This window comes from Peromyscus leucopus, chromosome 7 (genome assembly GCF_004664715.2).
Source record: "Peromyscus leucopus breed LL Stock chromosome 7, UCI_PerLeu_2.1, whole genome shotgun sequence".
Lineage (NCBI taxonomy): Eukaryota > Metazoa > Chordata > Mammalia > Rodentia > Cricetidae > Peromyscus > Peromyscus leucopus.
Window position 1 is genome coordinate 35795196 of NC_051069.1, and position 68803 is coordinate 35863998.

At 48.9% G+C, this 68803-nt stretch overlaps 4 protein-coding genes across 10 annotated transcripts; 2 read left to right on the forward strand and 2 right to left on the reverse strand.

Moving 5' to 3' along the window:
• The first annotated feature begins 254 nt into the window (after positions 1-254).
• LOC114684008 (ATP synthase membrane subunit DAPIT, mitochondrial) lies at positions 255-646 on the forward strand. Its single transcript, XM_028858423.2, has one exon. It carries the CDS (start codon positions 358-360, stop codon positions 532-534), a length of 177 nt encoding a protein of 58 aa, XP_028714256.1. The 5' UTR covers positions 255-357; the 3' UTR covers positions 535-646.
• Positions 647-6221: 5575 nt separating this feature from the next.
• On the forward strand, positions 6222-23570 carry Robo3 (roundabout guidance receptor 3). 3 transcript variants are annotated; one of them, XM_037207607.1, is made up of 28 exons: positions 6230-6804; positions 9944-10270; positions 10527-10684; positions 11217-11337; positions 11436-11574; positions 11812-11939; positions 12151-12275; positions 13775-13946; positions 14228-14433; positions 14657-14738; positions 15030-15195; positions 15770-15936; positions 16506-16627; positions 16821-17046; positions 17235-17356; positions 17597-17768; positions 18103-18288; positions 19023-19046; positions 19127-19169; positions 19380-19519; positions 19877-20071; positions 20222-20360; positions 20570-20782; positions 21161-21312; positions 21440-21550; positions 21771-21884; positions 22314-22531; positions 22817-23570. In XM_037207607.1, the coding sequence occupies exons 1-28, from the start codon at positions 6645-6647 to the stop codon at positions 22826-22828; spliced, it is 4140 nt and encodes a 1379-aa protein (XP_037063502.1). In that variant the 5' UTR covers positions 6230-6644; the 3' UTR covers positions 22829-23570. The 3 variants fall into 3 exon arrangements, with proteins under 3 accessions (XP_037063503.1, XP_037063502.1, XP_028714278.1); XM_028858445.2 differs by having other exon boundaries at positions 6233-6804; positions 21741-21884; positions 22817-23569; XM_037207608.1 differs by lacking the exons at positions 21771-21884; positions 22314-22531; positions 22817-23570 and having other exon boundaries at positions 6222-6804; positions 21424-21505.
• Positions 23571-25497: 1927 nt separating this feature from the next.
• On the reverse strand, positions 25498-37533 carry Robo4 (roundabout guidance receptor 4). 5 transcript variants are annotated; one of them, XM_028858429.2, is made up of 18 exons: positions 37356-37533; positions 36688-37020; positions 36270-36427; positions 35952-36072; positions 35209-35336; positions 34881-35109; positions 34531-34643; positions 33676-33847; positions 33343-33528; positions 33204-33246; positions 31276-31412; positions 30918-31181; positions 28616-28723; positions 28365-28503; positions 27990-28226; positions 27524-27882; positions 26275-26484; positions 25498-26164 (listed from the first exon to the last, which is right to left on the reverse strand). In XM_028858429.2, the coding sequence occupies exons 1-18, from the start codon at positions 37423-37425 to the stop codon at positions 26154-26156; spliced, it is 3018 nt and encodes a 1005-aa protein (XP_028714262.1). In that variant the 5' UTR covers positions 37426-37533; the 3' UTR covers positions 25498-26153. The 5 variants fall into 5 exon arrangements, with proteins under 5 accessions (XP_028714262.1, XP_028714260.1, XP_037063505.1 ...); XM_028858427.2 differs by having other exon boundaries at positions 28365-28524; XM_037207610.1 differs by having other exon boundaries at positions 28365-28542; positions 37356-37524.
• Positions 37534-50277: 12744 nt separating this feature from the next.
• Positions 50278-68657, reverse strand: Hepacam (hepatic and glial cell adhesion molecule). Its single transcript, XM_028858420.2, has 7 exons — positions 68182-68657; positions 55978-56319; positions 55106-55387; positions 54524-54623; positions 53457-53530; positions 53205-53275; positions 50278-52581 (listed from the first exon to the last, which is right to left on the reverse strand). The coding sequence occupies exons 1-7, from the start codon at positions 68264-68266 to the stop codon at positions 52279-52281; spliced, it is 1257 nt and encodes a 418-aa protein (XP_028714253.1). The 5' UTR covers positions 68267-68657; the 3' UTR covers positions 50278-52278.
• Between the last annotated feature and the right edge of the window lie 146 nt (positions 68658-68803).

The window sequence follows — 68803 nt, forward strand, 5'->3', positions numbered from 1 at the left end:
ATAAACCCTCTCCCAGGCCAACAATAAATTCTGAAAATTGCAGCAGAGGAGACAAGCAAGATGGCTCAGTGAGTACAGACAACCGTCACCAAGCCTGACACTCTGAGTTTGATCCCCTGGGGCATACATGATGTTAGGAGATAACCAGCTCCCATAGGTTGCCACCTGACGTCCTCAAATTTACCGTGGTGTGGTTCCTGCCACCCTCCAACATAGGAATAAAAATAGTTTTTAAAAATGCTTTTAAGGTCCGTCGCATAGGGAGGAGGAGGTGTCTTCCGGTCGGGCCGAGCTGGTAGCTGGGTTTGGTGAAGGACATCAGCTGCGGAATTTGTGATTTGGGCGAAGATAGAAGTCATGGCTGGTCCAGAAAGTGATGGCCAGTTCCAGTTCACTGGTATTAAAAAGTATTTCAACTCTTACACTCTCACAGGTAGAATGAATTGTGTACTAGCTACATATGGAGGCATTGCTTTGTTGGTCTTATACTTCAAGTTAAGGCCTAAAAAAACCCCAGCTGTGAAGGCAACATAAATGGATTTTGAAATGTCTGACCTCATCTGTTAGTCCCATGCCTGAAGAAGCTGATGTCAACTCATCATGTAATACTCAATTTGTACAATAAATTATGAACCTGGAAAAAAAATGCTTTTAAAAGGGGCTAGAGAGGGGCTGGAGAGATGGTTCAGTGGTTAACAGCCTTTGTAGCTCTGGCAGAGGACTGGAATTCAGTTCCCCGGGCCCACGTCAGGTAGCACACAACCACCTGTAACTCCATGTACACACATGCAATGAATAATTAATGTTTTTGTTTAAATGCAGTTAGTCATGATGGTTGGGAAATGAAAGCAAAATCAAGAGTCAGAGCACCTTTCTTCTAGAAGATCAGGGTTCAATTCCAAGCACCCACATGACAGCTCACAACCATCTTTAACTCAGTCCTAGGGTATCCAATGCCCTCTTTTTTGGCACTGCATGCACATGGCACACAGGCACACATGTAGGCAAAACACCCAAACACATTAAAACAACAACAACAATAATAAAAGGATCAGCTGTTCAAGGCCATCTTTGGTTATATAGCCAAGTCTAAGGCCAGTCTGAGCTACATGTGCTCAAAGAAACCTAATAAGAGAAATTAAAATAAAAAAAGGAATTTATCTTAGCAGGGTGTGGTGGAACACCCTTCCAACTCTAGCAAAAGGAGTAGGAGTTTGAAATTAACCTGTGCGACACAGCAAGACCTGCCACAAAACAAACAGCTGGGCCTGGTGGTGCCCGCCGTAATCTCGGCACCTGGAGAATGAGCAGGAAGATTTCAGTCTAGCCTGATCGACACAGTAAGAGCATGCATCAAAAGTCCAGTCCAGACAGACATAGCAGCACACGCCTTTAATCCCAGCACTCGGGAGGCAGAGGCAGGTTGATCTCTGTGAATTCGAGGCCAGCCTGGGCTACAGAGTGAGTTCTAGGACAGCCAGGACTATTGCACAGAGAAACCCTGTCTCCAAAAACAAAACAAAACAAAAAAACCCAACCAACCAAATAAACAAACACCCCCTCCTCCAAGCAACAACAACAATCCAAAGCAAACAAAATTACAGAATAAGAAAGATTTACCCTGCAGATAAACATATATGTATGCAGAGACATATGTGTATGTGTATGAAGTTTATTTGCAGCACTGTCTGCAAAGCACAAATGCAAAAATAAACTAAATATGCCTAAGTTGGAGACTGATTGTAAGTGCATGGTACATCTGTGCACTAGACTGCATAATACGATGGTATTCAGGTTCCCAAAGGATAATGATATATGTGCTTAGATGCTTTTTTAAAACTCTGGAAGAAGGATTAACAATGTAGGGAATGCAGTTCCACTCTGCCCGGCCTTTGTTACATCTGCACTGAGATGTGCACACGTCTGCCCAGGTGCCTTCCGATGACTTCTGGACTTGGCCGGGTGTATATGGCAGAGTGTGTCCCTGCAGGGCCCTCCGTGGGAACCCTGTAGAGAAAGGGATACTCTTAGGCTAGGGGGTGGGGGTGGGGAGGCTGGCTTATTATCTCAGCAGCTACAGGGTCTCAGCCAAGAAACTCTGGCTCCTGCCAAGGGCGGCTCCTGCTGTCTTGCCTGCCAGCTGGGTGCTGCTCTTTGCTCTCTGATTCCCCCCCTCCTGTTAGCTCTCTGGCCCCTGCTGGCTGGGTCACTGGCCCCTAGAATCATCATTCTGAAGTAAGCAATCCTGCTGGGCCGTTCTGGGCATAGCCTAGTGGGGGTGGGGCAGCTGTTAGGTTCGCGTGTCCCTTCCCCCCACAAACACATACACCCACACATATGTTCAATGGTTATCAATGTCCTGGGAAGAGGTCCAGGAAGAGAGAGTGATGGGAGTCTGCGGGCTCTCGGGGGATGTAAGCAGACAAGGGGTGTGTGTATGTGTGTATGTGTAACAAGGAGAGGCAGAGGCAATAGTCAGTGTGAGATTGGGGGGGGGGGTTAGACAAGGCCGTGTGTGTGTGTGTCTGTGTGTCTGTGTGTCTGTGTGTCTGTGTGTGTGTCTGTGTGTGTGTCTGTGTGTCTCTCTCTGTGTGTGTGTGTGTGTGTGTGTGTGTGTGTGTGTGTGTGTGTCAGTCAAGGAGAGGCAGAGGCAGTAATCAGTGTGAGATTGGGGGGGTTGTCCTCACACTGCCCTCTTGGGCAATCACATGCCAGCAGCTTCAACCACTACCAGCTGCCATATGGGCTTTGGACCACCAAGAAAGCCTTCCCATATGGCCCCCAGCTTGGTCACTAAAAATTCCCAGCCACATTCTCTGGCCTTTGTGCTGGCACCAGGCCAACACAAGTTAGCCTGGGGTACTATTCTCTTGTCTGATTCTCTCTCTCTCTCTCTCTCTCTCTCTCTCTCTCTCTCTCTCTCTCTCGATTCCCCAAAGACCACTCTACGTAGGATTCCTGTAGGTATGACACAATCACTTCCTTAGCCCGGTCCCCAAAATGAAACCCTGAGGAAGAACTACTTGTCTTCCATATCTACCTCACCAACCCCTGATCCATGCTCTCTCCTGTGGCTCTCCCAGTGAACACACACTTCTTTCCCTGGTGGTCAGAACCCCGCCAGGACTCTACAGACTCCACCTTCCCACCTCCTTGCCCCTTGTCACTTCCTCTGCTTTGCTATCCCCCTTTTCTAAAGTTCAACTTACACCCTACTGGCAAAAGAAGTTCCTGACAGAATATAAAGGAGAGCCCCTCAGCTGGGTACGGTACATGCCTGCAATCCCAGCACTCGGGAAGTGAGGCAAGAGTTCAAGATCATCCTTGAAGGTCTTGGCTACATGAGAGCCTGTCTCAACAAACAAACAAAACAGAAAAGGAGCTGCTTGAAATTCACCTCTGGCTCTCCCTTCAGACCAAGGTGGAAGCTTATAAATCAAAGGCACACATGTACCCCTTCCCAAGGGCAGTACACAGGCAGTGTTTCGGGTGCCTGCAGGGCACCACAGCTTAGGACATGGAGGTGGGAATATTGCTGCCCACCTCAGCTAAGCAAGAGGCAAAAGCTAGAGTTGTGGTCATTTGGGTTGCAGGCTGGTGTGAGGAGGCAAACAGGAGGCACACCCTTTGCACACCCGCCTTTGGGAGCAGCCCACAGAGTAGCTGCACTTGAGAAGGTAAAGGGGCCGGGCGGTGGTGGCTCACGCCTTTAATCCCAGCACTCGGGAGGCAGAGGCAGGCGGATCTCTGTGAGTTCGAGGCCAGCCTGGGCTACAGAGTGAGTTCCAGGACAGGCTCCAAAGCTACACAGAGAAACCCTGTCTTGAAAAACTGGGGGGGGGGGGGGGAGGAAGGAAGGAAGGAAGAAAGAAAGGAAGAAAGGAAGAGAGAGAGAAAAGGTAAAGGGCTAATTTTCTGGCTGCTCTGGGACCAGAGTAACAAGAGAGGGAAATGGAGGAGGTCTGCGGAATTGCTGGACGTGTGACCTCTATTTGGGCCGTCTTTTCTCACTCTGAGTCCCATCTCTGCCAGAGGAGAATCTCTGGGGACCCTGGTGGATGGGGAGGTGGAGGAAGGAGATGGAAGAAACGTGTGATATGGACGAGGTAACTTCATCTTCTTCCTCTAACCCTCGTTTGTCTTGAGATCTGGGCTGGTTTTCTGAGAAGAAGTAATAATCTAGAGATACTAACAAACACAGAGAAGGCAAGAGTGGAGAAAGACAAGCAGGGAAATAGGGAGGTTTTTAAAAGTTAATTTAAAAAACGAGAGAGAGAGAGAGAGAGAGAGAGAGAGAGAGAGAGAGAGAGAGAGAGAGAGAGAGAGAGAGAGAGAGAGAGAGAGAGAGAGAGAGAGAGAGAGAGAGAGAATGGAGAGAGGCGAGGCGAGATTCACAGAAGACAGACCAGAGACAGGGGCCAAGAATCCTAGAAGGACGCCGGCTTTCCTCCGTTTGTTCAGTCTCCAGACCCAGATGACAGGGATTAGGAATCAGCGGTGCCACGGGCTGCGCTGCCGCCTCCGCTTAGGGAACCCAGAGCAAATACGCCCTGATCCCCACATAAAGGGCCAATTAACTGTGCGGTCTCCGGAAACAAATCCGCTAACAGGGTGACAAGCCCCTAGACGCCACCGGGCGGTGTGTTTGCCCAGAGGCCGGCCAGGAGCAAATCGGGGGATTAGGATGGGACAACATCTGCATGGTGAGGGGGTTTGCAGCCTTCCCAGCTCCCGAGTAAGGCCTTGTGCCCCGAAGTCAAATTTCTGTCCTGCTTGGCCTTCTGATGTGATGGAACCTGTGTGACCCGCCAGCAGGGTCAAAAGCAAAAGGTCCCTAGGACCCAGAACCTGAGAATCAGACCAGATTAAGTAGCCCGATTCATCCTCAGCCCACGAGGGAACTGGTCTAGAAGGGTGACGTCTTGTAATTGGCGAACATAGGACTCCAGCACACATCTGGTGCACCCCTTACCTCTCCTGCTGAATGTCTATCCCTTTAGCACCCCAATCTCAAGATCTACTCAGATTTGTCTTCGGTGCATGCACCAGGGACCCAGTTCAGCACCCACAGACGACACACCGACGTACCAGCTCCCAGGGCTCTGACTCGCGTGGGCCTACTGAGCGCCATCAACCCCCCACCACTTAGTTTGTCCCTCCTTGAGCTCTGGTTCTGGGCAGAGATGAGGACTCAGAGACACTCAGCATGCCAGAGTCTGGGCTCCATCGGGAGGAGAGTGGACTGTAGGAGCCTTGGGACAAACTTGCCCGTGGAACCACGCTTCTCTGCTCTTTGGCCTGCTTCCGGTTTGAAATCCGCCACAACTTCACCTTTGACCCTGGGACCTTCGACTGAGTAGCTCACACTCTTGTGCGCTCTCTCCCAGCGCAGATGCCCTCCCTCGATGTTGTCACACAGCTCAAGAGCAATCCAAAACTCATCACTACCCCAAGATGGGAAACCTAGGATCTCTTTCTCCGCATCCAACATCATTTCCAGTTTAGGAAAAGTGTGTGCAGGAAGGATCGTGAGCAAGGATGGTTGACTGGGACATCTCCGAGGTTTTAAAAAAAAAAAACAAAAAAAACTAGAAAAGTCAGAACCAGATCTTTGGTTTTCTTGTCGCAACGTCCCCCCCCCCCCAGCGCCCAAGAATGACCCTCTGTTGTCTGGTTCCAGCAATTTCGCATCCACCCGGTTTATTACACTTTGCTTCCTTTGCCCTAGACTTCTTGGTTCCACTTTTGGTCTCTTCAATTTTTTAAAAACTACTTCCTAAAACGTATCAGAGCAGAGCAACGCACCATGCTAATAAGTGCGACCTGCCTGGCTTTCGGAGTCTCCTCCGGTTTTACACAGTTCTGAGCACCAGGCAGGAATTCTTGACTGGGGCGTCTGGAGCAAGACTCCAGGTCAAATTGAGTCACCGTATTCCCTGGTCTCCTGGCGCCAAACCAGAGGGTTAGGGGAAAGCCTGGCGCGCGCGCTGAGGCAAGGGGGTGATCCAGCGGTGGAATTCTCTTCCTCCCACTCCCAAGTATCCCAGCATCCTGCGCTCAGGTCTCCAAGCCCCAGGGTTTGGAAGGGACTGGAAGCTGGGACATTGAGAGTTCAACAGCGTCTCCTCTTCCAATGCCTCAGTTTCCCCGACGTCCAAGAAAGGAGACACTTCCTGTTATAAATTTAGGGGGAAGAGCAGAGTCTGACAGAGCCTCAGTCCTCCTCTTGGGTGCTTGGAGAAAGAGGAAAACTCTCCCGCCAGGTTCAGAGCAACATCAGAGCGAGGAGCGTGGGGCGGGGACTCTAACTCGCGCGCTGCCCTGCTAGTGGCCGTTCTGGTGGAAGTGGGGGTATAGAGGGAGGCGGATTAAGCCCTTAATTACGGCATGATCCGAGTGGCACCTGCTTTACGCCCGCCCAGCTCCCGGGGGACTCGGGCACTGGGGGGTGGAGAGGAGAACCAGGGAAGGAGGACAGCGCGCGCGGAGGCACGGCCGGTACCCAGGCACGCCAGCAGGACAGCGGCACCGTGGCTGCCGCAGCGCGCAGAGGTTGTGGAGGGGCTTACGGCTCCCGGCCCGTGGGTCCTCGACCCAGGGGCTGGGGTCCGAGCCCCCCGCCCGGGACTCAGGCGGGCCGGGCCATGCTGCGCTACCTGCTTAAAACACTGCTGCAGATGAACTTGTTCGCCGACTCCCTGGCGGGGGACATCTCCAACTCCAGCGAGCTGCTCTTCGGCTTCAACTCCTCGCTGGCAGCGCTCAGCCCTAGCCTGCTGCCTCCTGGAGACCCTGCTCTCAATGGTGAGACTGTCCGATGGGGACCTGGCAATTTGGGGATGGGGAGAGAGGGCTGCGCGGAGGGGAGGATTGAAGCCCTCCTTTCCTTAAGTCCCGGGCCCAGGGGCGCCTATCAGGGCCCTCCTGGGAAGTGGGGTCCAGAAGGAGCACCTGAGTGGGGGTGTCTGCCTGTGGTGGGGGGCTTCTGAGTTCCTTTCCCCCCATCTCGCCTACTACCCACCCACCACACCCACCCCAGGTGAGAGAACCGTGGTTGGTGACCGGCAAATTTCAAACTAAGAAAGTAGGGCGGAAGCGGGAGACACAGTCGCTAGCCGGTCAGAGCTAAACCGGCCACTAGGAGATCTATCCAAATAGCAGATGTCATTTCTAGGACTTGAAGTTTTCAAAAAACTCAGTGCAAGGGGGAAGAAAGCCCCAATTTTGTAGGTGTTTTGCTGCTGAGGGGACGGAGTCAGCGATCTTTTCAAGGAAACTTAGAGCTAAGTTTGCATCCCCGGTGAGACTCACAGCTGACCCATCCTGGCAGAGCGGCGGCGAGGTCGTTACCGCTAATTACGGTGATTAATAAATAACTTGAGACAGAGCTGCCTCCCTGAGCGCCGCAGGCAGGCGAGAGAGGCCAGATCGCGCCCCCTGCTGGCCACGTCAGGAACTCTCCCTCTGGGAAGCCACTGTCGATCCCTCTAGTCACCTCCACCTCTGCTGGGAACTTAAAGATAGGAAAAGCGCTCTCTCTCTCTCTCTCTCTCTCTCTCTCTCTCTCTCTCTCTCTCTCTCTCTCTCTCTCTCTCTCTCTCTCTCTCTCTCTCTCTCTCTCTCTCTCCTCCCCCTCCCTTTATCCCCCCCCCCCGTACTCAGGTGCGGGGGAGGAGCCCCAGAGTCCTATTTGCATGGTCATTAGCTATTCATTAGGCTGCTGTCGAAGCCTCTCTGGAGACCAGGAATGACAAGGAAGAAATTCCAGGGAAAGGGAGTCCGCAGCTGTGTCTGCAGGAATTAGGGGGAAAGGGTAGACCAGAAGGGTGTGGTATGTATGTATGTATGGAAGGAGTTTGAAGAGCGTAGGGAATAGGCTGGCATTCCCCAGTCTTGCCTCCTTTGAGGAGTCCCAAGAGGTTAGGCAGAGTTATTTTCACTGATGTCCCAGAGTCAAGTTCCGCTCACCTTGGAGCTTTACATCAGACATCTCACTCAAGCGTGAAAAGCCAGTGAGAAATGTAGGTAAGATGTTGATAGCCACACGCAGCCACTAGGAAAACACTGCCATGGAGGGTGAAGAATGCCTGAGGAATTGCAAAACCAGTAGAGAGCAAAATCTTGGCAGCCGGGGACCTAAACGTACTTTCACTGCACATGAGAGGTTTGTGAAGCGGGGGGGTGACGTGGGGTGGAATACTAGGACCTGGAGTCTCATTCCGATAGAGACTGTAGGAGCCATATTAAATTACTGGGGAGGAACAGATATTCAATAACAGCAAACTTGTTTTTCTTACTGATGCGCGGTAAATTTGTCATACTTTCCGATGTGCTTTGCATCCTTCGTGGGTTTTGGACTCCCACATTACATACAGATGAAGAAGTGAAATTCAGACGCTTGAGCGTTTTCGGTTTTTGAGACCCGGACTAGACATGTAGCCCAGTCATCAGCCCTTGAACTCCTGATGCTTCCACACCCCACGCATGGGTCACCACTGGGTTGAGGTTAAATAATTTGTCCAACTTGTTACCTCTGGAAAGTGTCAAAATCTGAGATTCCAGCTCAGAGGATTTCAAAGCCAAAACCCAGGGGCCTCTCTCAATGGAGTGTTTCCAAATCCAGACTGGGATGGGATGGAGAAGAGAGAAGCGTGAGCAGCAGATTCCATCGGGAAGGCAGAGGACTGAGATTATTATTCTCTTCCATACGTGGGGAGAGAAACTGATCTTATCCTCAAGCGGTCAAATCAACTCTACCGCGACAGAGCCTGCACCCGCCACGGCCCAGCTTGCTCTACACCAAAACTCTTAAAAGGAAGGGCAGGAAACGAAAGCTAATCCCCCACTAGGCTAAGAACCAAGAGGTCCCTGAGGATCTTGGAACAGGGTAGGCGGGGTGGAGGCGAGAGAGAGGCGCAGAACAGATGCGCCCAATAGTCCCTGGTTATTTAAGGACATTAGATTTGAGCAAGGCTGCAGCGCCCCCTATTGACAGAAGCGGGTTAGAAATCATTTCCAAAGGTCAGACTGAGAGCTCAGTGTTGGTATTTAACAATCCTGTCTGGGCGGGAGTGAGGGTGGGGATACAAATGGGGGCGTGGCATGGAAGCATTTCGGGGTGGGGATGACACCTAGATCCCCACACTTGAGGCAGAAGATGAACTAGGTTCAGGACAGAGGTCTGGAGGCCAAGAGAGAGGCAGGGGCAGAATCTACAGATAAACTGACCCAAAAGGGCGAGGAGGGAGAGGCATTTCTTTTCTGTTTTTTAAACTGTGCTTTTCAGGAAAACCCACTCACATTTCTACTTCCACCACGTTTAATTTCTGTGACGTCACAGGATCCCCATAAATAAAAATGAGATTACCTAGGGCCTCATGGCGTTCAAATTAAGAACCTTTTGTAGTCTTAGGCCCTTCTCTTAAATGAAGGACCCAGGACAGTTCACCTTGTCCATTTCACCTATGGGTCCAGATGACTCAGAGGTTAATTCGGCGTCTGCTATATTACAACGTGCATGGCTGCTCACTGAGCAAGGATTGTATGTGAAACAGTGTGTGATTGAAAACCATACTGCCAAGGCACAGGTCCCTCACCAAGCCAAGGCTCAGCCATCCCCCACTTAACGCTTGTCAGGAAAGGAGGCCCGGATCTCAAGGAGGCCCAGAAAGCCTTCCTAGGAGGTTGTGCCCGGATCCCTCTATAGATTTGCCTATCTGAGGGCATTTCAGTTCCAGGCTAAGATGATAACAGAGCCTACGTGGGGGCCGGGGGGAGAGGTGGGGGCGGAGGAGATGGGCGGATACGGATGGCACTCCAGCAGAGGAGCATGGGAGATGGGCAAGGCAGAGAGAGGGCTCAATTACCCTCCAGAGCCTCGGTCTTCCCCCCTCCCTCCCCCCAGTTGCCTTGCCTGGGCATCTTGAGCCACCTCCTTCTCCAGGGTCAAGAGTTGGGCCGGAAGATGCCATGCCGCGCATCGTGGAGCAGCCGCCAGATCTGCTGGTTTCCAGGGGCGAGCCGGCCACGCTGCCCTGTCGCGCTGAAGGCCGGCCTCGACCCAACATCGAGTGGTACAAGAACGGGGCGCGCGTGGCCACGGCACGCGAGGATCCGCGCGCTCACCGCCTGCTGCTGCCCAGCGGCGCCCTCTTCTTCCCCCGCATCGTGCACGGGCGCCGCTCGCGGCCCGACGAGGGTGTCTACACCTGTGTGGCTCGCAACTACCTGGGAGCAGCGGCTAGCAGAAATGCCTCTCTGGAAGTAGCCGGTGAGAGAGTCCGGTCAGCTAATGCTTCTAGAGTCTGGGGCAGGCCGGAAGGGCCTTCAAACCATTCAACATCTTTTTAAAAACAGAGACCTTTGGTCTCTAACGCCAAACGCTGACCATGGAGGAGGAAGTGGGGTTGACTTGGTATTTCAGAACTCCAGGTCGACTGTGACCCACTCTCCTCCGAGACAGTTGTATCACACCGCCCTGTTTACTCTTCTGACCTTTCTCCACATGGCCCCTTCCCTTTTCTCAGTCCTCCGTGATGATTTCCGGCAATCGCCTGGGAACGTGGTGGTGGCAGTGGGGGAGCCCGCAGTAATGGAATGTGTGCCCCCTAAGGGCCACCCAGAGCCTTTGGTGACCTGGAAGAAGGGCAGTGCTAAGCTTAAGGAAGAGGAGGGCAGGATCACGGTGAGTGTGTGTGTGTGTGTGTGTGTGTGTGTGTGTGTGTGTGTGTGTGTGTGTGTGTGTACATGCATGTGCATGTAGGAATGAGTGTCTGGGACATGTCTTAAAGGAGGAAGTCTTGAATTTAAGGGTCTTGAGACCTGGGGAGAATGTCTTGGTCTTGTCCAGTGGAGGATAGGGTGGAACTGAGGTAAGAAAAGCTGAAAGGGCTGGATGTGGTGACGCACACCTCTAATCCCAGCACTTGGGAGGAAGAGGCAGGCAGATCCTTGAGTTCGAGACCAGTTGGTCTACAAAGGGAATTCCAGGATAGCCAGAACTACACAGAGAAACCCTGTCTCAACCCTCCCCCACCCCACTAAAACAAGTGGAGACGGAACACCATAAGGCCCCAGAGACTCCATATCTGACACATGAGCCAACCTCACAGGTTTTCTTCACTGACTTATTATGAGAACCAAATAAATTATATATGCACACGCGCACACGCATTCTGATGGCTGTAAAGGACCAATGTTACCATTGTATTCTCCAGATACGTGGAGGAAAGCTGATGATGTCACACACATTCAAGAGTGATGCTGGGATGTATATGTGTGTGGCCTCCAACATGGCTGGAGAGCGAGAAAGTGGGGCAGCTGAACTTGTGGTCCTGGGTAGGCACCCGGCACTCTGGAGTTATGGGAGCGGGAGTAGCCCAGGAAGCAAGTAGCTGTGCAGAACCCCTGACAGTCCAATGGCTCCCACTCTGTAGAGCGTCCCTCATTTCTGCGTAGACCAATAAACCGGGTCGTTCTGGCTGACGCCCCTGTGAATTTCCTGTGTGAGGTGCAGGGAGATCCCCAGCCCAGTTTACGCTGGCGCAAGGATGATGGTGAACTGCCCACTGGCAGGTGAGAAGCCCCTTCCTTCTGACAGCAGGGGGACACAGTCCCCACCTGGCCCCTAGCCCAGAGAAATCTGTTTCCCAGAGCTAGCGGTCCCTGCCCAAACTTATTTCACACAGTGGGTGCCCTCTTGTGTACCCTTTGAGTCCTGCCTTGCCTATCTTGACACTGGTGTTTGTCCTGGGGGAGAGAAAAGGCGTTTGTAGCTGTGGCCAACCCAGCTTGGGGTGGGGAGTGGAGCAGGTATGAGATTCGGAGTGACCACAGCCTTTGGATCGGCCGAGTGAGTCCTGAAGACGAGGGCACTTACACCTGCGTGGCAGAGAACAGTGTGGGCCGTGTGGAGGCATCTGGCTCCCTCAGTGTTCACGGTAAGGGCTCCTCCTGGGACAGTTTGCAGGGGTGATATGGGGGGTGGTGGTGGATAATGGGGAGGAAAGGCAGAACAGGAGGTGTGGATAGATCACTTGAGATTTCGGGAGGGAGGGAGAAGATGAAGCCAAAGAGATCTGAGCAAGAGATGGCTCTGTTAAGCCATCTGTGGACTGAGTCTCTGCTCCTTTATCTTTCTCTCCTTCCCAGTCCCACCCCAGTTTGTGACTCAGCCCCAGGACCAGACAGCAGCTCCTGGAGAAAATGTGTCTTTCCAGTGTGAGACCAAAGGAAACCCCCCACCTGCCATCTTCTGGCAGAAGGAAGGGAGCCAAGTAGGTAACCCCTTCCCAAACTCTAAGCAATTTTTTTTTTCTTTCTGGATCTTTCTCTCCCACAACTTTCTGCAAACTTCTCTCTCAGCTTCTTCTCCCAGAAACTCTTGTAGGTTACTTGGAGGAGTAAATAAATAAATAAACAGATAAACAAATGAACGAATAAATAAATAAATAATAAATAAATAAATAAATAAATAAATAAATAAATAAATAAATAAATAAATAAATAAATAAATAAATAAATAAAGGCCCAGGGCATTTGGACACTTGGAAAATTCAATAATACCGTAGCGATATATTAGAGGGTGCAGAACAGTCCTGAGTGGCAGTTTCTGAGAGAATCTTTATGTGTTGATCAATGATGTCTTGAGAGTAAAGAAATCTAGCTGGGTTTCTCCTCCCCCAGACCTTCTGGACCTTGGCTTTTGGACATGAAAACTGCCCTGGAATCCAAGTATTGAAGGAATTAAAGCTGCTTAGGGTAGATTCCGTGCTCCATTTATTGCTCCTTCCAGCAGGGGGAGCTCACAGCCATCTCCTTTCTACCTAGTGAACAAATCCAGATCACACTTCCCAAAAGAACGGAAGTTACAGACTAAGTGACTTTCTCTAAGGGAAGAACGGGACTGGGCCGCTAGGGCACAGGGTCAGTACAGTAAATCTGACTATCCCACACTACAGGAAAACTACAGGATTTTTGTCTCCAGTTCTTGTGTCTGCTGCATTTTAATTAGGTCCTCATGGGAATGATGATGGGAGGAGGAAGGAGGAGGAGGAGGAGGATAGTCAGAGCCTCAGCCTAGTCTGTTTGTCCTTTCCACGTGTCTATCTAAAGTAAAATATTAAGCCAGAAAATATTTAACATTTATCACGGTGTTTTATAAAACTTTCATATGATTCCTTCATTTCTACCTACTGAGTATGACCCCTAAGCCTTGAGAGTCCAATTCGGGGAAACTGGGGCTCATAAAGATGTAATGACCCAGAGATTTTATTTTAGTTGTGGTAGATTAGTTGGTTCTTTTTTTAAATTTTTCTTTTTTCAAGATTTATTTTATGCACCTGCATGTATGTCTGTGTGAGGGTGCCGTATGTCCTATGTAACAGATCCCCTAGAACTGGAGTTACAGACAGTTGTGAGCTACCATGCAGATGCTGGGAACTGAACCCGAGTCCTCTAAAAGAGCAGCCAGTGTTCTTAACTGCTGAGCCATCTCCCCAGACCCCAGGTGGTTCATTTTCTGAGCTAAGGCTGGTCTCTAACTTGTGATTCTCCTGCCTTATCTCAGGGCTTAGCTCCTTAGAGTTTCTTAACCAGTAAGTCACAGCGCTGGGACATGGGCCCCAAGATCTTGTAAGGAATGTCCACCATTTTTGTGAGTTGGCCTAACTAATTTGGCCAGGGCCATGTCAATGGCTGGAAGTAGAGAGCAAACTAGAAACTTAGATCTCTTCGTGCAACCCATTCCTTATCTTACTTCCTTGCTCTATCCCAGGTCCTGCTTTTCCCTAGTCAGTCACTCCAGCCGGTGGGACGCCTCTCAGTCTCTCCAAGAGGCCAGCTCAACATCTCTGAAGTACAGATCGGGGATGCTGGCTACTACGTGTGCCAGGCTGTCAGTGTGGCTGGTAGCATCCTGACCAAGGCCCTGTTAGACATAAAAGGAGGTATGTATCCATGGAGAGAAGGATGGACATATGGTCTGCAAAGACATTGTTTAAAGAGACATGTTTCTCTTGGATGCTGATCAATGTGTCTGAAAGGGAATGGGGCATGCTCCTGAGGGATGTCCTTGATGTTTGGAAACTAGCAGCAGAATGGTCCTAGGCAGAGACTAAATAATTCTCAAAGCCCTCTTGGGTAGCAAGGAGAGAGGGATGAAATGATGAAACAAATAAGACAGAAGGACAAAGGGCTGACTTCCTGACCCAAGTTCTTCCTCCCTCAGCTTCTGTGGATGGGCTGCCTCCCGTCATCCTCCAGGGACCCGCCAACCAGACGCTGGTACTTGGCTCTTCTGTGTGGCTGCCATGCAGAGTGACTGGAAACCCTCAGCCCAGTGTCCAGTGGAAGAAGGACGAGAGGTGGCTGCAGGGGGATGACTCCCAGTTCAACTTAATGGACAATGGCACTCTATACATCGCCAGTGTACAGGTGAGAGTCACCCCTAGGGCCCTCATAACTGAGAACAGCTAGCTGGTCCACATTCCAACTCTAGTAAGTACCAACTAGGCCTCTAATCCATTTCTACCTCTCTGCTCTCTCAGACTTCCTAAAGTATCCAGCATCTTCCTCATCCTTCTGTAACCTGCCTCTCCACCCCTTCACCCTACCCTGCTCCACTCCCAGTGGGCCAGCACTCTACCTTCCCCTACAGGAGATGGACATGGGTTTCTACAGCTGTGTGGCCAAGAATTCCATAGGGGAGGCCACATGGAACAGCTGGCTTAGGAAGCGAGGTAAGTTGGTCCATCACTCTCCAGTCTCACCAGCAGCTTTCTCCAAATCTGCTTAAAAAACAGTCACTATCTCCTAAGCCCCAGGGCTGATTTTATCTTCCAAATGTCATGACCACATTGGTGGGGATGAGGATGGACTGATGCACTTGGGAGGCAGATGTGAGTCTGGGTCAGTATACTGTGTTACCTCATAACCGTCACCACAGCCAGAGCATCACGGCTTCTCTAGGAAGGAGGCAGGTCACACTCCCTTCCCTCCTCTGTCTAGCTAATGATTTTTTATCACTGCAGAAGATTGGGGAACATCACCAGGTCCTGCAACTGAACCCAGTAACCCTCCAGGGCCTCCCTCACAGCCAGTAGTCACAGAGGTAACCAAGAACAGCATCACCTTGACCTGGAAGCCCAATCCACTGTCTGGGGCCACAGCTACCTCTTATGTGATAGAGGCCTTCAGGTATGGAGACAATTGTGTGTGTGTGTGTGTGTGTGTGTGTGTGTGTGTGTGTGTGTGTCTGTGTGTGTGTGTATGTGTGTGTGTGTCTGTGTGTGTGTGTATGCTTGCAAGTGTACATGCACATATGTCCATGTACACACAGAGGCTACAGCATAGTGTCAAGTGACCTCCCCTACAGTCTGTGAGACAAAGTCTTTCTCTAAACTCGAGTCCCATTACTTGGTTAGACAGGTTGAGCAGTCATCTCTGGGGATCTGCCTGTTTCTACCCTTCTTCCCCTGGTTTTTAGGTGGGTGCGTGGGATCTGAACTCAGGTCCTCATGCTCACTCAGCAGGTACTTTACCAACTGAGTCATCTCCTCAGGCCCATGGAGACAATTTTGAATATAAACTTGGAGACTTAAAAAGAGGGGTTCCCATGTCCTTAGGGCCTTTGCTATTTTGGGAGAGTAATTCCCTAGTGCCCTCTCCCAAGGTAAGGAGGTAGTAGGATTCCACAGAGAATGGGTGAGGTTAAGTAGACAAGCTGGGGACTCTTGGCTCAGACAGTCCTGTCATCTTGTTCCCCTTGTAGCCAAGCAGCTGGCAACACATGGCGGACCGTGGCAGATGGGGTGCAGCTGGAAACACACACTGTCAGTGGCCTGCAGCCCAACACCATCTACCTGTTCCTAGTGCGAGCTGTCGGAGCCTGGGGCCTGAGTGAACCCAGCCCTGTCTCTGAGCCTGTTCAAACCCAGGGTAAGGCCAGCGACCTTATGGGTGTGGGTAGGACATGCGTTAACAACAAGAGTGCCTTCCCATCCAAACCACGGAACGGTGGCAGATCACAGGGTTTTCTTTTGATGAGCCAAGTCTATGCTCATGGCCCAGACAACAACAGGAAGTCATGGTTCTCTCTCATAGAGAGGTCCCAAGAGGGAAAGGGGGGGGGGGAGATGATAGAGGGGATAGTCATTATCTCAGTAGCTCTCTCACTGTGTAGTCAGCCATATGTAGTACAGACTGTTAAGGCTAAAAAGGACATGGAAGAATCAAGTGCATATTAGAGGCCTTTAAAGAATGCACGAGCGCATGCGCGCGCGCGCGCACGCACACACACACACACACACACACACACACACACACACAGAGTTCACATTAGCTGCTTCCTCAGGTCACCTCTGTAAAGCTTCCCTAACCTAGCTGTGCTTTGCTGCATTGCACTGAGTGGTACAGCCTGTGAGCCAGCAGAGATAGAATATAGACTCGGCCGTAGTACAGACGTCTGGCCTCTGGTGGCTCCTGCCGACTGGGCTCTTTGTCAGCAGACAGCAGCCTCTCCAGGCCGGTGGAGGACCCATGGAGAGGCCAGCGAGGGCTAGCTGAAGTGGCTGTGCGCATGCAGGAGCCCATAGTCCTCGGGCCCGGAACTCTGCAGGTGTCCTGGACGGTGAGTATGGCATCGCGATGTGGCTAAAGATGAGGATGATGGGGGACACGAGGGCATCTGAGAGGGAGTGTGGGAGAGCAAGAGCGTAGTTGCTGGGGAAGGCAGAAGGAGTGGAGTAGGAGCTGGGCCTGGAAGTCCTGTGTGGCCGCAGCCTCCCCTGGCCCTGGTACACACTTTGTCCCGTCTCCTCTAGGTGGATGGCCCAGTGGAGCTGGTGCAAGGTTTCCGTGTGTCTTGGAGAGCTGCAGGCCTCGACCAGGGAAGCTGGACGGTGCTGGACCTACAGACTCCACAAAAGCAAAGTACTGTGCTAAGAGGACTCCCCCCAGGGACCCAAATCCAGATCAAGGTGCAAGTCCAAGGCCAGGAGGGGCTGGGGGCTGAAAGCCCTATTGTGACCAGAAGCATTCCTGAGGAGGGTAAGGAAGGCTTCAGAGTGATGTATAGACTGGAGAGGAGGGGGCGGGGATTTGAACATCAAGGTGTCTGGGTGGGAAGGGAGGATGCCTTTCCGTTTCCTCGTGTAAGAGCAGGGAGGGTGACACTTGGGGGCAGCTTGCAATGACGGACTGTGTCCTTCTTCTTACCATGCTCCACCCTGGGCTAGCCCCCAGTGGCCCCCCTCAGGGAGTGGCTGTGGCCTTGGGGGGTAATGGCAACAGCAGTATCACTGTGTCCTGGGAGCCTCCACTTCCCTCCCAGCAAAATGGGGTCATCATTGAATACCAGGTACAGGGTTTGGCTGGAGGCTGGGTGAGATGGCCGGGGACTGAGGATGTGGGTGTGGGAAGGGAGATGTAGGGACTAAAGTTAGGATAGAGGGAGCCTAGAGCTGGCTTTGGGTTTGGGAGAAAGGAAGAGGGTTCAAAGCATTGTGTCCAGGGCTGAGTTTCCCCTCACTGGAGCCTCACGTTTCTCCAGGGGGCCTAAATCCAGCTCCTGACCACACTCATATCCGGGTCTCCCTAGATCTGGTGCCTGGGCAACGAAAGTCGCTTCCACCTCAATCGATCTGCAGCAGGCTGGGCACGCTCCGTGATGTTCCAGGGACTGCTACCAGGCCTGCTCTATCGAACCCTGGTGGCGGCAGCTACCAGCGCTGGCGTGGGCGTGGCCAGTGCCCCGGTGCTGGTACAGCTGCGTGAGTCCAGTGGTGGGCGCGGGAGAGCAGGGGTAGAGAACTTGTGGGGAAGCCGAGAGTGGCACTCGGGAGACAGAGGCAGGTGGAGGATCTCTGTGAGTTCGAGGCCAGCCTGGTCTACATAGCGAGCTCCAGGCCAGCCAAGGAGACATAGTGAGAGCCTGTCTCTAAATACATAAGTAAAATTAAACAATGAAAAAGTTAAAGTAATAGAAAATAATCTGGGGGCAATACTGGGGTAGTTGGGTTTACGGGTCCAGAATGGCGCCTTCCGAGCCGCTGGGTTTCGGGCTCGGCTCCTTTCATCTCTCTGACTCCCCTCCCCCGCCCCCAGCGTCCCCTCCGGCAGCGGAGCCCGGGCCTGAGGTCAGCGAGGGCCTGGGAGAACGGCTGGCTAGGGTGCTGCGGGAGCCCGCCTTCCTGGCTGGCAGCAGCGCAGCCTGCGGGGCGCTGCTGCTCGGGTTCTGCACTGCCATCTACCGGCGCCAGAAGCAGCGCAAAGAGCTCAGTCACTACACCGGTGAGAGCCACGCCTCCGGGCACCGGGAGCCTGTGTGGGAGGGGCTTCACGGAGGGGCGGGGCCTCCGCGGGGCTGGTGGGCGGGGCCTGAGGAGGGGCCACAGGGAGCACTCTCCCCATTCTTCCCCGGTTGGGAACGCAAAAAGTCGGGGAGAGCCAGGCTGGGAAATGAAAGGGCCCTGATTTGAGCAGGTGGGGGTAGATTTAACACTGGGACGCAGGTTTCGCAGCTCAACCTTAGTAAACAAGAAAGTACGTTGGAGTCGGAGGCGGGGCGGGGCGTGACCCGGGGGTTGTGACCTCGTAATGGCTAGAGGGGCCGGCTCAAAGATCTACTCTTTAATAAAAGCAGAGAGATGACAAAAATCTCCGAGGTCAGGGATTTTCAATGTTGGCTACATGTAGGAATCACTTGGGAAAACTTCAGGAAAAAAAAATGTGAGAATGAAGCCCGATGTGGCACCCTGGGACAGGGGCTGGCAGAGGCAGGAGGATCGGGAGTTCAAGTCTATTTTTGGCTACATAGTGTTCAAGGCCAGTCTGGGCTACCCGAGACCTTTTCTCAAAAGGAAAAAGAGAGACTCGAGTCCCGTTCCAAGAAATTAGTATTAAATTGGTTCAGTGTGCAGCGGGCATAGCCTTGGGACCAGGACCAAGGAGTGGACAAACACCCGGGGCTCCCGACCACTCACCCCGTTTCCCTCTTCTTTTTCCTACGGGTTCCTTTTCGGAAGCCTCCTTTGCCTACACGCCTGCAGGTGAGCATCTCTACTCTCTGGGGTTCCGAACCCCAATAACCAGCTCTTCTCTTACCGCTGTCCCCCTTCATCTTTCCCAGTGTCCTTTCCACACTCAGAGGGCCTTTCTGGAGCCAGTTCCAGGTAATTCTTGTGACCGTTCTAACGAAAATTGTTTCTACAGAGAGAGTGCCCCCTCCTCTCCAGGCCTGACCATCTCTCCATGTTCAGCCTCTCCCGGTTCCTGCCCCTAACCATCATTCCTGTCCTGTGACTCTTGATTCCTGCCACCTTCCTCCTTTTGCTGGACTCTTTTGGCTCCCCATTCCCAATATTCACCTGCTCCCCCCTCAGGCCACCCATGGGCCTCGGCCCTGCTGCCTACCCATGGCTGGCAGACTCCTGGCCCCATCCATCTCGAAGTCCCTCAGCTCAGGAACCCCGGGGAAGCTGCTGCCCCAGCAATCCTGACCCAGATGATAGATACTACAACGGTGAGGAACTCTACTCCCTTAAGGGCACACTTACCCCATCCCCCATCCCCAAGACCCAGCCCTCCCCCTTCTTACTCTGACTGTCTCCTGGGGCAAACTGAAGGATCTGAGGAAGCCTGGTCTTCCCAAGGCTGCTTAGTCCTTGGAGGACTAGGGAAGGAATCTTGGGCTCGAGTCATAGAACAGCTGTCAGACCTTAACCTTGGCCTTGGTTTGACGTGTCAGATTTGGGGTCGGGAGTCGGGGCAGGGGGAGGAAGTTGATCCCATGGAATCTTCTTCTGCCTTCCATTTTCTTTTGTCCCCTGTGTATGTGTGTCTGCCTCCTCCCCTGGGCCTCCCTCTTTCTCCTCCTCAGAAGCAGGAATCTCACTGTACTTGGCTCAGACTGCCCGGGGTGCCAATGCCCCTGGTGAGGGTCCTGTCTACAGCACCATTGACCCGGTAGGGGAAGAGCTGCAGACCTTCCATGGAGGGTTCCCTCAACATTCTTCTGGGGACCCAAGCACCTGGAGCCAGTATGCTCCTCCTGAGTGGAGTGAGGGGGACAGTGGTATGACCCCAGTTCTTCACCTCCCCATTTTAACCCTATCCACAATCTCCTCCATCCTCTGGCACCTGACCTATCACTTCCTCTGACCTGTTGCCTCATCTCTGGCTCTTTCCTGCATGCCTCTGGTGTGCCCCTTTCTCCTTTCCTCAGGAGCCAGGGGGGGCAAAGTGAAGATTCTGGGCAAACCTGTGCAGATGCCCTCTTTGAGCTGGCCAGAAGCCCTGCCACCACCTCCCCCTTCCTGTGAACTAAGCTGTCCAGAGGGGCCCGAGGAAGAGCTAAAGGGCAGGTAATGATACTGCGAGCTGCAGACGCACCTCACATATAGATCAGCCCAGAACTTCCTAGAGCAGGGGGTGGACAGAGATGCTATCAGGGTGTGTGTGTGTGTGTGTGTGTGTGTGTGAGAGAGAGAGAGAGAGAGAGAGAGAGAGAGAGAGAGAGAGAGAGAGAGAAGCTACTCAGCCCTTCACTTCTCATCTGCCTTTTCCACCCCAGTTCAGACCCGGAAGAGTGGTGCCCACCAGTGCCTGAGAAAACCCACTTGACTGAGTCGAACTCCAGTGGAGCATGCCTGGTGGCTCCACCCCCAGGGGAAATGCCTTCCCCTACCTCTTCTTACGGACAGCAGTCCACGGCCACTCTTACCCCTTCACCTCCTGATCCTCCCCAGCCCCCTACTGATATCCCCCATCTCCAACAGATGCCCAGGTAAGGAGGTGTAGAATTCCCCGCACATTATAGCTCCTCAGTATGTATTTATTCAGTGGGTGAGTGGGTGGGTGGATAGATAGGTGAAGAGGGTTCGTGGTCTCAAGTGCAAGCGTGATATGGAGAGGAAGGTGAAGTCTGATGGAACTCTCACGAATCTTTCAGGCTGCCTCTCTTTGGAGCGGGTCTGCAGACTTCCAAGGCATTGCATGCAAACATGGATGTCCTCATGCTTCCCTAGTGTGAGGCCTTGTGGTGGACAGTAATCATATCTTGACTATCTGAGCAGCAGGCTGGAGCACACGGCACAATGCCTGGCACCGAGCAGGCTCTGGGGTTTCCGGAGTGAGCAAGTGCTGAGCCTTTCTGTCATTGCAGGAGGGCGCCGCTTGGGCCAAGTTCTCCTCTCAGTGTATCCCAGCCCGCTCTGAGTAGCCACGAGGGGAGGCCTGCCGGCCTGGGTGCCGGGCCCACAGCCTCCTATCACCTCAGCGGCAGCCCTGTCCCTAGCACGGCCAGCAGTGCCCCAGGTGAGTCTGCTGACACTGGCTCCCACATCACTGTACCCCCTCAGAGCTTGTTGGCCCTTTACCTTCAACCCCCCTTTCTCAGTGCCTCCCCGCACCTGCACCCCCCTTCAGTCTCCTGATCCTACAGGGAGAACCCGCCAGGTGACTGGAGAGATGACCCCCCCACTCCATGGACACCGTGCCCGAATCCGGAAGAAACCCAAGGCTCTTCCTTACAGAAGGGAGCACAGTCCTGGGGGTGAGGGGAGCCCTGGGCCTGGGGGATGGTGACAGTCAGTAGAGGAAATGGGCAGGAAACCAAGGAGAATGGAGTAGGCGACACCAAACCTCGGGTCATTGTCTTGCCTCCCAGGGTCGGGGATGGGGTAGGAGGTGTATTCGGGTCGGGAGAAGCAGGGGGGCTCTGCTGAAAACAGGTTTCTCCCCAGACTTGCCCCCACCACCCTTGCCCCCACCAGAGGAAGAAACGAGCTGGCCCTTGGGGCTGAGAGCGGCGGGCAGCACGTCTTCCCTAGAGCGAGAGAGGAGAGTGGTACAGGCCGTGCCCTACCACGCTGGGCCCCACCCAGACGGTAAGCAGAGCCAGGGCAGTGGGAGGCACTGGACGCTCACAGGAGTCCCGAGGGTCCCCAGCTCACCTGGCTAACGCTGGATTAACGCATCTGGTCAACATCTGATGTTGACTCTTGTATCTCACACTCTCTAAGCCAAAGTCCTCGGAGTCCCCAAGATTATTCCCCGCTCCCCAGGACTGAAGCTGAGGATGAGGAAAAAGTGGGGTCTGGGTGGTGTCCTCGCTTCCCTAAGTTCTCTGTGCTCTAGTTCCTCACATGTGTCTGAATCCCTGTCGTGTCAAGGTCATGGGTTAGGCCTCTGCTTCTCTTTAACCCTGAGCCTGTCAGAGCCTAATGCCCGGCCCTCAGTCATTCCCTAGAGCTGGGGGAGAGCACAGGGTGGCCCGTGGACAAGCAGTGACAGTCTGCTTCCCTCCACGGACCCAGCTGCACTTCTGGGCTGTGCTGCAGAAGACGCCTGGCTTCCCTACGGCAGACCGAGCTTCCTGAGCCACGGCCAGGGCACCAGCACCTGCAACACCGCTGGCAGCAATTCTTCTAGGGGTTCCAGCAGCTCTCGAGGTTCTCGGGGCTCTCGGGGCCCTGGACGCAGCCGGAGCGGGAGCCGGAGCCAGAGCCAGAGGCCAGGACAGAAACGGCGAGAGGTGGGGACCGGACGTCATAAAGGAACAGAGCAGAGGGCTGGGAGTGTAGGCCAAGGGGAAATGGGCAATAGTGAAGGGATTGCAGAGGAGATCAAACAGAGAGGGCCCAAAGGTGGTTGGAAGGAAGGAATCCTTGAGAAGAAAAGACAAGGGGTAAGGGCACAGGGACACACAAGAGTGGAGCCTGGGTATGCCATGGAAGTGGATCAGAGGAAAGACTGATCCCTGACGTGTGGCCTGTCACAAAATAGCATTGCTCCCCCCACCATACCCCTTTCTCCGTAGGAACCAAGATGACCCTTCATGAAGCAGGAGCTTATTGAAAGTTCCACAGGGAAAGGGTGGGAACCCCTTCCTTGGCCAACAGGGAAGTGCGAGCCAAGAGGAGCAAGGATGAGAGGCTGGCTGCCTTTCCTCCCAGCAATGATGCTTGTGACTCACAGAAGCCCACTGTCCTCGACAGCTTTTGTTGTCTCGGGAGCCAGAGAATGAGCTCTTTCTCTTCCATCTTTTTCTGACTGAGATATGTTTGTATAAAAGGAAAAAAAAAAAAGTGTCCGATCTGAGCCCTGGGCCCTGCTTGTCTGTTTTGTGCAGTATTGTGAGCAGAGTGGGCGGTGAAGGTCTGTAGATCAACACACACTGATAGCTGCTGCATCCTTTTGAACTTGTGTCAAAATTCACAAGATAAGGACAGATGACAAGTGACACTGGCCTGGCCTGCTTCCCAGAGGAACTGAAGCCACTGTCCACCTGTGTGTTAGTTCACTATCCATTGGCATACAAACAGCTTAAGGGAGGAGAGGTATACTTGGGCTCGTTTTTCAGGACTGAGCCCATGGTTGGCTGGATTCTGTTTTTGTGGCTGTGGTGAGGCAGAGCATCATGGTGGAGCAGAGCTGCCCACCTCATAACAGCCAGGAAGCAGGAAGAAGCATGCAAGAAGCAGTCACGGCAAGACATGTCTTTCAAAGACATGATCCCAGTGACTTCCTCCAGCCATATCCTACCTCCTAGCAGCCCATAGATCAGTGGTTCTCAACCTTCCTAGTGCTGTGACCCTTTAATACAGCTCTTCATGTGTGGTGACCCACCTCCAACCATAAAATTATTTTAGTTGTTATTTCATAACTGTAATTTTTTTTAAAGATTATTTATTATGTATACAGCATGTATAACTGCAGGCCAGAAGAGGGCACCAGATCTCATTACAGATGAGAGCCATCATGTGGTTGCTGGGAATTGAACTCAGGACCTCTGGAAGAACAGTCGGTGCTCTTAACCACTGAGCCATCTCTCCAGCCCTCATAACTGTAATTTTACTACGTTATGAATCATGATGTAAATATCTGATATGTAGGATGATCTTGGGTGACCTCAAAGGGACCTCCACCCACAGGTTGAGAACCGCTGCCATAGATGAAGTTAGTGCCTTCATGATCCAGTCACCTCTCGTAGTAACAGCAGCTAAAGTACAGTCCTTCCCCATACAGGCCTGTCGGAGAGACGTTTTGTGTCTAAACCATAATACCCTGTCACAGCTATAGGGATATTCGAATAGCCAACACATAGATCATTGTCACACCTTCAGAGAACTGGCCAAGTCCTTTGGTGCCCTCTTCCAGGGCCTGTCTACCCTTCTGTAAGTGAACACTCGCCTCACAATAAATCTAAGCTAAAAAAAACAAACCCAAAGAGAGCCAGTATGGTGGGATTTGCCTGTAATCCTAGCACTCAACAGGGGAAGGCAGGAAGATTAGGAGTTCAAGGCCAGTCTCAGCTGTATAGCAAGTTTGAGGTTGGCCTGGACTATATGAAACCTTGTCTCCAACAAAACGAAATAGCGTGTGAATGAAATCATCCCAGTCAAGAAGGAAGTGTGTGCTTCCGCCCGGCCCCAGGCTCCTTCACAGACGGTGTCTGCGAAGGGAACCTCTTGACTCCGCTGCATGTAGAGCTGGTCATAGACTATGTCACAGCTGCTGTCACTCTCTCCCCGCAGCTGGCACACGTGGTCACTGCTTGAAGTCCCCCTTGCTTCTTGCCTGCTCCATCCTAGGTGCTCTAGATAGCTTGGACCTTGAAAGCCACGGCCTTGCCCTCCACTTTGACCTGAATATTTATGTGTGCAAATCCCCTTTCCCTTCAGTCTGGCCAACAGAGTTGGGGTGCTTTCAAGAGGAATTTTGCCAGAAAGCTAAGGAAAAAAAATTTAAAACAGCAAAAATGGAATGGACGTGTATCGGGAATACTCATTGCTCTTTTCAAGATCCTGCCGACCAGTCAGGCTGGTTTGCTGAGCCTAGCTCAGGAATCAATCACCCTGGTCACACCTGCTTGGCTTCCTAACTGAGTGGTTTCCAGGCAGAATTGCTGGGGTCAGGGAATTAGCAGCACTGAGCCTGCTTCTGAATCATGCCCTCCCTCCACACATACAGAGGTATCTTCTTTGGCCCTGATGATGCTCTACAGCATAGCCCTGAGTTCTGAGTTCTGTCCACGACCTCTCCCACCGTGTGTGGGAGAAGCCGGTAGCCTGCCCTCTCGTGGCTTTCAATGGTTCAGGACTCAGAATTCGTTCGATGGCCATTTCTGTCCTGTTGTTTTGTCTGAACAGTGTTCACTAGCCAAGTATCCCAGGTGATAAATCCTACCTTTTGTGGAAGTTAGCTGCTTGTCTATTTTTAAGACACCACCTGGAACGGGACTTTAGGGAGCGGGGCTGGGACCGCAGGAAACAGGAGTTGGCTCCCCGAGATCCACAGACCCTTAGACAACCCCACACTTCTCTAACTACATTCTGCTTAAACTTGCTGGATACACCTCATTCCCCTCTGATTGAAGACCAGAAATGAGAACACTCCCTGAGTAGCAATGAAGACTTCATCCTCTCTCTAGCCAGGTAACTTTTACATCTCTACAGGTACCCTTCCCAAAATAGCACCCAAGGAATGACATCATAGAACTCAAGTCTTTACAGTTTTATAGGATCAAGTTCCTGCAGCTCACAGTAACCATGGCATGAGGAGAGTGCTTTGGTTCCCAGTTCTCCTGCTTCTTTTCTTCGGCCTCCTCCATTAACTCAACTTTGAAGTGTTGACCGTGACACCAGATAGGACCTACCGCATCCATGACCTTCCTCCTTCATTTTCCTTGCATGGTGTGGCTGGGGAGAGGGCTGAACTGGTTTCTAAGGGAGGAGGAGTCCAGATAGAGACCAGAGGGCTGCTCTAAGTATCTCCACGACAGCCCTTTTCAACAGCCACTTCTGTCCTCCATGAAGACACTGTTAACTTCCCTTCTTCCCATAATCCACATGGGTAGGAGATGAGGAGCTAGGCTTACTTAGGCCAAAAGCCCTGGTTGTGAGGAGAGAGTTTGATGTCATGAAGATGCTGTCTTGCTTTCAGTGGGAATCCAAGTTTCCCTAGATCATAGGGAATAAACCTAGTTTGGTTTCCTTCCTTTTGTTTTAACAATCCCAGCAACAGAACTCTCCAGAAGCCCAGTGATAATGGACCTCTGCTACAGAGAAGCATAGGCCCAGACCTACACCTGTGGGAAGGCCTGGGGACAGACAAGAGAGTGGTCTAGATGCTCTTCTGGCCATCTCAGGGACAATTCAGGAGGAATCTGGAAGTTGAAGGGGAGCAGAATTATGACTAGATCCCAGGCTACCTTTGGGCTCTTCTCCCGAGCTTGTTGATCAAGGCCACATGTCAGGCAGCCAGCCAGATACTTACCACCACCAGCCTTGGGCACAGCACCACTGAGCTGACTTCGATGGGAAGAGACCCTAAAGTCAGGAGGCCAGGGAGGCAGCCCCCTCCCCAGCCTCTGGGTGTGGCTGACCTCAGCATCCTCCAGCCAGTCTGGCCTCCACTCCCACAGAGGCAGAGAGAAACTTCGGGTCAGGGAGAGATCGTCCCGAGGGGATGGAGGGGAGGAAGCGTCTACGGAGGAAGGCAGATGGTCAGCAGGAGGTTCAACCTTTAGCTCCTAGGGACCCAATCTAAGGCAGAAAGCTTAGGACTGGTTTAGGGTACACATACATCACCACCCCTAAATGTAACCTGGCCTCTCTGTCTATCAGTTCCAGTGGCTGCAGCCCCGGGCCTGATATATGTGTTTCTCTACAGAGCAGTTTGCCATGTTTTCTCCCATACCAGCTCTGGCTCTCTGCACTCTTCCTTTATTAGCCTTGGGTGGCCTCTTCCCTGTGTGATGGGCACTTCTGACCTGGACAAGTTTTGTCCTGATGTGTCCTATAAGCCTCATTGTTTTTCTTGAGGCCCAAAGGTAGAGGAAGGGTAAGATATCGTGTGTGTGTGTGTGTGTGTGTGTGTGTGTGTGTGTGTGTGTGTGTGTAAAATCACCTCCTGCTAACACGGAGAGAGACTGAGCCCAGGTGTTCTCAGCCTCAGTCACAAACAGGCAACCATGAGGCTTGGAAGCATAGCACGAGCGAGGAGGCATATGAAATGCCAGTTGAGAGAAGACTGGCTGGAGCAGCTCTTCCTGAGACCCACATCTGGGGAATAGCATGGTCCTGGAGGTGGGGGGTTGGGCTGGATTCCTCCAGGCTTCAGAATTGGACCATTTGTCCTTGATCTATGGGGGAGCTTGAGCAAGTTAAAACATCTGTTTGACCTAGTGTTTCCTGATTTGGAAAAGAGAAGTAAAGAATATTCCTCCTGGACTTCTTAATAATGCACATGAAGCACTTCTTCCAGTACCTAGGACTTATCAGTAAAAACTACCTTCCTTCTTCTTTGAGATAAAATCTTACTATGCAGCTCAGGCTGGCCTGGAGTTCATAATTTTCCTGTTTCGGCTTCCCAGATGCTGAGATTTCATGCATGTGCTGCCACAGCTCAATAACACTGATTGTTTAAAAGACATCGAGGGTAATGATGACCAGGAGGCCTTGACTCTTCGTTGGGGAGAAAGGGAGCTGTTCCCACTCTAAGGGAGGCAGGTAGCCCCACATACCAGTGAAGACGCAGTCAGCTTCCCTGGGCTCCAGACCAAAACCAAAGCTATCCACGGCCACTGCCAGGGCACGGGCAAAGTGAGCATCCGCGAGGAAGGAGCCATCGGAGGAGCTGACCAGGCTGGCCCTGGCACTGGGGGCATTGTCCTCAGAAGCTGAGCCCCAACCGTTGGCCAGGGAGCCCTCGCTGGGGGTAGGGGTGGGGCAGGGCCGAGGTGGGCACAGTAAGTTCCCAACCTCGGACCCCACACCCCCACCAGCTCTGCCCATGCCTGCCAGTCCTGAGGATGTTGGGATACTGATATAGCCATAGGTGGTTGGGGGTGAAGGGGCTCTTGGCATAGGAGATACACTGTTCCTAAAAGGCAAAAATGGGAGACGGTACACGGGTTAGGCCTCAGTAGCAGGGGCACGGCAATTGAGGCAGGTTTGTGTGCCCCCCAGCATGCTTAGCGGGATACTCACCTGGGTGTCTCCTCCCCTTCACTGAGCTCCAGGCACAGGGCCACCTCCTCGGGGGTGAGAACACTGTCCTGATCCTCCTCTAAGGATGACAGTGAGGAGCTGGACAGGTTGCTGGAAGCTGGGCTAGGACAGGAGAGGAAAGAGGCCTGGGGGCTGGCAGGCCTGGAAGGCCTTAGGATGGAGAGAGGGGATGCTGTTCGTGGGTCTGAGGAGGGAGCTTGGGGCTTCTCCACACACCTGGTTAGGGGACGAGAGAGATGGCAGATTAGTTAAGGTCATCCTTCAGGTCCACATCTCTTAGCTTTGGTCTCATCCCAGCCACACTCCCCACACCCTCAGTGTCCCAACTCTATTTCTTGACCCGCGCCCTCTTACTGGGTCTGTGGATCACGACTGGGGGTTCCACCAAGAGAGAGGGGTGTTGGAGGGAGTGGACGAGTGGCTAGCTCATTCGAGTTGCGTTGAAGCTGTGGTCCCAGGGCATGCCAGGCTACCACACCTCCGGGGGCTTCTCCTGGGGAACAAGACTTGGGGCCTGAGAACAAAAGAATCTCTAAAATCTCATGAATTCCAAATCCTAACCTGCTCAGACCCCAATTTATTGCCCCTTAGGGAACCTCCCTCACCTGGGCTCTGGGAAAGGTTCTTGGAGGCTCTGCTTCCCAACTCCCAGGCCCAGATTTCCATGGGGTGGCTGCCGCGGAGCAGTGGGGAGCTGTTGGCTTGGTGCAGCTCTACAAAGGAAAGACAGCTGTTAGGAACAATGCGAGGAGGCTTTTCTGGCCCCAGTCACAGGCCCTGCCTTTGGCCTTCGTATTCACCCAGACCTTCGGACCTCAGATATAGATAAAAGAGGGAGACAACTACTCGTCTCTGCCCCCATCTTTCTCCAGCCCAATAAACTGGAAAGGGCACTGAGTGGTTTAGCTGTGTGACCTCAGGGACACGCATCAAGCTTTCTGAATATCAAGTTCATTTGTAAACAACCACTTCAAAGGATGATGTTGAGAATTCAATAAAAACAGACTGTAAAGCTCCTGCTCCAGACAGATGCTTCCAGAACCAACTTTCTTTTCTTGGACTGTGTGCATGCCAGTTTTCCTGGTCTCTATTCCCCCACATTGCTCCTCTCCTCATCAGTTTCTGCTCTGTGGAGACAAATAGTCCTCCTCTTAGAATCTGCTAACAATGTTCATTTCTCACATCGCCTCCTCCTGAGATGCTTCACTGTTGCTTTACTGGGGAGCAGGGAAGACAGTGTGTGTGTGTGTGTGTGTGTGTGTGTGTGTGTGTGTGTGTGTGTGTGGTGAAGAAACAAAGCCAAGTGAAAACCTCAGGCTAGGAAGCCCCGTGGCAGAAAGGAAAGCTTCCTAAGTAAAAATGAGGGTGTGGCTCAATTGTAGGCATGTGCTTAGCACGTGCAAAGCCCTGGGTTCAAGCTTCAGCATCAAAGGGGAGGAAGGAAGGAAGTGGGAGGGAGGAAGTGGGGGCCGGGGAGAGGAAGGGAAGAAAGAAAGAAATGGCTGTTGAAAATAACTCATCTTTTTCTAAAACTGTTAACTTTCCAAGAGAGATCATACATTCCAAGTCATTGTGCCTCTCTGCACAAACACAGTTTTGTTTGTTTGTTTATTTGTTTGTTTGTTTGGTTGGTTGGTTTTGAGGATTGAATCCAGGGCCCAATGCATGCCAACTGACAGCTTTACCACTGAGTTTATGATTCCTAAATGAGACTTATTCCAATTCTTTTTAGCTGGCATTTCATTACCACTCAAGATTGATAATACAATAGCCCCGAGCAAAATGGGAAAGAATGCCAGCTTATTAATATTTACAGTCACATAAAACTGTCCATATTGAACAAGCTCTTAATTACTCTTAATCCACCTTTCTTTTTACTAAAGTTGGATTTTATCTGTTTAAAAACAACTGACTGTAAAAACATCTGCCAGGTCTCTCTAAGCAGTTCATAAAGTCCATAGCAATGGCAGGCAGAGTTCAGTGCCAGGCTCTGCAGGGCGGCGTCTGGGAACACAGTTCCCAGAGCCTGGACCTTCCTGAATGATTACCAGGGAACTCAGCAGCCTTGGAGACAGATCCTCCTGGCTTCAAAGGTGAGCTCTGCAGCTTGTTTGGGAATGCTGAGCAAGTCACCCAATCATTCTGTCAATCTTTTCCTCTCTGTAAATTTAGAGAAACAACGTCCTCCTCAAGGATCAAACATGATAACAATTGTAAGTAATCAGTTATCGCATAGTAGTTGTTTGAGAAATGGCGATCATAATTGTCTCTTAGAACGTCAAAACAGGCAGGCAGCTGGAAGTAGAGAGATAAATCTTTCCCAAAAGCATTACAGGCATCCCTCATATTACAGGGGACTGGGCCCAGCATCCCTAGGAGGAACAGTTTTCACCCTTGGATGGGTTGATTTTGTGAGTACAGAATCTGTGGATATCCATGCTTCTCTCTAAAAAGCGAAGTGAGAGGCAGGGTCCAAGCCGACCAGTGTATGACGTGTGGGGCGCGAGTTCCGGAAAACCTGAGGTTTTTTTCAGCAGTGGTTGCCTGAGGCCAGGCTCCAGCTATACTTGTTTGTTGGTCAACACAGATGGGGTTCATAAGACGGAAAAAGATGGGCCCAATGTTCCTTGTATCCACCATGCCTAGTACGCAGTTAAATTGCATGCAGTTAAATTGGCATGTTTGTTAAATGTTCTCTAAGTCCCCTTGACTGCAGAGCCCAGGCTCACTACTGTAGAGAAAAAGCTGTGGTGAGCACAGATAGCGGTCTGCGTCCACTAGGAGATAATACGAGGTTGGGAGTGGTGTTCAGCCCATACTCAAGTTGTTTAAGGTCAGCGGACCGCATTACCACTTCCAGTCCCACCCCTATCTGCCCCAGAACATGGCTTTTCTTTCCACACTTACCTTGCTTCTTTTTGGCTTTCCAGACCTCTGCAGGGGCCAGAGACATGCGTGGGGAATAGAGTCCCCTGCGGCTGCAGAGACTGTCTGAGCTGGCCCAGGGGCTGGAGGTTCCGGCCAACTTGGATGGAAGGCGCCTAGCAGCTGGTGTCCGGGGGCTTGGCCGGACTGGAGGGCTGGAGGCCTGCTCCGCGATGAGGGAGCCATAAAAAGTGCTGGTGTCTGGAAGCAGGGGCACACCAGGGCTCCGGGGGTCCCAGGAGATCACTGTCATAAAAACGACAAGAGGAGTTATGGTGAGCACATTGCACTCCATCTCCCCTTTCCATCCCTGCGGTCCCTTCGCGGGAGGCATAGTCACAGGAGCGCCTGCCGTCTAGTGGGTCCCGAGGGTCCACTCCCAGCCGACTACTGAGGCTGCTGCTGCTGCTCAGGTCTCGAGAGCCAGAGGTGGAACGCCAGGTGTCTGCCAGCCATGGGGAGTCACTGTGGTCCATCCTGGGGTGGGGGTGGGGGGGCGGAGCAAGGCAGGGAAGAACAGGAACCAAATTAGTTAAGACATCCAGCTCAGAGGGCAGCAGCAGGAGTAGAAATGTTAGCTTCACCCCTACAGCTGTTTTTCTCCATTTTGTAGTTCCTAGAGGACCCCTGACCCGGTGCCCCTGAACTCAGCGTATCTTTCTATCTTGGGATCCTGTCCAGACCTGGGGAGGGGGTATTAGGGGAAAAACAGTTATGGATATGGAGATGAAAAGAACAAAATGGAGCCAGGTGAACATGGCTTGAAAATCCCTACCTGCCATAGTTTAGCTGTGCAACCCAAGAACTAAATCTATTGGTCTCTCTGAGCCATACTGTGTCCTCAAGCTGTTAAATGGTGACAAAGAGAGCCTGCATATAGGACTGATGCTGCGAACTGAGCTGAGGAAATCCTGAATCACTCTGCTCGTAGAATGGAAGTTTGCTGTGGTCACTGCTGGCCTCCAGCTGTCTGAATTCTCCTTCAAGAGCAGCAATTTGAGAACACTACTTCTCTGCTGGAGCCTTCAGTTGCTCCCTATTTACCGAGATAGAGTTCAGATGCCTCCCGGGGCATCTTCCTTGGCCTGGCTTCCACTTTCAAACCTTATCCTTTGTTCTGATACCAGGTATCGCAGCCAGAACAACGTTTGCATCTCCCTGTGAATATAGCCAGCGATTTCTCCCACTGCATACTCTTCTCCATAGGGCACATGTGGGCTCCTCTTCCTTCTCTTTCTCTAGCTCCATCCCTGGATCTGGGTCATACTGCATATCCAGCTCCAGATTGCTCCCCTGCCTGTCCCTGCCTGTCCCTGCCTGTCTGCAAGTTCCTGGTGGGTGGAGACTATTAAAAAAATGGATGAACTGATCTCTATAGAATTCCCCTTGAGGACAAAGGAAGGGGTCCCAGGGAAGCAGAGCAGACAAAGTTCAGGAGGCAGGAGGTAGCTAGAAGAGAGAAGCCAGAGAGCAAGGAAAAACTCAGGACATGATGCCAGGCAGCCTAGAATCTTGTTGAAAGGAAACGGGCAGCCTGTGGGCCTGATATATGCAGTACACAGTAGGTACTCAGTAAATGCTTCTCAAATAATTCAGACCCAGAGCGTAAAGACTAATGAAGTTGACAAAGAGAAGAAACGTTTTTCTAGTGTAAAACTCAGCCAATGGTGGGGGGAAGGGGGAGGGAGAATTGTTTTTTGTTTGGTTTTGTTTTCTTGGAATTTTGTCTCGTGACTACAGGGTAGCTCTGGTAATTAAGCAGTTGGAGCGGAGGTGCCTATTGTTTGGCCCTGGTTTGGCACAATGAGTGAGAATCTGACCTGAGAGCTGATCGCCCCCTGCTGGAAGTGTGCCGCATGTGCAAGGCAGGTGGATGGCTCAAGAGGCGGGCAATACACAGACCGCCATCAGGTAAATATTGGGAACACAGGGGAATCAAGACACTAGCACTGGTCGTCTCCTGCCAGCTGCTAGTCACTTAACAACAGGAGTAGAGAGATCAGGTGGCAAGAACAACAGATAGGTGGCCAGGGGGCCAGCTGTGAAGCCTTTGGCAAAAACATTCAGGTTTTATGATTCAGGTTGCTCAGCTGTCAGGGGGCTACAGTGGAAGAGATTCATTGCCACACAGAGTCCAGGAGGGCTTCAGGTACTAGGACCCTAAACTGTCTGGCAGGGGGGTAGACTAAAACTCCACTCAGTTCTATGCCGAGATTCCACTCACTCTGACCTCTCTGCCCTTCCTAAGGACTCCCCTTTGGCTCTCACCTGTGTTTTAAAATGGCATCCTCACTGGTGTATCTGTACAGACCTGGAAGAAAGTGGGGGAACAGATTAGTGAAGAGCCCACCATCTTCCTAGAGACCGAAGCCCCTGTGGTATTCTGGCTGGACCCAGGGAGACTTACCTGGGCCCAGGTGCACCCCAGCTTTGCGTCGTCTGTAGATACACACAGCAATGCCCAGTAGCAGCAGCCAGAGCAGGACAGCACCACTGGCAATGACTTCTGGCCGTCTCAAGGTGGCCCTCAGCTGATCCAGGGTCCAGGAAGCATGTTTACTGGGGTCTTGGGCCGACTGCTCCATGGCCTGCTCTGTATGGGATATGGAGCTCAGAGAGAGGGCAAGTAGGACAATGGGGGACCGACAGACAAGAGCGGGGGAGCTGGAGGTGTAACAGGAGCAGGGAGACAGGAGGATGACATGGCGGCTGAAGGATATGGACAGGACCTTTCTCTCACCTAAAAGGAGGCAGACAGGGCTACTGGGCTCTCCTGCCCCAGCACCAGTGACGGCAGCCACTTGCACACAGTAGGAGCCTGGCACTCGTGTGGAGATCTCCAGCTGGGTCTGTTCACCCACGACAGTCCAGTTGGCCGCGGGGAATGAGGTATTATTGCCCAGGTTCCATACCTGGGGCACAAGCAAAGGTGAGCAGCTGCCCCTAGCACGTCCCAGCAGCAGAGCCCTTCATCTGCAGATGGCCATGCGGCCCTCCTAAGCCTGACATCTTCCTGAGGGCTGCCCAGCAAAACAACACCACAATCCCTATGCCCCCTCCTCTACCGAGTGAGAGACTTCTCTCTAGACGACAAAGGAGCAAAGGTAATCTTCTAAAATACACCCAGGGCCAGTGGTTCACGGTGCTTTCGGGTCACCTAGAGGCTTGCTAAAATTGAGGCACCAAGCTCAGTTTTCACTTTCTGATTCAGGAGGCCTGGGAAAGGACCTGAGAGTCTGCTTTCCCAACGAGTTCCCAGGTGATTCACCTCTTGCCAGTCCAGCACCCACATTTTGAGCAATCCTGTCTTAAAGACCTAGGTCTGACCCAGTCTGAGTTTTGATTTGATCGAATCAACCTAACAGTTTGATTTCTGTTCTGTTTCTTCCATCTGTGACCATAATCTGGCTTTCCATGCATAAATTGGAGATGATAACCTAAGACTGTTGGTGGGATGAGATGAACAGTAGCTTGTACAATGCTTGGCGAGGTCTGGCCGACTGAGCAGGCCCTTGTACGTGTGCTCAACAAAAGCAAAATCCCTCCACTTTTTGGCTCAGATGATGTTTTGTAGTATCATTTTTGTAGGGACTACCTGGTAGCCACGGATGACACCATTATGGTTTTCAGTGGGTGGTGGAGCCCAGCTCACAAGGACACTGCTGTTGCCAGGTTTTAGGGTCACTTCTTGAGGTGGGGCGCTGGGCACTGGAGAAAAGGAAGAGACCGTTAGAAATGCTCAAGAAGAGGACTCTGAGAGGGTCGAGAGGCACCGGGGGGGTGGAGAGTCAGCGTCTCACAAGGAAAGACACTTCTTACCGCTGTTTGCTTCACCATGCAGAAGAAGAGTCTCCCTCCTCTCCTCCAGCACATCCAGACTGGACTAGGATAGATGAGGAATTCCCCCCTCCCATACACGCACGTCAATCAGGACCCGTCACTGACCTTGTTCCGGCAGCCTCAGGAGCAGCACATTGCTGTCCGGGCCTCGAGCCCGGCCGGAGGACGGTCTCACTTTGAATTCGTAGTCTTGGCCCCAGCGGAGGCCTCCAAGCTTTGCGCTCTGCAAGCCACCCAGCAGCACCTCTGTCCATGGAGACCCCTGGCCCCTGGGGTCCCTCTGGGCCCTGAACAAGGCCGTGTACGACTCAGCAGGTGCCGCAGGGCCGCTCACCTGGGAAGAAGTTGGAGTCAGGATCAGGGCTTGGGGAGTTCATGACACCCCTCATCTGAACTCTGAAAAGGCTCTCACATCCTGGGTCCTCTGCCTCACCTTCCAGCTGAGCCACACAGCCGGTCCAGGCTTGGGGCCTTTCACGGGTTCTGGGTTCAGCAGGGTCACGTTTTCCAGCTGAATACGAACCGCCAGAAGTTCCAGATATTCCTTGTGGTCCCGTGACTCTGTGGGGGAACACAGGGGTGCGTGTGTGCACAGGGTGCGTGGGGGAGGGAAACAAACCTTCATCATGGACACATTTGTCTGCCAGAGTTTTCAGGCCTTGAGTACTCCTGTGTCCATTCTAGCCTCACACAGGGAAGCCTCACCAATCCCAGACTGAGCCCTGTATACCGGAACCCCATACCTGGCCACCATACTAACTGGAGTCCCGTATCTTACTTTAGACACTGTGTGTGGATTTAAGCTCATATGTGTGCATGTGGGTTTTAGTATGCATATGGAAGTCAAAAGTTGACAATAAAGTCCTTATTATTGCTTTCTACCTTGATTGATTGATTGATTGATTGATTGATTGAATGAATGATTGATTTTTGAGACAAGTTCTCTCACTGAACCTGGGGCTCACTGTGTAGACTAGACTGGCTGGCTGATTTCTGGACCCCACCTGTTTCCACTCCATCCCAGTCCTGGGATTATAGACACGTGCTGCCATGCTCAGCTTTTCTGTGGGTGCTAGAGATCTGAACTCAAGTCCCAACATATATGAAGCGAGCGCTTTACCCACTGAGTTATCTTCTGAGACCTTATGTTGGATTTTAGCTGACTCCCATTCTTACCCCGGACGGACACCCTGGCTGCTCGGCTCTCCCGTTGCCCTGCGTTGTTGGTGGCCATACACATATAGGTCCCTGTGTCATTCTTCTCTGCTCTTGCCACCATCAGGGAATCCCCGGACACCTGTCAGTACAGACACTCTGTGACGTCTTCAATAGGAAAAGAAGCTTAGAGACTGGAGGGCAACTTGAGGCCTTTTTGCCCTCCGGTCCTCAGACCTGCCAGGGGACATGCCACTGGAGAGCAGGTCAGTTGCTTAGCGTGCCCAGGACATGATGAAGTAGGTGGAAAAAAGTTCCGGGGAAGGGGCCTCCACTTACTGTGTGCCTCCTTGGCTGGAGGACCAGCGGTTTCCCATCTTTCCACCATGAGACTGAAGGCTTTGGGTAGCCCCAGGGTGGCCCACACTCAAGAACCAACTTCTCACCCACCACGACCACTGTGTCCCGAGGCTGGATCCGGAAGTCCTCCTGGAGGACTGTTAGGAGGACATCAGGTCAACAGGAAGCATGTCTACTCCCCCGCCCCGCCCCCCTAGTCTTTCCTTGGCATCTCCTAGCATGCTTACCCCATCCTGCTGTACCCATTCCCTTGGCCTTCTATGTCCAACTTAACCTAGCTCTCCCTCCCAAGACCCCCAGCCCAGGCCTCCCTTTGCAGATAGCCCCTCGTATTTCCTGGACACAAGCATCTCGACCTAGCTTTACTTCACCCTGGGCCTACCCTCCCAAGCCTCACCAGCCACAGACAGCCTAGCACCCCGGCTCACTGCTGTGCCCAGCCGGTTGCTGGCCTCACATGTGTAGACGCCCAGGACTGCTGAGAGGATGTTTTGGTCATCTTGGGGCCGTCCCTGGACAGGGGGCCGACGTAGCAGGAGGGTCCCATCAGGCAGAAGGTAATGTAGGTCTGGGGTCGCCATGCTGAGGGGCTGCCCGTTCAGCAGCCAGCGGATAGTGGGAGGTGGTTGGCCTGACGCTTTGCAGCTCATCCTGGCTGGGCCGGAGCCCTGAAGTAGCTGGTCCTCGGGGTGAACTAGGATCTGCGGGGGAGAATCCAGAGCCTTGCCTCCTAGGAGGGAAAGAGAGACTCTCTGCACCCCTTCATGTCTTGTGTAGGAGTTTGCCAGTTGGCTTATATTACCAAATATCTATTTCCAAATAGCTAGCTAGAAGAGGAGAGGGTCAGTGTGCACAGGCCAGGGTCTACATAGCCCTTTCTGTCTCTCTGACACACAGTCATACCCCACCACCACCAACCACCACCATCACGGTCTCTGGTACTCCCACTACTAATGAGAAGTAAAGACACCAGAGATCCCTTTTTGTCCTGCTGGCTTGGATCCAGGCCGTGGATCCAGCCATGAATCCAGAAGCATGGTCTAGGAAAGAGAGGGCCCCACTCACCCATGATGAGTAGAAGCAGCAGAGGCAGAGGCCACCGAGTCTCCAGGAGACCCGCTCCTCCGGAGCCCATGGCTTCTCTCAGCTGCTTTCTCTGTCCCACACACTTTGTCCCCGTTGACGCTCTGAGCTCATAGCGGTAAGGGAAGGAGGGGAGGGGTGGGGTGGGGGTAGTTGTTTGTGACTGAGACTCTGTCCCAGTAGGGAAGCAGCTTTGAGGAAACGGATGCTTCCTGACCAGCCCTCCCTCGGTGCCTTAGAGAACTGGGAGGAGACCAGAGGTGAGAAACTCACTAACCTCTACACTTCAGCTGTAACCCTGGACACTTAACTTCAGCCCTAAGGGTTACCTCATGTCTAAGTTAGGGTTTCTTAAATGAAATCCTCCCACTGACCACATCCTTAATTCTCCAACCCGACAGCTCTATCTATTTGAAGCTTATGCTTAAATCTTGGTCTCTATCCTTTCCCATTAGACAGACACCTAACAGAGGGAGATAGGGACCCAGAGGTGGAGCCTCAGACACAGGAGTGAGGAGCTGAAGATAGAGTCCAAAGGGGTGGCAGGCCAAGAAATCAAAGAGGAAGAGGAACAGTTTGTATCCTTGGTCCATTCCCTAGGAACAGATAGATTGAGCCTCAGAGGCTAGAACAGAGGAATGACCCAGAACCTTGAGAACAAGCTGTGAAAATCAATGGATGGTGTTCACATTTTTTCCCTAACAGACTTGAAAATTGGGTCTGTGGGGTCTTGGGCAGACTCCTTCATCCTCACAGTGAGTTTCCTTCTCTGTATAATGGGAATATTAATAATCGATCCCCCCTTGAGATCCAGAGTAAAAATGGAATGAGATGAGACGTAAAACTACTTAACACAGACAGTGCTTGACACATGAGTGACTTTTTTTTGGCTCATTTTTATGCACATCCCATCCCTGAAGCTATTTGAAGCATCATCAGTGGGGATGAGTTTCAGACCTTGGGAAGATGGTTGGAATGAAGCCTTCTCAGGGTCTTGCCTGGCCTGACCCCTGTCTCCTATGTCTACATAAGCAAACAAGCTTTGCGGCAACCAGCTGACTACATTGGCCCCTCCCTGAAACCCAGAGAGTCTGCTCTCTTCTCAGCCCAGCTCCTGTTTACCAGTCTCTTCCTTCCAAATCTGGAATCTCAGCCATTTCCTAGAGCTGTGCACGGAAGGCCAAGGCCAGGCTCTGGGTCTCAGCGGAAGAGCGTCCAGCCTTTGTTCTCAATTGTTCTGGCCAGCTTCTCCGGAGGCCCCTAAGCCAGCTGACCCTTCTCCCTTCCTCCCCCTCCCTACTGAACTTCAGGGTCGGTCTCGAGCTCTGACAACTGTGACAAAGTTTCAGAAGGCGCCTTCTCTGCTTCTCTTCTCTCTCCTGAGACAGACCAAGACAGATTAAGACTGAATCAGTAAAAGAAAATGCTACCGTCTCAACAAACTGAGTGATTCCGTGGGCTGCAGAATGGATGGAGTGGAGGTAACAGAGTGACTGAGCTAGATGGATGGGAACTGAGATCAGCAAGAACAGGAGATTTCAGGAATAGAAGCACAGTGGGTGTGGTGGTACAGGGCTGCAATCCCAGCACACTGAGGGGCATTGAAAACAAAACAACAACAACAATAATAAAACCAACAAAGTAAAGCAAAAATTGGAAGCACTGAGGGTGTTCACCAAGTCTGACTTCTCTGTGGAGGGTCCATAGGGACAAGGTCAGACTGATGAAAGGGACATTTATATGGCTGAAGTCAGCCAAAGACAGGACAGGAAAGGGTGTGGCCGGCAGGTTCAATGACCCCATGGCTAACCTGGGATTTCCCAGGTACACGCAGGGGCCAAGAGTGGCTGAGCTCCACAAGAACGCTGTCGGCAACTGTCCCTTTTCAGTCTCTTTTGCTGCTACTTGAACTAACCAGGTTCTCTGCTCATGTTCCAATGTCAACTTGATTTTATTTTAGTTTCTATAATCCAGAAAGATCATGTATATATTTTCCTAAAAAAAAAAAAAAAAAAAAAAGGTTCATCTCAAAGGCGCTCAGATTTGTCCCCAGGCCTGGGCCCAGTTGAGTAGAATGGACAGCGGAGACGGGGAACACAGGGAGAGAACCAGAGTCTATGGCAGTTGAGGCGTGGCCTCTACCTATAGACATATAGTCCTATAGTCCCCCATGCTTAGAGTTGCCTTTGAAACGGTCTCTTCTCTCCTCAATATGCTGAAGCGCCGTCTGTTGAAAACTGAAGGGGTCAGAGGGAACTGACTGCGAGCCATTCCTGCGGGACATTAGGATCCCGAACGCATCCAGGGGAACGCGGAGATGCACGTTCGCTTCCAGCAACCTGGCCCACCAGCACTCCAATTGTCTCATTTCCACAAACTAAGGAAGAGCCTACCACATGAGTCATGGGATGGTGTGGATGCGTGGGAGCCAACTCCTGTTTCTATTTTAGGAAGTTTGCTGCTTTAGGGGTCTGGTGACGTGCAAGCTCAGTGATCAGCTTAAATTGCACCTTCTGTCACCTCTGTGAGTGACTTGTTCCTGGCTGTTTGAAAGAGGGAAGAGAGGAAAAGGACCAAGCATCCTTCTGAGTGGCCCTTCAGAGCCAATTCCTCCTTACATCTGGCTCTTTGCTTCTTTGTAGTGTTTTATACATGTGTGACTGGGGACCCCTCTCCAAGCTGTCAGGGTCAAAGGACAAACAGGTGGTATTTGAAGCCAGATACAGGTAAGTATTCTACTGAACAAGCAACCTAAACTAAGTTGGATAACCTCTCTCAGGCCATTTCCTCACTTCTAAAACATCTGGAGGGCTATGTTGTACCCAGGAAACTTAAGTATGTTTTAAAAACCAGAAATGTATTAATTGACCCTTAAATGTCCTGTGTACAAGTACAGCACAGTTCTCTTCCTGAGCAACACAGCCAACCCTACATACACTGGAATCTAAAGTCTTCTTTCCTTTAAAAAAAAAAAAGTATTTATTTCTATATTATGTGTATGGGTATTTCTGGCCTTCACCTGCAGTGCCCTCAGAAGGTACTGGATTCCCTGGGACTGGAGTTACAGATAGTTGTGAGCCAACATGTGGCTGCTGGGAATTGAACCCTGGTCCTCTGAGAGAGCAGCCAATGCTTTTAACTACTAAGTCATCTCTCCATCCCCTCTTTTTTTCCTTTTGCTCAAGTCAGGTTGCTCTCAATCTCTGTAATGTAGCAGTAATGCCCGCGTTACCAATACCCGTTCACCATGTCCGAGCGAAGGGCTGCGGATTAAAAAATAGAGACAAGAGACAGCGAGTCATTCGTACAATTGGATGTCGAATGCCGTTTATTGAAAGAGGGAAGAAACCTTAAATACAGGCTTACAACACAAATGGAGGATCCCCTGAGGGCAGAAGTTCGCTACCAATGGTCTACAATCTAGACCCAATGTTCTGCATTCTTGCATCTAAGTTGTTTACACCAAAAGCAGGATGTAGGAACAAAGAACCTCCGGTAAGCTCTCCGATGATCCTAAGGTGAGAAGGACACCAGCAGGGAATCTGAATAGGGAGGACACCTGGTCAGCAAGCAAGGCTGCAGCCACTCACAGTCGGGGGCCAGGGCCCATGGCGCCCACACTGTAAGTTTTTTAATCTTTGTCCCAAGTGGCCAATGGCTGGAGAGAAACTGAGTCAAGCCAGGACACAATGATGACTTCCTCTTTGCTGGCTAGGAATAGTGTGCTGATGTCACTTTGCTGGCTCAATTTATCTCTTAGTTCTTTGTTCTATTTCCGAGGCCTGAAATCACATCTGTATGTACATACAAACACTCTCTTAAAATCTCCTTACTTGAATGTAGTGTATGTATGTGTGTCTGTGTGGCTCCGTGTGTGCGTGTGAGTGTGAAAAACAATGTGGAAGCAGGTGAAGATGAGAGAACACCATGTAGGAGTTGCTTCTCTCTACCATGCAGGTCCTAGGCTGTCAGACTTGGTGCAAGTTGCCTGTACCCACTCTCTAAGTCATCTTACAGGCTACAACACACCCAATCTCTCAACTCCACATCACTTCTATTTTTTTTCAAGTAATTATGGGTCACACCTACACCAAACATTGCCTGATTGGAGGTTCAAAGGCTGATGTCTTCTTCTTCTTCTTCATCTTCTTCTTCTTCTTCTTCTTCTTCTTCTTCTTCTTCTTCTTCTTCTTCTTCTTCTTCTTCTTCTTTTTGTTTTTTTTTTTTTGTTGTTGTTGTTGTTTTTTTGAGACAGGGTTTCTCTGTGTAGCTTTGCGCCTTTCCTGGAACTCGCTTTGTAGACCAGGCTGGCCTCGAACTCACAAAGATCCACCTGGCTCTGCCTCCCGAGTGCTGGGATTAAAGGCATGCACCACCACCACCACCGCCTGGCGGGCTGATGTCTTCTATAGATACAAACTTTATGTTCGTTCTATTATGTGGTGTCTCAATAAGAGGGCTTGGGTCATAAGAGGGACACTTCTGAAGAGGGCCCAAGGAAACAAGGATGCTGAATTGGGTGCAATTAGGAAGACAGGACATTCTATAATACTTTCTTTCCAGAAGAGTACCTGGTTATTTCTTCACAATGTGGTGCTTAGTCAAACAGTTTCCTCTCGTCTTCTGTTATGAACAGCACAGTATACTGCCTCAGTCAGGGTCTCTATTGCTGCGATGAAACACGTGGGGAGGAAAGGGTTTATTTGGCTTACACTTCCACAGCACTGTTCATCATCCAAAGAAGTCAGGACAGAAACTCAATCAGGGCAGGAACCTGGAGGCAGGAGCTGACACAGAGGCCATGGAGAGGTGCTGCTTACTGGCTTGCTCCTCATGGCTTGCTCATTCTGCTTTCTTGTAGAACCCAGCTCAAGGGTGGTAGCACCTATAAAGGACTGGGCCCTCCCTCATTAAATACTAATAAGGAACACCCTAAAGGCTTGCCTACAGCCGATCTCCCCCCATCCTGAGACAGGGTTTCTCTGTGTAACAGTCCTAGTTGTCCTGGAACTCACTCTGTAGACCAGGCTGACCACGAACTCACAGAGATCCTCCTGCCTCTGTCTTTCAAGTGATGGGATTAAAGGCATACATCACCACCACCTGGTCCTGCAGCAGACATTAAGGAGGTATCTTCTTAATTAAGGCACCCTCTTCCAGGTAACCCTCACTTGTGTCAAATTTACACAAAAACTGCCCGGCACAACCACCTCAAATTTTCATTTGAATGAATCCTCCCCAAAGCCTGGGATTCCGGAGCAAAGAGGACTTTAACAATTGTAGGAGCTTTAATCTTGGCTTTTCCAGTCTCCAAAACTGTAAAAAAAAAAAAAATAAGTCTGTGATCTTTATAAATCACTCAGTCTTAGGTATTCGGTTACACAAAATGCACGAAGATAGACTCCCAGTCTGACCTTAGTTTAATGGTTACTCTCGAGCAAGCTGGATGGAGGTGGTACACATTCAGAACCCCAAAACTTGACAGAGGAGGCAGGAGGATCAGGAGTTCAATGCCATCCTTGGCTACATAGCAAGTTTGAGAAGAGCCTGGATTCCATGAGATTGTCTCAAAATAGAACAACAAAAACTCCACAATAAAATAGTAAAATAAGTTTCCCTAGAGCACCTTCTTCCCAGGAGAAGAAGGTCAGGGCCTTGGGATGTATTCAACCTTAGGTGATAACTCACATTTTTGTCTCAAAATAAGTTTGTTGTTATTGTTGTCCTTAAACACTGAATGCTCAGAACAACTGGTGAGTTTAAATTTTATTTATTTAGTTATTTACAAGGGTCTTATTGTGTCATTCAGGCTGGAGTTAAACTCACCATCCTCCAGTTATCAGCCTCCCAAGTGCTGGGATTATCAGAAGACCCACGACCACACCTCAAGTGTGGTAGTTTGAATGAGAATGACCTCCATAGGCTCATATGTTTGAATACTTGGCTCTCAGTTGGTAGAACTGTTTGGGATGGACTAGGAGGTGTGGCCTTGTTGGAGGAGGTGTGTCATTGGGGGCGGGCTTTGAGGTTTCACCCCACTTCCCTCACTTCTTTGTCAGAAGTGTCTCTGCTATTTTTGTTTGTCAAATTCCTTGAAAAATCTTGTGGAAATTTTTATTCAAGTAGCTTGAACATATAAAAAATTAATATTCTACAACATAGTCTTCTTATTTATGAATAAGCTTATTTCAAGTTTTATGATTTGCTCCCTGTAAATCTTACACATTAGTTGTAATTTAGCTAATGTGTTAGTCCTTGTACTGCAGATTATTTGCAGTGATCCCCATCACGCCTTACCCTTGTTCCTTTGTAGTGTCTGCTTCTTCTCATCAAGAAGGAAACTGGAGCCAGCAAAATGGAGCCAGTTAAAAGCACTTGTCCCTCAAGCCTGACTACCTGAGTTTAATTCCCTGAGCCCATGGTGGGAGGAGAGAACTGACTCCAAAACTGTCCTCTGATCTCTACACAGAGCATTACATGTATGTACTTGCTTTTGCACACACACACACACACACACACACACACACACACACACAAAACGTACATATACACATACACACCCACCATCAATAACAATAGATAACAATTTTGTTTTATTTTTGGTTTTTGAGGCAGGGTTTCTCTGTGTAGTGCTGGCTGTCCTGGAACTCACTCTGTAGACTAGGCTGGCCTTGAACTCAGGGATCTGCCTGTCTCTGCCTCCTGAGTGTTGGCATTAAAAGCATGTGCCACTACTGCCCGGTTTATTTTACTTTATTTTTTAAAGAAAATAAACCACTTTCTCAACTCCTTGCAGATGGGCTGGCTTTGTGATTTGCTTTGACCAACAGAATACAGCAAAAACAGTGCTTTTAGAATTTCCAGGAGGACCAAGCCTTAATTAAGAAGCCTTGCAAATTTTGCGTTTGTCTGGCAACCCATGACTTTGGGACTACTAGCTTGGTGTGGCCACAGAGAACAAAGATGAACTCTCATACCTCAGGAGTCCCAAACCTGCTTGGGCATTTGTCACTAGACATGTGCAGCGACCCAGTCACCCAGCTCCAATGCAAGCTGTTGGATGACACAATCATGTAAATGACCCCAGGAAGCCCGAGCCAGTGAACTGCCTCTTTGAGTCCAGCCCTAACTGTTAATACGAGGAATTACAAGCAAATAAAACTGCTATTGTTTTGAGTCACTTAGTTGTGGGGTGGATGGTTATGTTTGCTACAGAGAAAAATTGTCTGATTTAAATAAAGTGACAATTTTGTTTTTGTTTTCAACCTTTATTGTTAGTTTGCTTGCTTTATCAGTACAATATTGGATATGAGCATGACTGTAAGCATCCGTATTTACTTCTTTATTTTTAAAAGGATTATTTCTGATATATAACTGTTAATAATGTGAAGTATTGGGGTTTTTTGTTTGTAGATGTTATTTATCTGATGACTTTAAAAGTTTCCTCTAATTTCTTTCTTTTCTACTTCACCAAAAACTTTTAATCAAGAATAAACATCAAATTTTACAGATATTTATTTTGCAATGTATTGAGATGATTTGCCTCCATTAACCTGTTAGTGAGGCTGGTGATATTTATGAAAGGTGATGCTTTTCCAGGGAATGATGATCTAGAGTTCTCCTAAGAGCGAATTACCATAAAAGCCTGAGCCTGACCCCTGAATTACTCTGTGGCTTTCTGTTCAGTGACGATCTCTTGCTCCCACAAATGCTCTCGTGATTGTCGTCAGTCAATGACTTCTCTTTGAACCTCCAGAATTGTGAACCAAATAAATCTCTTTTTGTTTTAAGGTTTACCTGCTCCAGGTGCTTCGTTTCGGTGATGAAAACTGGATCAGTAAGAAAGGCATGTTAGTAGTGACAGGCGTAGCTAAGGCTGTGCGAGCGAGGCTGTGCAATAAGTCATGTACCTTTCTAGCCTTCTTCTTTGTTTTTATTGTATTCTTATTTGCAGAATTGGAGAATTGAACCCAGGGCCTTGCCTTGCTAGACGGGTGCTCTACCACTGAGTTACCCTAGTCCCCCTCCTCGCCCTTTTTAACTTATTTTGAGACAATGTCTGGCTCAGTTGCCCGGACTGGCTTTGCATTCACAATGTAGTCCAGATAGACCTTGACCTTTTGACCTTCCTGCCCAGCACAGGAGTAGCTAGGATGACAGGTGTGTGCCGCCATGCCCAGCCTATAGTTCATTTCTTTTATGTGAACAGCTACCTAGCTTCCTTTTGCTTAGCATTCGCTTGATAAGCCTTTTCCTGTAACTTTACTTTCAACTCTTCCAAACCATTGTTTTCAATATATTTCATTTAAGTGGCATATGGCAAGATTTTTAAAAATGCAATCTGACATATCTCTGTATTTGAGCTGGACAATTTTGGTCATTTACAATTTAGCTCTTTTCTCTATCATTTAACTTTTTACTTTCTACACATTTTCTTTACCCTCTTTTTCACTTTTCTTGGAAGTTTAAGAATGGTTTGAATTTGTATTTATATCCTTAATATGTTTCCTTCTTTATTGGTGAATTAAATATATATGTAATATATAAAAATATATAATGAAAGTATACAGCATGAACTATATAATAGTAGATATACTATATATATGCTATATATATAGTAAAAGTGTAATTTGATATAGTTTCTCATGCAGTTCAAGCTGCTGGAAATTTGACCCTGAACTTCTGATCTTTTGGTGTTTTTTTTTTACCTTCTCCATGAATACTTACTAAAATCTGAAGTTACTATTTGAATCACTTCTTCCTTCCCTTCTAGTGTGTTGAAATAGTTTAATTCTGATAAATTGTCTCAACTTAAGCCCTAGAATTTTCCTGTCTTGTGCTTCTCAGGTTTGGGGAACTGCAGACTGAACACTATCATTTTATAAGGCATTATTCAGATTTTCTTATTAATTTATTGGCTTGTCCTTGTTTCTCAAACCTTTCTTTTGGATTCATTTTCTGCATTTCTGTGAGAAGTTCCTTTACTGTCCATGGAAAATCCCAGGTCTTGTTTTGTTTGATATCTTTATTTTATTCTCAAGTATGAAAGTCTGTTTTATTGCAGATGGTGGTGCACACCTTTAATCCCAGCACTTGAGAGGCAGAGCCAGGCGGGTCTCTGTGAGTTTGAGGCCAGCCTGGGCTACAGAGTGAGGTCCAGGACAGCCAAGGCTACACAGAGAAACTCTGTCTCAGAAAACAAAACAAAACAAAAGAAAGAAAGTCTGTTTTACTAGGCAAAATACTCTTAGTTGGTAGTTGTTTTTGCTGCCCTCTTGAAAGGGATTACTCTACTTCCTAATGATTTCCATCACTACTGTCTTCTAAAATTGTTGGAGGTTCATTTTTCTCTCTCTGCCTTTCAGGTTTCACTTTATCTTTGACATACTCTATTTTACTACTGATTATGCACATGTGGTCATCTTTTTCTATTTCTTGTTTGTTAGTCTTTTTGTGTATTTACAAGTTTTAGAAAACATCTAGTGTTGGAGAGATGGCTCAGTGGTCAAGAGCATTGGCTGCTCTTCCAGAGGACCTGAGTTCAAATCCTTACACCTATGTGTCAGCTCACAACCATCTATATCTCCAATTCAGGAGATCAGATGCCCTCTTTCGGCCTCTAAGGGGATTGCATGCATGTGGTGTACAGATACACAAACAGACAAAACATCCATACACATAAAATAAAGGAAAACATTTAAAAAAAAGAAAAAGAAAAAAGAAAAATACCTAGTCACTGACTTTTAAAATAATGGATTTCCAGATTGGCTGTGGTACGCCAAGCATTTAATCTTAGCACTCAGGAGGCAGAAGCAGGCAGATTTCTTTGAGTTTGAGACCAGCCTAGTCTACACAGAGAGTTTCAGGTCAGCCAGGGCAACATAGTGAGACCCTGTCTCTGAAAAGAAAAAAAAAAATGCTTCCTGGAGCTGATGAGATGGCTCAGCAGTTAAGAATGCATACTAGACTTGCAGAGGACCCAAGCTGGGTTCCCAGGACTTGTCAGGCATCACAGCCACCTGTATGGCCAACTCCAGGGTATGTGACCCCTCTGGCCTTCAAAGGTACCTGCACTTACATGCACATATCCACACATACATATAATGAAAAATAAAATAAATCTTTAAAAAGAATAATGGTTTCCCTTCCATTCTCTCTATTGACATCAGATAAAATGTGCCACATTTTCATTCTATATGCATATCCCTTAATCTCTTTTTCATATTTTCATCTTCATGTCTTTCTGTCTGAGTAGTATCAGACATATATTCAAATTAGCTGTCCATCTCTTCAGACTTATTTAATGTGCCATTTAACTTTTTTGATTACCTTTTGTTGTTGTTTTGCTTTATTTATTTATTTGTTTATTTATTTAGAGACATGTTCTCATGTAACCCAGGCTGATCTTGAACTCCTGATCCTCCTTCCTTCATCTCCCACATAGTAGGACTATAGGTGTGAGCCACGCTTAACAGTTTTATTTCAATACATTTTGTATATATTACATTTATTCGGTGTGTGTGTGTGTGTGTGTGTGTGTGTGTGTGTGCTCGTTTATGCATGAATGCATGCGTGTGTGTGTGCACATGCCACAGCATTCATGTGGAGGTCAGGGGGCTAAATGTAGGAGTCAGTTCCTTCTTCTACCATGTATGTTCAGGAGATCCAACTCAGCTTGTCAGCCTTGATGTCAGGTGTCTTGACCTGCTAGCTATCTCACCAGTCCTGTTTTTATTTATAGAAGTTCATTTTGTTCCTTTTCCAGTTTGATCACTATTATAGTCTTCATAGTTGCTTGTTGTCTTCTGCTCCTTCAAGCATCCCATCATTATTTTGCATCTGACAATTCCAATATCTTGAGGAGTTGAGGGTTTAAACCCATTGCATCTTAAATTGTCTGACTCTCATCCACGGCGATTTGTTTCTTTGTATAATTATTGACCCTTTTGTTGTTGGTGGTGGTGGTGGTAATTCTTCCTGCTGCCTGAGATAGGGCTTCACTGTGTAGCCTAGGCTAGCCCTCATTAGCATCCCAGGTGCCAAGATTACCCACATGTGTTACCACATCTGTTAACTCATCTTTGACTGGTTCTAAATCAGAAAATTTAAATGCTTTTCTCCTCAGGAGATGAGCTGTTTCCTCTGCCAGTGTCAAGAGTGCTCTCAGCAGGGAGCCCTTTTCTAGGACATCAACTTCATCTAAGAGTCGCAAGTTCAACTCTTCCTACCCACGAATGGGCTGAGCACAGTTTTCCAATACAATTCTAATGCAAAATATGCAGGGTATTTCTATATTTTATTAGTAGTAAAGCACTCTCTCTGGTTTTTGTCATACTTTTAAATTGTATTTGTTTCTGGTTCCCTGGGAATTTCTCCTGGTAATATAAACTAAATATAGTGTATGCAGGGAGGATCAAGCTGTTCTGAAACAGGAAGACGTTTCAAATACCCAATCTCAGGGCTGGAGAGATGGCTCAGAGGTTAAGAGCACTGACTGCTCTTCTTCCAGAGGTCCTGAGTTCAATTCCCAGCAACCACATGGCGGCTCACAACCATCTGTAATGAGATCTGGCACCCTCTTCTGTATACATAATAAATAAATAAATAAATAAATAAATAAATAAATAATCTTTAAAAAACAAAACAAACAAAAAAAACAAATACCCAATCTCAGAGCTGGAGAGATAGCGAGAGATGGCTCAGAGGTTAAGAGCACTGACTGTTCTTCCAGAGGTCCTGAGTTCAATTCCCAGCAACCACATGGTGGCTCACAAATACCCAGTCTCAAGTATTCAGTCTTAACTGTGTCAATCATGACTCACCTATTGCAGTCTGGCTTTAACTCCTGCTCATGACAGAAACTCCTTATGCCAAGCTGATCAATGGCCCCCTTGTTGCCAAATTTAATGTGTCTTTTTTTTCTTTTGTGATTGTTTTTTCTTCTTTCCTGGGGATCAGACCTAGGGACTCATACATGCTAGGCAAGTACCCTGTCACAAAGCTACATGTCAGTCCCTAATCTTATTTTGAATTCCTTTTCATACATGAAGCCCTGTGAAGTCCTGGCTGTTCTTTCACCCCAGCCCACCCCTTTGGTTTCTTTGAGGCAGGGCATCGCTATGTGCCTCAGCTGGTCTTGACCTTGAGATCCTCCTGTTTCAGCTTTCCAAGCGCTGAGGTTCTAGGCATACACCATCACACCTGTTCTATCATTCTTGAAAGCCCCGTCTTTGATTGTGTGATGGACTCTTTGCTTGTATTTCTCCCTATCTTTCTTTATATGCCTTTTCAGATTTCTTCGTGAGATTCTTTCCACCAAACTTCACAAAATACAATCCCTGAGGCCCCAGGGGCCCATCTTCAGCTTTCCTCACTTTCTACTCTACACAATCTCCTAAAATAATGCCATCCACTTCAGTGGCTCAGTATCCTGAATTCCCTATGTGTATTGCCTGCCAAGACTTTTGTACATGCTTCTCCTTCTACTTGGAATGTGTCCTCCTATCCCTTGTAACCTTTGATGTATGTTCCCTAAGTGCCTTACATTGTATCTATTTCTGTTATTTCTCTTACACACTGTATTATAATAATCTGTTCACTTATTGTCTTTCTCTGTGAGATTGTTTTCTGGATAGAAGTAATGGCATAAGTATACCTTTATTGTGTGTCTGGGATCTAGTCAACAGTACACAAATGGATATTTGTTTAGTAGCTAAGAGAACACATGAATGTATGAATGTATGAATTAATATATGAATGAATGAATGAATGAGACTGATGGCTTTGGAATGGATGATTTGCAATTTGGAAAGAAAGTGAAAGAAGGTAAGAGAAAAAGGAAATAACTTGTACATTTAGGTTGTTCACTTGTTCAGTTTGCATACATGGAGATAAAGTTATTTCATTTCATCAAAAGTTTATTGAGCATCCAGGGTGTGCTACGCACTCTGCCAGATGCCAGTAATACAAAGATGAAGATCAAAACGAAGCAAAACAAAAATAAAAACAAACGAACAAACAAAAACTTCCTTACTTACCCCCGATTTAAGGCAAATTTGGCTTGAGTCTGGGAAGCCAGCCCTGTCAGGATACAGCACCAGGGTGTGGCATGCTCTCATCTCACCCTACCCCCTCACCCCTGTGTCTCAAGGCTGACCAAGGTAGTCCCTTCTCCAGGTCTTACATCTCCGAACCTGCCTGCACTATCACCTAGGTGCACTATTTTCTGGTGGGTGAGGCAGCTGGGAAGGTTAGTGGGTTGTGGGTTCTGGCTAAGCAAGGAGCTGCAGACCAGCCTGCCACATGGGCAGGGAGAAGGCCATCAGGATGGAGAACTAAGAGACACGCTGGTGAGGTGAGGGGATGCAGGCAAGCTAGATATCTTGGTGCCTGCAGGGCTGGGGCAAGGTTCTGGTGCGGAGGTGATGGATATGGGGCCTTGGCAGTTGTTCGTGGGATGATGCAGAGGCAGAGCTGAAGTTTAGGAGTTGAGGAGGGACAAGAGACACAAGGTCCCTTGGCAGCATCAGGTAAGAGAGGGCAGAACATCCAGGACCTTCTTGTCTTTCAGCTATTTGTGTGCTCTCTGTCTTCACACAGTAGCTTATTTCCTTTTTTCCAAAATGCCTAAAGAGTGGTGGCCCGGGCGTGGCCCAGGCCCTTGGTCTTCTGATGGTACAGATTATGGAGCTGGCTCTGTCCACTGGGTTCTGAGCATCTAAGGAGTAAGACAGTAGAAAGCAGGAGGCTAGGGGGTGGGCCATGGCTGCCTGACATGCTGGGAGAGCTGAGCTGCTTCTTCTATCCGTGTTTCTCTGGAGAGCAGAATCTTACTTCCTTACAGCTCCAGGAAGCCCCTCAACCTTCCTGGGGATGATTGAAATGCTTGTTTCATAAGAAAGCAAGGAAGAAGAATGTGAATGGTTAAAATCAGGTCCTTGCCAGATGCAGCTTTCTGGGTCAGCAGTGAGTGGCCATGTAAATCTCTGTAGCAGTGGTTCTCAACCTTCCTAACGCTGCGACCCTTTAATAGAGTTCCTCATGTCGTGGTGACCCCAACCATAAAATTATTTCATTGCTGCATCATAACTGTAATTTTGCTACTGTTATGAATCACAATGTAAATATCAATGTAACCCTCAGGTTGAGAACCACTGCTGTATAGGCACGAGCCCACACACATTCTCATGAACAAAGACAGGAAGAAAGATCAATATTGAATATTTCTGAGGAAGCCATTGGAGGCCACCAAGCACTGGTCCCAGGTTCCCAGGGTTCTAGGAAGAATGCACATGGGATTCACCCTCACCCTTTGGAGGGATGGGAAACCCGGTGTCCAGAAAAGGTCCTCTAAGACAATGACTCCTTTGTGCTCAGAATGGCCTCTGTTACACCCAGGAACCAGCATCAGGCTTGTCTTTAGTTAAGGACAGTTTGTGTTTGTGGGTAAATGGCCTCTAATTTGGGCTGGGGCCGGGTGGTGGGTACCACAGACATTGGAGATGGAGGCATGGGGAGCTGGGAGGTGCATGGGAAGCATAAATGCTCCCCCTGGGGGCTCATAGGATGGTCTCACTGGGTAAAATTACAGATGTTAGTTTCCAGAAAACCCTTTAGGGGACTGGGCTGGACATTTAATAATCTATGTAGTCCTAAGAGGGCACAGCTCATACCCACTGAGAACACAGCCAGAGAACACAGTCAGTAAACCCAGCACACATGCAACAGGGTTTAACACCGAGGTCAGCGTTTCACCCATTTGTGCAAGCTCACACACGTGTGCACCCTAAACGGGGATCAGACCACGATCTGCCCTCGCCCTAGGCCAGCGGCATCAGGACTTCTCAACCTCCCCCCTGCTGCGGACAGCAGACCGTGAGCAACCGGAGCAGGCTCCCAAGGCAGCTCAGGCACTGATCTCCACCTGCCCAGTCTCGTCCTGCTCGCGGATTCTGTGCACGCCCGCAGTCCGCAGTGTGTGCGAGGCGCTGCGCGAGCGGCCGGGCGAGCTCGGGGCCCGTGGCGGTGACGTGTGCGTCCGGCCGGTGGCAGGGGAGCGCGCTGGGGAGCGCGGGTAGCGGCGGGCTGAGCGGATGGGCAGCCCCGGAGAGCGGCCGGGCACGGGCGGTGACACGGAGTAGCCAGGTGGTCCAGGCTCTGACGTGCTCCGAGGCTCTGTTGCAGGGTTCTCATCGGGCTCCGGAGAGTCCTGCAAACGCAAGCCCTACAAGGGTCAGGGTTCCCCTGACTCAGTCTGAGAGCGCGTTTTGTTTTAGGTACCCGGACTACAGAGGCTGGGGTCCTCAGAGTTTTCACCCCCACCCCCACGTACAACTAGGTGGCAGACACAAGTCTAGGAATACAAGACACTTAGTATGGCCCAAGCACACGACAAGTACTCAGTAAATGTTAACATGAATCGGTGCCTTGTCTCTTAGTCCTCTTTCAGAACAGGTCGTGGCAAAGGGGGCTATTGCATTGCATGTGAGCAGAGAACAGAGGAAGGGCTCTGAAGCTCACAAGTAAGTCTTGTGACAGGAGATATCCTGGACGCGGTGGAAGCTGGGGTAGTCCATGAGATTTGGAATGCATTGAGTCAGGTTTGTGTACTGTTGCCTATAATTGTGAAAGTAAGGTCTGCCACTCATTACTCATTTAGCCATTCACAAGTTTGTTTGTTTGTTTGTTTGTTTGTTTTTTGTCTCTCTCCCTGTCTCATTTTTTAATCTCTAAAGTGGGGATGACACAAAGATTTCTGCAAATACTACAAAGGGATGGCCACATCATCAGCTCCCTAGCGTTCCATGGGGACTCCTTGACAGGGCAACTCACTTTGTCCTTCAGGATATAGAGTGCCATTGGGTTCTTCCGCTCCTGTTCTCCACTTCGGGGCAGGGTGTCTGCTGCATGGGGAAAGAAGGGAGCATCTGGTCCAGGGACAGAGCCTATACACCACCCAGCACCGATGTGCTTGGCTCACACCCTGCTTTGCTCTTCTGACTTTCTCATGACCCACTTCTTCCTTTGCCTCTCTCTCTGATCTGAGTGCTGATGGGCTGGGCCAGTGGGTGGCTGAGCACTCACCTTCTGACTTAAGGCGGTCATCGTTCTGATCCATGTATTCCAAAGAGTTTTGCTTCTCCAACTTCCTCTTCTTCCTGCAAATTAGTCCGACCCCCACCAAGAACAGAGCTATTGAATGTGAACAGAAAATCTAAAGAATGGACAGGAAGGGTTCTAATGACCACAGAAGAAGCCTTATGATGGGAAGATGGGTTGAGAATGATGGTAGCCCAGGAACTTAGGAATGAATCTCATCTAGGTTTGCATGCTAAGATAGCTGTCAGCATAGTGACTGTGGGTAGGCCATTTATCCCATGTGAATAGCACACTAACCCAGCTAGACTGAATAACCCAAAGGGGAAGCCACCATCAACAGTGCTGGGGTGGTCAGAGGTAACCGAGCTCAGATGCGGTTCCATATACAGTGGAAAAATACACCTGAAAAGAGGTGCATCCTAGGAGGAAGAAAACTCAGAGACGAACATAGAACTTGGGAGCTGGGGTTGAGGGATAGCTCAGTTGGTAAAGCGATTGCCTTATAAACGTGAGGATCTGAGTTCAATTCCAAGAATCCACATAAAACAGACGGGTGTGGTAGCACACAATTGTAATCCCGGCACTGGGAAAATCAGACAGGAGATCCCTGAGGCTCAGTGTCCAGCCAGTTTAATCTAATTCATATGATCCAGGCTAATGAAAGACCATGCCTCACAAAAACAAAACAACAACAAACCAAAGTGGATGGCTCCTGAAGGACGACACTGGAGGTTTACCTCTGGCATCCACACACATGGGCATCTACATACACCAGCACCAACACCAACACATATCTATACTTACACCCATACAAGCATGTGCATGAGCACACACACACACACACACACACACACACACACACACACAGAGAGAGAGAGAGAGAGAGAGAGAGAGAGAGAGAGAGAATAGAGCTCGAGAAATAGGCGTGTAGCTTAGTAGTGGAGTGCTTGCCTAGTATGTATATGACCCCAGATTTAATACTAGTAACTCAGTATTAAACATGGGATTGAAATAGACTGAAGGATGAACCAAGGCATGAAAGTTGATGTTACCTAGACTTTTTAGAGGGTTTCCAGCAGGCACAGACTGTCACCAGGGTCACAAGGAGGAAGATGCCTCCTGTAGACAAGATGATATAGAGGGAGCTTCTTCCTAAGCAAAAAGAAGCAGAGAGGTAGGGGCAATTTGAGAAAGGAAGCAGGTGTGGTGAGTAGAACACTAGAATTGAGGGACTAGAAAAGGGCCCCAGGGGCATGGATAGGCAATGGCAGAGCTTCCCGGGAGCCTCCCTCTCACTGGCGGCTCCTCCAGGGACAGTCAGGCCATCTCTACGCCCTCAAAACCAGTGGTTCTCAACCTGTGGGTCACAACCCCATTAGGGGTCAAATGATCCTTTCACAGGGGTCACCTAAGAGCATTGGAAAAATCTACATTACGATTCATAACCATAGCAAAATTACAGTTATGAAGTAGCAATGAAAACAATTTCATGATTGGGGTCACTACAACATGAGGAACTATACTAAAGGGTTGCAGCATTAGGAAGGTTGAGGACCACTGTTCTAGACAGTCACTCTCTGGAATGTCTTTAGTCCCAGTGGACACTCCCATCTTGGGCAGGCAGGGAGACTTACTATACACGGTGATCTTGACAGGCAGGCTTCGGACCTGGCTGATTGGGTTCTCCACCACACAGCTGTACAGGTCGTCATCCTCCATGAGCACTCGGGTGATGGTGAGCACCTTTTGGTCAGGGGACAGGAGCATTCGGGAGTCGTTGAGGAGGGGCTTGCCGTCCTTCAGCCAGGTGTAGCTGGGCTTGGTGCCATTCTCGTGGGAGCAGTTGAGGGTGAAGGCCTCACTGAGCTCCAGCACAGTGGTTGAAGCCACTAACACGTGTGGCTTTGAGATGGGCACTGAGCCCCAGAAATGGGAGAGTGGAAATGCCTGTGAGTCAAAGTCTACAACATGATTCCTCCCCCTTCTTTATTCTCCCGTCTTTCAAAATATAACAGTTCAGACTGTAGCCTGAGAAGTCCCTCCAGAGATCCTTAGCTTAGTTCTTTCCCATAATCCATCCATCCATCCATCCATCCATCATCTGCTCATTCTTAATCAATCATCTTCTAGACTAAACAACACAGCCATGATGAGGGCGCTCATTCCCCTCTTCCTAAACAAGATTCTAAAACCGCTGAGCTTTACTTAAACTGATCAAGCCTAGAAGACATTTTAGTTGGGGGACATCTAGGTCCAGCTCTCTAGGCTCTGTCAGTCATATGAGCTTGGGCAGCTTACTCTCTGTAACTCATTTTCCTTGTCTTCAAAATAGAGAGAGTGACATTATCCAGCCCTCGATTATTGCAAATGTTAAGCAGGCTGGTCCATGCAAATACTCTATTCATGTTAGGCACTACGTTCTAACGCCTGCTCAGCCTTTTGTGTTTTCTTAGGTCTAGCCTCAGTCCCAATCTTGTCCTGCCTCCGTCCCTGCTGAGTGCATTACCATCCACCGTGAGATTGATGGTCTTCTCCCCTGTGAAGGTATCATCGGTGATGGAGATCTCCACTTCATAGGTTCCCTCATCCGCCAGCTGCAGGTCGCTGAGAAGCAAGGAGCCATTTTCAAAGAGCCGGATACGGTCTCGGTAGTCCGGCCGCAGAGTGCCGATGACCTCTGTGCCTATAGACTGCACCACAGTCACTGGCTTGTCACGTTTCAGCTGCCACTTCACCACAGGCTTGTCGCTGCTGGTGCTACTGTACTGCACAGAGAGCAGGGCGGACTTCCCCACCGTGCCGTGGATCAGACGTACGGGGCTGGTGATGTTCACCCCCTCCAGGGGGACTGCAAACAGAGGCCCATTGGGGAAGAGGGCAGAGTCAGGCCCTTAGCTCCATAGCCCGCTTCCACCTTCAAGCCCTCTGATCGTCCTCACACCTTCAGACCCTTAACTTCCTGCGAGTCCTGGCTTCTTACCCACCAGCGCCACCTCCTCTCGCTCCAACAGAAGTCCTTTGCTCCCTCTCCTGGGTCTTTCCTTCCTCCTAGCCATCCCAGGTCTTCTGTGGCTTTGTCGCTCTGGCGTTTTCCCCACCGTCTACCTCTTGCCGGAGATTACACCTATCCTCCATTCTACGTTGCTTTCATAAAAATACTGATTGAACATCCTACGTGTTGAATCTGATACGGAATCAGGATGGCAGGAAATAGAGAAAGCACGATCCCAGAGAAGGAGGGATGTATGCTGAGACAATGCTCAGGAAGAGGACCCTTAGAACGTGAAGACCGCACAGGTACTTTCCAGTCACACCAAGAATCCTAAATCCTTTCCCCAGGTATAACTAACTGTATCTTACCCAGAGGGCTCAATATGAAACAGCTGGGCAGCTCGGTGGAAGTTGGGGGAAGTCACCTAAATTCCAGCCCCGTGTGTACACTCCACAGAGGAAGCGTTTGAATGAGTAGAATAAAGAGTTTGGAAGCTCAAAGTTTTGCAAGACTGAGCTCTACTTGCTGGCTGTGTGCATTTGGATAAACAATCTTTCTCAGCCCCATCCCTCTCGTTTATAAAAGAAAAATAGTGACTATGGACCAGGCACTAGCCTGTAATCCCAGCTCTTTGGAGGTAGAAGCAGGGGGATCAGAAGCTCAAGATTATTCTTGACTACACAGTGAGTTGAAGTAGGAGGCTAGCCAAGGATAAGAGACCCTGTCTCAAAAAAAAATTAAAAAAATTTTTTACATACATACAGAGAGAGTTAAGAGCACTTCTTTTTTTGAGACCGGATCCCACTGTGTAATCCTGGCTGGCCTTGAACTTGCTATATAGACCAGGCTGACCTTACATTCACAGAGATCCACCTGCCTCTGCCTCCCAAGTGCTGTGATGAAATCCATTTGACATCATTCTTGACCTAATCTTAAATATTTTTTTAAAACAAAAATATTTTCATTTCCTAAATATCTTACATAAAAATCGAAATAAATGAAATATGGTCCCATCTACCTTACTTGTTTTAGCAGAAGAGATGATGGGGACTCAGTCCTCCTCCCCAATAACACAAAGAGCTACTGGGAAATCCCCTGGCCCTGGGTATCAGACTGAAATCCAATTGACCACGTGATCACTATAGTTTATTTCAACTTTCAGTTTATGTGATGACTGAAATGGGTTTTCCTGTGTAACAAATAGTAGGTCCCATTCTTGGCTAGATTTAGAAAAACAACCTTTCAAATTTCCCTAAGTGAGCAAAGGGGCTTTGGCATGTACAGGTTGAGGTGGTTCTTGGAAAAAATCATGGAGAATACTTAAAGGGCACCATGGTGATGCTCAAATAGAGAGGGGGCATCTACTCACTTCTCAGGATCCAGTCTGAAACTGTAGGACAAGCACATGCCAGTTATATGTGGAACCTCAGAGGTTAGCAAATCTGAGTAAGGAGGGCCCAGAGAGATGGGGCAGCGGTTAAAATCGCATTCTGCTCTTGCAGAAGACCAAGTTTAGGTCCCAGCACCCATATCAGGTGATTTACAGCCACCCATAACTCCAGTTCCAGGAGATCTGATGTCTTATACATATACACACACATACACATAAATAAAAATAAAATGAATATTTAAGAAGTTTGAGGGACTGGAGAGATGGTTTAGAAGTTAATAGCATTGGTTGCGCTTCCAGAGGCCCCAGATTCAATTCCCAGCACCCACATGACAGCTTACAACTCTCTGTAACTCCAGTTCCAGGGGATCTGACACCCTTATACAGACATACATACAGGCAAAACACCAATCAATGCACATAAAATAAAAAAATTATTAAAAAAAATAAAAAAATAAAATTTTTGAAAAGCAGCCCTGCTATGGTTTGGATGTGATTTGTCCTTCAAAGGTTTGAGTGATGTAAGCCTTTTCTCTAAGCTGGTGGTATTAGGAGAGAATGAAACCTCTAAGTGAGGAGTGCATAGCTTCCTGGGAGTACTGTCCCTAGAAGGAACTAAGATAGTTGCTGTGGGACTTCGTGTTAATTTTCCAGGAATTACGTTGTTATAAAAGAATGAGCCTAAGCATCCCCCCACCACTTCCTGTTTTACTATGGGATCCCTCTTCTCATATACGTTCTTTGATACCATCAATTGTACCATGATAGGACATAGTTGAGGGTCTTCTCCAGAGCTGGTGTTATGTTGTTTGGACCTTCTACCTCCAAAACTATAAGCTAAACAAACTTCCTTTCTTTATAAACTGTCCAGCCATAGATATTTCATTATAGTAATGGAAAACTAACTAATACAAGTCCCAAGCAACAGACTTTAAGGCCTCTTATTTCCTTGTACCAGTGATAATCCCAGACCTCAGACAAGTAGAAAGTATTAATACCCTTCTCTCTTCTGTAATCTCTGTAATCTCTGTTCTCTCTCTCTCTCTCTCTCTCTCTCTCTCTCTCTCTCTCTCTCTCTCTCTCTCTCTCTCTCCCCCTCTCTCTTCCCTGGATTATACTGTCTCTTGCTCCATTCCAAGTTTCCAGTAGCCTTTTTTGTGATGTTTCCCCTGTTTTTATGCTTTTTTAAAAAATCAACTTAGATTACATTGTGGATAAAAAACAATGGAGAAGATACAGTTTTTGACTGCCTCCTAATTTATCCTAGTCCAGGTGGTGGTCTTCCTTAGGCTTGTAAACATGGGTGTGCCCACAAGCAGAAGGGATACATGCACACTCATTGTAAGAGGATGGCGCCATCTTTCTTGGATGCTGATGACCAGAACATTTTTGCTAAGCATGAACAGTTGCCTAGAGACTGGAAAGAATCTAAGTTTGGGTTTCATAACTTTCAGGCGACACAGAGAACTGGGACAGGAGCCAAAGCAGGACACAGAAATGAGGAAATGGCTAACACCTCAGGTCCAGAGTGGCAATAAAAGGGAGGAGGATTATTCCACCTGGAGAAGCAGTTAACTTATTCATTGTTTCTGAGGCATCGTTATGTAGAAAGTCTCTGTTTCCACCATAGGCAGCAAAAAAAAAAAAAAAAAAGGAAACTACCATCGCTGCCAGATCTGTCTAACTAAACAATGCCCTGATGTTTATAAAGGTCAGAAGTTTTTATTCAAGGAGGATTGGACCTCCTGTGACACGGAAGAAAGGCAAACTTCAAGAATGTGTCTGCACAGAGCTGTGATCCTTTTCTGGCTTTGTCAGTTAAAGGAATCATCATCCCCTAGTTTTCACACCTTTACAGGGCAAAGTTTTCATTTTGTCTTAAAGTCACCTTTCAAAAGCATCGGGGGATGGTGCTGAACTCATGTTGCGGGCTCCCTGCACCTTACCCATTCTCTAGCACCAGTAACCACACTTGTAATCCTTTCTGTCTGAAGCAGGTTCGTTTTCTTGGGTCTCGGAGTGTCCTAGACAACCTTCCCTGGCCTTTCCCCAATTGCATGATTCCCTGTCTGAAGTATGGCGACAAGACCCACATACAATAATCCAAGGGCAGTGAGAACTTCGTTCTCTGAAAGGAAGAACATTTTGTTTTCTGCTTTGGGTTTTTAATACCCTTCCTATTTAGTGATGATCCGGAAGAAGGCAAGGTAAGTGAGCATGGGGGAAAAGAGGCAAACTGCATGGTGGCCAGTGGTGATGTAACCATAGAGCCACATTACAGAAGACGTCCCGGGACTGCTCAGTCAGTAAAAGTCAACTCTACCCAGGACCTCCTAAAATCACCTGGGGCCAACAGGACCAATGGAAATAACTACTGTCTATCTTTAAATTCAGCACAATGATATGTCTATATCACTGGCCTTACAGAATTCCCTGCTCCCATCATGTATCTGATGCCATCCAAAGACAAAGAACAATAAGAACAGCAGGCACTGAGCAAACCCTGCTCTGAGAAGCCCTCTCCCTTCCTGAAGTTGCTTACCATCTCTGTACTCACCTCAAGTTTACTCATATGATGCTCTCCCAAATCCTGAGTGATGGAGAAGCCTGCTCCCTCTGAGTGCATGTTCACTCTGAAACTAACTTCCTCCCAGCTCTTTGCTTTGTCTCATCTCTGAATTCTCTATTTGGTGGTTATCAAAACCTGGAAACATCAGATTGGCACTCTCCACAATCTGCTGTCACTATCTCTGAGACCTCTGTCGAGTTCATCACTGGCGACAGTCTGAGGAAATGACCCACCCTCATCACTTTTACTATGCAAGAACATTATTTGTTGTGTAGTGGTCGGGATTATTGCTATTCTGTTGAGGCCTGGACCATGACTGTAAGATCATTTGAAATGTCAATCATTCAGGGACAATGGGGGGGGGGGCATATTAAGAAACAGAAACTGTGAAGACGTTCCTTGAGAGATTCAGGCAAAGAAGAGTCAGGCTTTTCATCTACTCTGTAAGGAACATAGATGTCCAGGAATAATTTAAGTATATATTAAGACAACATGAAAATATTGGTGTTTGTGGATTAAAACTATCACTATTGTTAATTTCTCCATTCTCTCAGACCAAATATTTGACCTATAAGTTGACCTATAATTTAATTCACTACTATTCAAATCTCAGGAGGCTTCCTTTCTTGTCATTAAGATAGATAAACACAGTAAACTAAAGCAGACTTGCATATGATGTGTCAATTTATGGCAAAACTGACCACAGTATGGCAAGGACAAGGTTTGTTGTCCTTATATGGAATTGCACTTGGCAAAACTACCTCAGCACACCACCCCCTCAGCCCTTCTCTAAGGTGTCCCTTTCTATCACTTTTAAAACTATCATGCTCCTCTTGTTTGTCTAGCACTCCAAATCCTGAAAGCCCGGCACCAAAGCCCTGGTGCAGCTGCCCTGGCAGGAATGAAGACATCTGGACAGACACATGTACTCCCCTTTGGCTGCCACACACTGAAACAATGGTCCCCGAGGCACTGGAATTCCTCAGAAATCTTATGATAGGAGAAGGAAAAGCTGAAGCTTCAGGCCAGCAAGAGAAAGAACTTGTCTTCCAGGAAAAAAAAAAAATTCATGTAGTTCTGACTTGTCAGACCACCTTGCTCAAACAATGATGGGTCAGTGATAGGCAGGACCACATTGTGGCCAGGACTGTTTAGTTACATATACTTCTTGCTCTCTGTATTAACCTAACTTCATGTCTGTACCCCAAAGATAGACTTGTAGAGGATGGGTCACCGGACCTTTTTCTATTCCTCTTCCCAATGTGGCTACACTCAATATCCTTTCTCTGCTTTTTATTGTTATTTGTCTTTTAAAAACCATTTATCTGTTGTTGGTTTGGTTGGTTGTTAGTTTGTAGAGGACATGTTATGTGCTCTATGACACGGGGTGCTTGAGTCTCTCCTACTGTGTTGTCCCCTTAGATTGTGAGACTTGGAAACCAGTGTCTACCCACTGAGTCATCACGGCAGTCCCTTCCTTGTCTTTTTAATTGGCCTGTTGAGGATAAGTGTCTGGGTCTAGCACATGAGAGCTGCCAGAACCAAGGCCCTGCTCTTACAGTTCTGGTAACATCATTTAATGGTTACATCCTGCTAACTCTTAGGATGGTAGTTCTCCGAACATCTCTGGTGACCTTTGCAACTCTCCCTTTATTCTTTAGTTCTGTGCACTGACCAACATAAAATGTACACATTAGTGTGAAGTGTAACTTGAAAAAAAAAACCCATCTGTCTAAAGAGACCTGCAGGAGCTAGTCAGTCCCAGGAGGTTGAGGTTCACTGCGATGTTCCAGAGAAGAAAGAAGGAGATACATGGCCCAGATGAGAAAGATCCCTACTCAACATTTAACCATCCTGGCTTACCCTCTACTCCCACAAAATGTTTGTGTTCTTCCCCACTAAGGTGTGTATGCACATGCGCTTGCGTGAGTGCTCACTTATGCAGAGACGAGAAGGGAACACTGGGTGTCCTGCTTTACTACTCTGCCTTACTCCCTGAGACAGAGTCACTCACTGAACATGGAGCTGGCAGTCAGAAAGTCCCCACAATCCTCCTGTCTCCTTCCTGACTCCCTGCACTGGGTCTAACAGGCATGAACTTGACCGCACCAGTCTTTTCTGTGTGCTCTGGTCTTCATGAACTCAGGTCTTCATGCTTATGCAACAAGTATTCTTATCTACTGAGCCATCTCCTCAGGCTCCAGCATGGAGCTTTAAGGAAGATAAGTTCCTTAGAGCCAACTCTTGAATAAACAGGGTCCTTCCCACCAACTCCGGGTTCCCAGGTACTGACTACTGAGTGGCAGCTGGCCTGGACTTCTTCCAGTAACAATCATTATAATAAACAGTGCTTGGACATGGAGAAGTTAACATATAACATGTTGGACAAGTATCAGTTTAAGATAGACTGGCGGGGGCTGGAGAGGTTAAGAGCACTGGTTGCTCTTCCACAGGTCCTGAGTTCAATTCCCAGCAACCACATGGTGGATCACAAGAATCTGTAATGAGATCTGGTGCCCTCTTCTGGTGTGCAGGCACACATGCAGGCCGAACACTGTATATATAATAAATAAATCTTAAAAAAAAAAAAAAAAAAAAGATAGACTGGACATCTAAGTATGAAAGGGGAAACAACATTTTAAACAGAATACCACAATGTTTGCCTGGCTTGGGAACAGATACAGAGTTCTTAGAAAACAGCAACAACAAAATCGGCAACCAGCCGGGTAAGGCGGTCTAGGCCAATAACCCCAGTACTTAGGATGAGGCAGAAGGATTGCTGAGAGTTTGAGGCCAGCCTGAACTGCCATAGTGAGTTCCAGGCTAGCCTCAGCTGCAGATTGAGAGCCTGTTTGAAAAAAAAAATAAAAACAAAGACAGAAGGAAAAAAGAAAACAACAAGAAAAAACATCCAGTCCACTCAAAAAAAGCTTTGCCAACGATTTGGAACAAGGGCTGGAGAGATGGCTAAGCAGTTTCAAGCACATACTGTTCTTCCAGAGGACGAGAGTTTGATTCCTGGCACCTACATTGGGTGACTCATTACCACCTGTAACTCCATCGTGTAATACTCAACACACACACACACACACACACACACACACACACACTTGGGGAAAAAAACCAAATCTTTTTTAAAAAGGAGTTAGAACAGGTACTTCATAAAAAATATATCCAATTGGCTGATAAAGATATGGGAAAAGTTCAACTTGATTATAATGGAATGTAAGTTTAAACTATAATTTGATTCCATTTCATACTAATTAGGATAGGAAGGCTGGGAGATGATTGGCTCATGAAGGTTCTAACTTCAATGGGTTCACTCATCAGTGGTTGGTTCTAAGAGAGCTATTAAAACGTTGGGCCTGGCTGGAAGAGTAAGTGGCTGGGGGCAAGTCTGGCCAGGCCCCTTCCTGCCTGTCTCTACCTTCTGTCTGCCGTGAGTTGATTTGCTCTCTCACGTGTTCCCTAACACTGTGATGTTCTATCATATCAGGCACAGGCCCAGAAGTGGTGGAGCCAAGTGACTGTGTGGTAAGGGACCGGTAAGGGCACTTTCTATATTATAAGAGCACACTTGCAGTGTCTGTGTTGTCCATAGGATTCTGCATGTACACTCTGTAACTCGGATAGTCATGCGGGAGGAACGTGAGACTCAGTGGCCTTAGGCCTTTGTGAATCCCCCACTGCAGAGAGAGAGAGAGGATGAAGACAAGGAAAAAGTGCAGGAAGAAATAAGGAGAAAAGTATCAACGCCACGAATTACAAAGATAAGGCTTGACCACCTGACCGGAGGGACCAGACTAACGTTTGGAGTGATTAATTGCCTTTGTTCTTGTCCCCGATAAAACGGGCTAGTTGGCATGGTCTGAGTAAGGCAGACTTGAGAATGATAATACTCTGGCCTCCTAGATTGCTGGCTCTCTGAATAAAGTGTCGTTTCAAGATTCACTCCCTGCCTCCGCTCACTGGCTTCTGTAGTAACAGGCAGCACAAGCTACTTGGGTTCATATCTTGGTGAGCGCAAAGCCAAAAGAAACACAGCCAAGACATAGACGTGGAGTGGAGAAAGATTTATTACTTGAAACAGGGAAGCAAAACATAGGACTTATTTCCAAAGCAATGCCCTCCTTGAACAAAGGAAGAGTACTCATACAGAGGTTGGCCCAAGCCCAAGCTTTATCACTTAAGGAGTATACCCCTGGGCATGCGCAATATGACATGGAGTATATGTTTGGAAGATTAAAGTAATGACAGGAAGGCCTCTGGGCACCAGCTTGTACCATAAAGTTTATGCTGAAAGTGGAGGCTCTTTGAAGGTCCATTAATAAGGGGTCTGCTCTGGAGGTGTCTGCCTCAGTGGCCAACAGCAGCTGAAATTCTTGGGTGAGTCTAGGGAAAGAGCATGGCTGATTTCTTTTTTTTTGAGACAAGGTCTCACAGTGTAGCTCTGGCTGACCTGGCATTTGCTATGTAAACTAGGCTGGCCTCAAACTCACAGAGATTCTCCTGCCTCTGCATCTCAAGTGCTGAGTTTAAAGGTGTGCGCCACCCACCTAGCCATATCTGTTTCTTCATCTACGGGCTGACTATATGGGCATGTCCACTTGTTAAGGGCATATCAGACTATAACGTTATTCTGACTGCTTTTTCCTCTACGGGATTTTTCAACTACACTATTTTTGAAACCGAAAAGGATCACCACTGCAACGGGATAGTGCATTGAAGCCATAAACACATTGGGGGTAACGGCTCATACCTCTAATCCCAGTTTCAGGAGGCTGCCATGGACTACAGTGTCAGACGGTTCTAATATCCACCTGCTCCTCCAAATTCAGCACGGAAACCAGGCAGAGAAGTGGAAAAGTCCAGAGAACAAAACCTCCAGAGTTGGGAGTTATGACTTCTAATGTTTATCCCTGGCAACACCTTAACCTCCGGATAAGTCTTATCTGAATATTCTGTGAATTGTGCTACGGCGAGTTTAAGAAGGCTGAATTTGGCCTGATTTAGGGCCAGCCAGATGGTTTGGTGGGTAAGGGTACTTGTCGCCAAACCTGATACCTGAGACCCACGAAATGGAAAGAGAAGATTGACTCCTGGGACTTGTCTTCTGACCTCTATAATTATGTGCCCTAACTCCCACAAAATAAGCAAATAAATATGAAAACACAGAAGGGGCATGCTGCATCAGAGGAAGCCCGATTTGTCGACACCAGAGCCTGGATTTTATGATATGTGTATGAGCGTTTTGCCTGCATGTACATATATGCATAACATGTCTGCAGTGCCTGCAGACATCCGAAGAAGCCATTGTATCCCCTAAAACTGGAACTGCGGGTGGTTGGGAGCCACCCTGTGGGTGCTGGGACTCTAAGTTCTCTACAAGAGCAGCTGGCAGCCTCTCCAGTCCTCTCCATGCCAATCTTAATTCTCTATTTCCCAGCTTCCATTGCAGTCAGGCATGGTCACGTGACAAGTTCTAGCCAATAGAACTAGGGGGGAGGTGATACATACCACTCAGAAGCTAATTTTGGAAAACCCTCCCTTATATGTCTCTTCGTTGTATTTGTTAAGTTCTTTTGTTTGTTTGTTTTTTTTAATTTTCTCTTTGGCCAGGCATGATGGCCAAGGCCTTTAATTTCTTCTCTCAGGAGGCAGAGACGATAGTTCTCTGTGAGTTTGAGGCCAGTCTGGTTTACATAGCAAGTTCCAGGCCAGCCAGGGCTACAGAGTAAGAAGACCGTGTCTCAAACAAACAAATAAACGCTCTACTTGGACTAAATAGAGACAAACCCCATAGTGATCCACACATTGAAGTCGACAGAGTCCCATCAGCTTAGCGTGTTCCTTGAGAACTCTATGCAATATCGTCCTTCCTCTCCCAGGCCTAGTCGACTACTTCATTACACTGACATGTAATGCTGAGGACTTAAAATCTGAAATGTATCTACTACAGAAGCTGACATTTTCCTAATAATACAGCAAAGATGACAGAGACTTATTATAGAATCTGCACATTTATTACTTGTTGTAATAGCAGTACAATAGCTCAACATTTAGCTCTCATAGGTTATAATTAATAGTTGTTTGTTTGTGACAGGGATCTCAAGTAGCCCAGGCTGTACTCAAACTCACTATGTAGCCAAAGCTAACTCCTGTTCCTCCTTCTTCTATCTCTCAAGTGCTGAGATTATAGGCATGCACCACCATGCTTGGCTCATAACTATAATCTTATTAACATAATTCATAATTAGAAAATAGCTTTGCTGTGGGCTGAAGTACTTCTCAAACTCACATACTGAAGTCCTCTTAACCCTCATCCCCCAGCCCCACATCTCACAGTTGAACTTCTTCTGGCAATGGGGTTTTTGCGGAGCCAAGGACGTTAAGATGAGGTCATACTGGAGCAGGGTGGATCCACTTCCGCACACGTCCTTGTAAAATGGGGACATTTGAACACACACACGCAAACAGGAAAACGCCACCTGAAGGCTGGAATTTTGCTGCCACAAGCCAAGGAGGCCTGGGACAGATCTGTCCTTGGTGCTTTCAGAGGGAAGTGTGGCACCATCAATACCTTGATCTCTAGCGTCTGCCTTTCAGAACCGCAAGACAACGACTTTCTGCTACCTAATCCACCTACTCTGTGTCATTTTGTTTCGTCAACTCAGAATTAAATAGGTTTCCATTCTATTCTATGTCCTTGTTGTCCCATCAATGTGTCATGGCAGACTAAGAGATCCGAAGTCTATCTGATCCTGCCAGTAAAGATCACTCAATTTTCCCTGCCTACCGCTTATATTGACTATCTCCCAACCTCTGAGAAAGGTTTACAAAGCTTCTGCTGAATTCAGTTCATACTTTTCTCTCAGCAATGCTGAACTTCTGGGCTCCACCTAAACACAGGAGACTATTTCAAGCTCCTGACCTTTGTCCACTTCCCAGCAATAATCTCACTCATGCCCCTACCTATTTTTCTCATCCTCTAAGATTCAGTGCAAACATTCTTTCTGCAAGGAAACATTCCCTGGTTCTCGCCCACCCGCATCCTGCCCCACCAGCAACAACTTCCTGGATGGAGGCTGATTCTTGCTTTTTGTTAAAATGATCTATGTATCTGCTTGCCACACTAAAATGTGCATTTCTGGACTCCCTGTAATTGTGTATATGGACATATAAACACATCTACAGTATTTAAAATGTGATCAGTTTTCCATAGGGTTGATAGGGGGCATCAAAAGAGGTAAGTGTCTATGACTTGGAATGAATTATGAATAGGATGGATTACTATCCTAAACTGGGAATCTCATTAGCTACAAAGCTTCTTTTATCTTTCAAGCTGTTTGACACTCAGAGAAGCCAGGGTGGAGATTTGGGAGGCTCAAACCCATGATTCCCCCTCCTCCTCTCACCAAGAGTTCACATAATCCCTTAAAAAGAATGCTGGACAAGCCCACGCCAGCATGTCATCCCATAAAAAGTGGCACGATGCCTTCCATCTAATGTACTGAATGCCGTGGGCGCTCCAAAGTCATGCAGTCTTTGGGGGGAGGGGGCCAGGAGCCAGGGACCGGGAGGGAAGCACGGGGAATGAAGAGATATATTCAACACTGATTCCTTAATTCACTGAGATGCTTCCCACGGCCACTGAGCTCTCTCCCCTCCTCCAGCCCTGAGGGTATTCAGGCTCTGCTCTCCCCCTCCCTCTTTGTCAAAAGCCCCAAGTTCTTTTCTCCAGACCCCTCTGGTCTCCTACCTGGCTGGATGAGAAGCAGGTAGACAAAAGGAGCGAGGCGCAGGGCCCTGGAGGCTCTGGACAAGGCTCCTCTTTCTCTCTTCATTTTGGGTGGCGTTCTCCAGCTCTGGTGCAGACAATTAGCATGATTTCTCCACTCCGGGCACGTCCCTTTGTACCACTCGGAGTTTCTCTGCCCGGGCACAACCCTGCCAACTTCCCTCTGAATACACAGAGCTCTGTGTGTTGCTGGCCTTGTTCTCTCCTCTCGCTTCGCTCAGATCTAGCATTTTCTAGTTTGCAAGCCCTTCGCCCCCTTAGTTTGGACAGGGGTATCTCCACGGCAGGATAATCTTCACTGCATATTCCATCATACTGGGCTCTGGTGGTCCAGCGGTTGGCTCTTCTGCAATAAGGCCCACTCCCAAGGCCGCGCAGATCCAGGCTCAGTGTCCCAACCTACATGGCTCCACCTCACACTCCTCCTTCACTCTCCTCCTTCCACGTCAGGACAGACTTCTAATAAGGGAGAAAAGGTCGCGGTGTGGGGGCAGGGGAGAGGGGGGGGGTGCGCTTTGGGATATCTCGGGAAAAGAGAGACCTGAAAGAATTGCCGAAGAAGTGGAAAACCTGTTTTACCCCA

Bases quoted from the DNA above. Each gene is read 5' to 3' on its own strand.
- Robo4 (XM_037207610.1), bottom strand. From the start codon at position 37,425: ATGGGCTCCGGAGGAGCGGGTCTCCTGGAGACTCGGTGGCCTCTGCCT. The intron at 28,227-28,364 runs GTAAGAGGGCGC...TCCCCTAACCAG, and splicing joins AGTCGTGATCCACAGACCCA to GTGTGTGGAGAAGCCCCAAG. The intron at 27,883-27,989 runs GTGAGTATCCCG...TTTGCCTTTTAG, and splicing joins GAAGGGGAGGAGACACCCAG to GAACAGTGTATCTCCTATGC.
- Hepacam (XM_028858420.2), bottom strand. From the start codon at position 68,266: ATGAAGAGAGAAAGAGGAGCCTTGTCCAGAGCCTCCAGGGCCCTGCGC. The intron at 56,320-68,181 runs GTAGGAGACCAG...CTCTGTTTGCAG, and splicing joins CCTGCTTCTCATCCAGCCAG to TCCCCCTGGAGGGGGTGAAC. The intron at 52,582-53,204 runs GTGAGTTGCCCT...TTGCGTTTGCAG, and splicing joins TCTATATCCTGAAGGACAAA to GACTCTCCGGAGCCCGATGA.
- Robo3 (XM_028858445.2), top strand. From the start codon at position 6,645: ATGCTGCGCTACCTGCTTAAAACACTGCTGCAGATGAACTTGTTCGCC. The intron at 10,685-11,216 runs GTGAGTGTGTGT...TGTATTCTCCAG, and splicing joins AAGAGGAGGGCAGGATCACG to ATACGTGGAGGAAAGCTGAT. The intron at 17,047-17,234 runs GTAAGGAAGGCT...ACCCTGGGCTAG, and splicing joins CAGAAGCATTCCTGAGGAGG to CCCCCAGTGGCCCCCCTCAG.
- LOC114684008 (XM_028858423.2), top strand. From the start codon at position 358: ATGGCTGGTCCAGAAAGTGATGGCCAGTTCCAGTTCACTGGTATTAAA.